We start from the raw sequence: 72089 nt of genomic DNA, 5'->3' as shown, positions 1-72089 counted from the left end.
GGTTTGTTTTTTGCCTTACTATGCTTCAGTCCCATGACTATTTAGTGTAGTCGTTAAGGCATAGACTCTTAATACAGACTGCTTAAGTTTCAGTCTTAACTCTGCCACTTACTACCTATGTGTCCTTGAGCAGGTTACTTAGCCTCTCTGTGATTTCACTTTCTTATTTACTAAAATATATCAATAATAATTGAATTTATAGTTTGTTGGAGGTTGAATGAGTTAATATTTTTCCAGGTACATATAGTATGTGCTACATGAGCATTTGCTATCATTAATATGGCAGTTCTCAAAGCATACTTTGAGATTTTTCAGGAGATGTTAAATTGTATAAATTCTAACTTCAAAAGAAACTGATGGAAGGGGGTTCAGGAAGAGTTCAAGAAGAGGGAAGGGAAAAGTTAGGAGAGGTAGTATACCATGTATCAAGATACTAAAATAGTAGGGTTTTTTTGGTTATTGTTTCTGGTTTTTTGTTTTTTTTTTTTTTTTTTTTTTTTTTTTTTTTTTTACCAATAGAAAGCACTTGCTTCAGATATATTTAGTTGGCAATAGAGCCTCCAAGTGGAAATTTCTGGAGACAGTTTGAGAAACTGACTTGGAGCTCAGATGCAATGTCGGGACTAGAATACAGATTTGAGAATTATTCTACAGAGAAAATATCTGAAGAATTGAGATTTCACCAAGGGAAATCACAGGGTACTAAGACTGACTTCTGGGAATTGCCTGCATTTAAGAAATGGGAGAAAGAAAAGAGAAAGAAGGAGTCATTGAAAAGATCAAGGAACATGCTGTGACCTCAAATTCACCAAATAGTTTCAAGAAAGCAAGGACAATCAGCAGTTCTTGTTAAATGCTTAAGAACACTCTTGTTTTGCTTGAGTTTGGCAGTTAGGGCTAGTGAATAAGAGATCACTGATGATCTCCAGAGAACAAATTAGGTAAAGCCACAGGATATAAAGAATGTAGGGGGTCATGAGGCAAGAAGTTTGGCAAATGAAATAACTAAGGAAGATAACGTTAGGAGAGTGACAGAGTCAAGTAAAAGATCTCCTGAATTGACACCCAAAATGGATAAGATCTATGAAGCTTTCATCAATTAGCATTCCATCCTGTTGCAAAAAATCTAATTATTTTCATTTACATTAGTTGTATTCTGCAAACATCTGAATTTATTGTAATATATTAGAAATATCTTGTAGTCTAATGAAAAAAATAAATGCAATTTGCTAGATTACAATAGGCTAAGTAAAAGTAACATTAGTTACACGTATTTCAAGAAACTGATCGGAAATTATATATGAATAGCCTATTCGATAGTTATTTAATATCATGAAACTTTGTGTTTATATGTGTGTCTCTGTGTGTGAGTGTGCATGTGCACTCAAAATATAAAATGTTTTTTTTAATTTTTATTGAGGTATATTTTATATACATTATATAAATTTTAGGTATAAACAAAGTGATTCATATTTTTAAAGATTATATTCAATTTACAGTTACTATAAGATATGGGATATATTCCTTGTGTTGTACACTATATCCTTATAGCTTATTTATTTTACACATAGTAATTAATACCTCTTAATTCCTAGCCTTATATGGCCCCTCTCCCTTTCCCTCTCCCAACTGGTAACCACTGTTCATTCTCCATATCTGTGAACTTGCTTCTTTTTTGTTGTATTCATTAGTTTGTTTTTGTTTGTTTGTTTTTAGATTTCACATTTAAGTGTAACATAAAGCATTTGTTTTAATTTCTCTGGTTTATTTCATTTAGCATAATACCATAAAGGTCATCATGTTACTGCAAATGGCAAAATTTATTCTGTTTTATGGATGAATAATATTCTAATATATATATTTTTATATATCCACACCAAATCTTTATCCATTCATCTGTCTAAGGACATTTAGGTTGTTTCCATATCTTGGCAATTGTAAATAATGCTGCCATGAATATTGGGATGCACATATAGATTAGTGGGGTTTTTTTTTTCAGTTATATACAAAAGAGTGAAATAGCTGGGACATATGATATTCTATTTTTAGCTTTTTGAGGAGCCTACATAATGTTTTAACAGTGGCTTCACCAATTTACATTCTCACCAACAGCATACAAGTGTTCCCTTTTCTCCACAACCTCACCAACATTTGTTATTTATGGGGTTTTTATATGAAAAATGTGAGGCGATATCTCATTGATTCAATTAGCATTTCTCTAATTTTTAATAGTGTTAATCATCTTTTCTTGTTCCTGTTGGCCATCTGTATATCTTCTTTAGAAAAATATCTATTCAGAACTTCCATCCACTTTTTTGCTGGGCTGTTTTTTATTTTAATTTTTTTTAATTGGAGGATAATTGCTTTACCGTGATATTGAATGGTTTGCCATAGAAATGAACGGAGATCATTCTGTCGTTTTTGAGATTGTTTCCAAGTACTGCATTTCAGACTCTTGTTGACTATGATGGCTACTCCATTTCTTCTAAGGGATTCCTGCCCACAGTAGTAAATATAATGGTCATCTGAGTTAAATTCACCTATGCTAGTCCATCTTAGTTCACTGATTCCTAGAATGTCAATGTTCACTCTTGCCATCTCCTGTTTGACCACTTCCAATTTGCCTTGATTCATGGACCTAACATTCCAGGTTCCTATGCAATATTGCTCTTTACAGCATTGAATCCTGCTTCCATCACCAGGCCTATTCACAACTGGGTGTCGTTTTTGCTTTGGCACCATCCCTTCATTCTTTCTAGAGTTATTTCTCCACTGATCTCCAGTAGCATATTGGGCACCTACCGACCTGGGGAGTTCATCTTTCAGTGTCCTATCTTTTTGCCTCTTCATACTGTTCATGGGGTTCTCAAGGCAAGAATACTGAACTGGTTTGCCATTCCCTTCTCCAGTGGACCACATTCTGTCATACCTCTCCACCATGACCTGTCTATCTTGGGTTGCCCCACAAGGCATGGCTTAGTTTCAGTGAGTTAGAAAAGGCTGTGGTCCATGTGATCAGATTGGCTAGTTGTCTGTGATTGTAGTTTCAGTCTGTCTGCCCTCTGATTCCCTCTCTCAGTGCCTACTGTCTTACTTGGGTTTCTCTTACTTTGGACGTGGGGTCTCTCTTCATGGCTGATCCAGCAAAGCACAGCCGCTACTCCTTAACTCAGATGTGAGGTAGCTACTCTTGGTCACTGCCCCTGCCCTCGGGCATGGGGTAGCACCTCTCAGCTGTGCTCGTGTGCCATCACAGCCTCTGTACTCATGCACAACATCAACTGGATCATTGAAAAAGTAAGAGAGTTCCAGAAAAACATCTATTTCTGCTTTATTAACTATGCCAAAGCCTTTGACTGTGTGGATCACAATAAACCGGAAAATTCTAAAAGAGATGGGAATACCAGAGCACCTGATCTGTCTCTTGAGAAACCTGTATGCAGGTCAGGAAGCAACAGTTAGAAGTGGACATGGAACAACAGACTGGTTCCAAATAGGAAAAGGAGTACGTCAAGGCTGTATATTATCACCCTGCTTATTTAACTTATATGCAGAGTACATCATGAGAAACGTTGGGATGGAAGAAGCACAAGCTGGAATCAAGATTGCTGGGAGAAATATCAATAACCTCAGATATGCAGATGACACCACTCTTATGGCAGAAAGTGAAGAGGAACTAAAGAGCCTCTTGATGAAAGTGAAAGAGGAGAGTGAAAAAGTTGGCTTAAAGCTCAACATTCAGAAACCTAAGATCATGGCCTCCGGTTCCATCACTTCATGGGAAACAGATGGGGAAACAGTGGAAACAGTGGCTGACTATTTTTCTGGGCTCCAAAATCACTGCAGATGGTGACTGCAGCCATGAAATTAAAAGACGCTTACTCCATGGAAGGAAAGTTATGACCAATCTAGACAGTATATTAGAAAGCAGAGACATTCCTTTATCAAAAAACATCCATATTGTCAAGGCTATGGTTTTTCCTGTAGTCATGTATGGATGTGAGAGTTGGACTATAAAGAAAGCTGAGTACAGAAGAATTGATGCTTTTGAACTGTGGTGTTGGAGAAGACTCTTGAGAGTCCCTTGGACTGCAAGGAGATCCAACCAGTCCATCCTAAAGAAAATCAGTCCTGGGTGTCCATTGGAAGGACTTATGTTGAAGCTGAAACTCCAATACTTTGGCGACCTGATGCAAAGAGCTGACTCATTTGAAAAGATCCTGATGCTGGGAAAGATTGGGGGCAGCAGGAGAAGGGGTTGACAGAGGATGAGATGGTTGGATGGCATCACCAACTCAATGGACATGGGTTTGGGTGAACTCCGGGAGTTGGTGATGGACAGGGAGGCCTAGTATGCTGCGGTTCACGGGGTCACAGAGTTGGACACGACTGAGCGACTGAACTGAACTGAATAGCTTTACAATGTTGTGTTAGTTTCTGCTGTACAATGTGAATTTGTGATGATCTAGATGGGAGGGATAGGGAGGTTGGAGCAAGGATGTTTGATTTTTCTTTTTTTTTTTCCTCTCTCTTTCTTATTCCTTATTCTTTTTTTTTTTTTAATTTTTATTTTTACTTTATTTTACTTTACAATACTCTATTGGTTTTGCCATACATTGACATAAATCCACCACGGGTGTACGTGAGTTCCCAAACATGAATCCCCCTCCCCTCTTCCTCCCCATACCATCTCTCTGGGTCAACCCCGTGAACTATTCTTAGTTGTTTGAACTGTTTATATCTTCTGAATATTAACCCCTTATTGGTTATATCATATGCAGTTATTTTCCCATTCAGTACGTTGTTTCTCCATTCTTTCCATAATTTCCTTTGCTGTGCAAAGACTTTTAAGGTTGCTGAGATACCATTTCTTTATTTTTGCTTTTCCTTCCTCTGTTTAGGAGACAATTCCAAAAAAATATTGCTATGATATATGTCAAAGAGTGATCCAAACATGTTTTCTTCTAGGAGTTTTATGTTTTCTGGCCTTACATTTAGGTCTTTAGCCCATCTTGAGTTTATTTTGCATTTGGTGTTAGAAAATGTTCTAATTTAATTCTTTCATATGTAGCTGTCCCTTTTTCCCAGCACCAGACTTTTATGGCTTTTCTCCATTGTTTATTTTTGCCTCCTTTGTCATAGATTAACTGATCATAAGTACAAGGATTTGTTTCTGAGCTTTCTATTCTGTTCCATTGATATATATCTTTGTTTTTATGCTGGTAGATTCTGATTTGATTACTGTAGCCTCTGTAATATAGTCAGAAATATGGGAGTATGATTCTCCCAGCTCTGTTCTTTCTCAAAATTGTTTGGCTATTTGAGTTCTTTTGTGTTTCCTTACAATTTTAAAAGTTATTTGTTCCGTTTCTGTTAAAAATGCCATTAATATTTTGACAGAGATTGCATTGACTCTGTAGATTGCTTTAGGGTAATTTAAACAATAATAATTCTTCCAGTCCATGAACAAGGTATATTTTTCCATCTGTTTGTGTCATCTTCAATTTCTTTCAACAGTGTCCTGTAGATTTCTGAGTATAGGTCTTTTACTTTCCTAGGTAGGCTATTCCTTGGCATTTAATTATTTTTCATATGATTATAAATGAGATTGCTTCCTTAATTTTTCTTTCTGATAACTCATTTCTAGTGTATATAAGTACAGCAGATTTCTGTATATTAATTTTGTATCCTGAAACACTGTCAAATTTACTGATGAGCTCTGGTGCTCTTCTAGTGGCATCTTTAGAATTTTCTATGCATAATATCACGTCATCTGCAAATAGTGACAGTTTAACTTCTTTGAATCTGTGTTCCATTTATTTCTTTTTCTTTTATGATCACTGTGGCTAGGACTTCCGATCTTATGTTTATAAAACTGACAAAAGTAAGCAGTATTGTTTTGTTCTTGGTCTTAGGAGAAATGACGTTGCATATTGGCTTACTGTATGTGGCCTTTAATATGTTGAGGCTTTTTCCTTCTATGCCCACATTCTGGATAGTTTTTCCCTAAACAGAAGCCATTTTGTCAAAAGATTTTCTGAATTTATTGAAATAATCATGTGATTTTTATTCTACAATTTGTTAATGTGTAGTATCACATTGATTGATTTCTGGATATTGAACAATCTGAATCCCTCAGATAAGTCCCACTTGATCATAGCATATGATCCATTTAGTGTATTATTGAAATCAGTTACTAATATTGTGTTGAGGATTTTTATATCTATGGTCTTCAGTGATATTTACCTGTAATTTTCCTTTATTTGTGATATTTTGCTCTGACTTTGATTTCAGGTGACTTTGACCTTTTACAGTGAGTTTTAAAAAGTTCCTTCCTTTGCAATATTTGGAATCATTTGACAATGATAGTTTTTAACTCTTCTCTAAATGTTTTGATAAGAATTCATCTGTGAAGCCATTTGGTTCTTGACTTTTACTGGTTGGCATCTTTTTATAACTGATTCAATTTCACTACTGGTAATTGGTCTGTTTATGCTTTCTATTTATTTCCTTTTCAGTCTTAGAAGATTGTACATTTTCAGGAATTTGTCCATTTCTTTTAGTTTGTCCATTTTATTCTTATTTAGTTGTTTGTACTAATACATTATTATCCTCTGTATTTCTGTGGTTTCCTTTTTTATTTCTGTCTTTACTGATTTGGACTCTCATACGTTGTCTTTATTAGTCAGGCCAAAGGTTTATCAATTTTGTTTATCATTTCAAACAATCAGATCTTTTACTTTCATTGATCTTTTCTATTGCATTTTAGCCTCTATTTCACTTATTTTTGCTCTGATCTTTATGATTTCTTTCCTTCTACTAATTTTGAGTTTTGTATGTTCTTCATTTTCTACCTCCTTTAGGCATAAGATCCTTCCCTGGTGGCTCAGACGGTAAAGCGTCTGACTAAAATGCAGGAGACCGGGGTTCAATCCCTGGGGAGGGGAGATCTCCTGGAGAAGGAAATGGCAACCTACTCCAGTATTCTTGCCTGGAAAATCCCATGGATTGTGGAACCTGGAAGGCTAAAGTCCGTGGGATCGCAAAGAGTCGGACAACTTCACTTTAGGTGTAAGTTTAGGTGGTATATTTGAAATTTTTTCTTGTTTCTTGAAGTAAGTTTGTATTGCTATAAAATTCCCCTCTTAGAACTTCTTTTGCTGCATCCCATAGATTTGGGATAATGATTATAGATATAGATGATTTTACTACTTTTGTCTTTTAACTTCCCTACTAGATTTGTGTGTGAACTATTTCCTACCTTTACTGTATGTTTTCTTTTTATGTGAGCTTTTCATTTCATAATTTTCTTGTTTCTAGTAGTGGTTGTTTCTTTTATACCTAGAGAAGTTCACTTAACATTTGTTGTGAGGCTGATTTGGTGCTACTGAACACTTTTAGCTTTTGCTTGTCTGTAAGTATTTTGATGTCTCCTTCACACCTGAACAATAACCACGTTAGGTAGAGAATTTTTGTTTGTAGGTTTTTCAAGTTCATCATTTTAAATATACCATGCCACTCTTTTCTGGCTTGTAGACTTTCTGCTGAAAAGTTAGTTGATAGCCTAATGGGAGTTTCCTAGTGTGTGATGTTGCATTTCCCTTGATGTTTTTAATATTAATTATTTTTCTTATTTTTTTCCAGTTTAGTTACAATATGTATTGTTGTGTTCCTCTCTGGGTTAATCTTGTATGAGATTCTCTGCGCTTCCTGGAATTGGATGCCCATTTAATGTCCTAAGTTATCAGTCCAGTTCAGTCGCTCAGTCGTGCCAACTCACTGCAACCCCATGAATCACAGCACTCCAGGCCTCCCTGTCCATCATCAACTCCCAGAGTTGACTCAGACTCACATCTCTCAAGTCAGTCATCTCATCCTCTGTTGTCCCCTTCTCCTCCTGCCCCCAATCCATCCCAGCATCAGAGTCTTTCTCAAGGAGTCAACTCTTCGCATGAGGTGGCAAAAGTACTGGAGTTTCAGCTTTAGCATCATTCTTTCCAAAGAAATCCCAAGGCTGATCTCCTGCAGAATGGACTGGTTGGATCTCCTTGCAGTCCAAGGGACTCTCAAGAGTCTTCTCCAACACCACAGTTCAAAGCATCAATTCTTTGGCGCTCAGCCTTTTTCACAGTCCAATTCTCACATCCATACATAACCACAGGAAAAACCATAGCCTTGACTAGACGGACCTTAGTCGGCAAAGTAATGTCTCTGCTTTTGAGTATGCTATCTAGGTTGGTCATAAATTTTCCTCCAAGGAGTAAGTGTCTCTTAATTTCATGGCTGCAATCGCCATCTGCAGTGATTTTGGAGCCCTCAAAAATAAAGTCTGACACTGTTTCCACTGTTTTCCCATCTATTTCCCATGAAGTGATGGGACCGGAGGGCATCATCTTTGTTTTCTGAATGTTGAGCTTTAAGCCAACTTTTTCACTCTCCTCTTTCACTTTCAGCAAGAGGCTCTATAGCTCCTCTTCACTTTCTGCCATAAGGGTGGTGTCATCTGCATATCTGACGTTATTGATATTTCTCCCAGCAATCTTGATTCCAGCTTGTGCTTCTTCCATCCCAGCGTTTCTCATGATGTACTCTGCATATAAGTTAAATAAGCAGGGTGACAATATACAGCCTTGACGTACTCCTTTTCCTATTTGGAACCAGTCTGTTGTTCCATGTCCACTTCTAACTGTTGCTTCCTGACCTGCATACAGATTTCTCAAGAGGCAGGTCAGGTGCTCTGGTATTCCCATCTCTTTCAGAATTTTCCACAGTTTATTTTGATCCATATAGTCAAAGGCTTTGGCATAGTCAATAAAGCAGAAATAGATGTTTCTCTGGAACTCTCTTGCTTTCTCAATGATCACGCGGATGTTGGCAATTTGATCTCTGGTTCCTCTGCCTTTTCTAAAACCAGCTTGAACATCAGGAAGTTCACAGTTCACGTATTGCTGAAGCCTGGCTTGGAGAATTTTGAGCATTACTTTACTAGCGTGTGAGATGAGTGCAACTGTGCGGTAGTTTGAGCATTCTTTCGCATTGCCTTTCTTTGGAATTGGAATGAAAACTGACCTTTTCCAGTCCTATGGCCACTGCTGAGTTTTCCAAATTTGCTGGCATATTGAGTGCAGCACTTTCACAGCATCATCTTTCAGGATTTGAAATAGCTCTACTGGAATTCCATCACCTCCACTAGCTTTGTTCGTAGTGATGCTTTCTAAGGCCCACTTGACTTTGCATTCCAGGATGTCTGGCTCTAGATGAGTGATCACACCATCGTGATTATCTGGGTGATGAAGATCTTTTTTGTACAGTTCTTCTGTGTATTCTTGCCACTTCTTCTTAATTTCTTCCATACCATTTCTGTCCTTTATTGAGCCCATCTTTGCATGAAATGTTCCCTTGGTATCTCTAATTTTCTTGAAGAGATTCCTAGTCTTTCCCATTCTGTTGTTTTCCTCTATTTCTTTGCATTGATCACTGAAGAAGGCTTTCTTATCTCTTCTTGCTCTTCTCTGGAACTCTGCATTCAGATGCTTATATCTTTCTTTTTCTCCTTTGCTTTTCGCCTCTCTTCTTTTCACAGCTATTTGTAAGCCCTCCTGAGACAGCCATTTTGCTTTTTTGCATTTCTTTTCCATGTGGATTGTCTTGATCCCTGTCTCCTGTACAGTGTCACTAACCTCCTTCCATAGTTCATCAGGCACTCTATCTATCATATCTATTTCCTTAAATCTATTTCTCACTTCCACTGTATAATCATAAGGGATTTGATTTAGGTCATACCTGAATGGTCTAGCGTTTTTCCCTGCTTTCTTCAATTTAAGTCTGAATTTGGTAATAAGGAGTTCATGATCTGAGCCACAGTCAGCTCCTGGTCTTGTTTTTGTTGACTGTATAGAGTTTCTCCATCTTTGGCTGCAAAGAATAGAATCAATCTGATTTCATGTTGACCATCTGGTGATATCCATGTGTAGAGTCTTCTCTTGTGTTGTTGGAAGAGAATGTTTGCTATGACCAGTGCATTTTCTTGGCAAAACTGTATTAGCTTTTGCCCTTCTTCATTACGCATTCCAAGGCCAAATTTGCCTGTTAGTCCAGGTGTTTCTTGACTTCCTACTTTTGCATTCCAGTCCCCTATAATGAAAAGGCCATCTTTTGGGTGTGTTATTTCTAAAAGGTCTTGTAGGTCTTCATAGAACCGTTCAACTTCAGCTTCTTCAGCGTTACTGGTTGGGGCATAGACTTGGATAACTGTGATATTGAATGGTTTGCTTTGGAGACAAACAGAGATTATTCCCAAGTTATAGAAAATTTCAAATATCATGCCTTCAGTTATGTTCTCAGGCCCTTTCTCTTTCTCTTCTCCTGAGACCACTATATTGTAAATTTTAATAAGCTTCGTGTTGTTTTAGAAGTCTCTTAAACTATCATCATTTTTTTCATTCTTTTTTTTTTCTTTAGCATAATTGATTTCCAACACTCTGAACTCTGGGCCCATGATCTGCTCCTCTGTATCATTTAGTCTATTGCTGATTTCGTCTAGTGTATTTTTCATTTCAATTCTGGTTTTTTTCTTCTCTGTTTGATTGTTCTTTATATATTCTCTTTATTTAAAACTTTTAACTTCTCACTGTGCATCCATTCTTCTCCCAAGTTTTTTCATCATCTTTATAATCACTATCCTGAACTCTTTCTCATGTAGATTGAGAAAGAGTAGGCCTATCTCCACTTCACTTAGTTCTTCTAGGGTTTTATCTTGTTCCTTTATTTTGAATGGGAGCTTCCCTGATAGCTCGGTTGGTAAAGAATCTTCTTGCAATGTGGAAGACCTGGATTTGACCCCTGGGTTAGGAAGATCCTCTGGAGAATGGAAAAGCTATCCACTGTAGTATTCTGACCTGGAGAATTTCATGGACTGTACAGTCCATGAGTTCACAAAGAGTCTAACAGGACAAAGTGGCTTTCACTTTCATTTTGAACATGCTCTGTTTTTGCCTTATTTTGCTTAAGTTGTTGTTTTTATTTTTACATATCTGGTTAGTTGGTTATATTTCCCAAACTTGGAGAAATGGCCTTCTTTAGGAGATTTTCTGTGAGTCCCAGTAAGATTCTCCCCTCTCATAGGTTTCACATGTCTTTCTGTTGTGACAGGCTGATTACATCGTCAGCCTGGTAGGCTTCATTGGTCACCAGTCTGGTTGGTTGCCAGGCCCTGTCTGCTGCCTCCTGTGAAGGTTGCTGATTGCTGATTGGTGGGACTGTGTCATGAGACAACTTATTGCAGGACCCCAGGGACCACCCAGGGCTAGCTCTAGTTTACTGGTGAGTAAAGCCAGGTATGGGGTTAATGCCAGCCTACTGGTGGGGAAAATCAGGTCTTAGGGTCTGATTATAGGACCTGGGGTTTCCAGAACTGGTGTAGGATTGCTGGTGGATGGGATCAGTTCTTGAAAGGGTTGGCTATAGGTCTGGAGTTTTCCAAAGCTTGTGTTGGCCTGTTAGTGAATGGTGCCACGACCCAGCCAATCTCAAGGCAATATTCGGTCTGCTGTCCATAGGCTGCAAGACTGCATTTTTCTTGCAGCTGGTATCTGCCCACCAGTGGGTGAAACTGGGCCTGAGGCTAGAGAAGGCTCACTGGTGAAAGACTGGGGCCAAGCCAGTCCCAAGGCAGAAACTCACCTGCTAGTGGATAGGCTGCAACTGCAGATCACAGAGCTGTGTGTTTTTGTTTTTGTTTTTGTTTTCTTATGGCTGGTGTCTGCCCCCCAGTGGGTAAGGCTAAGTCCAAGGCTAGAGCAGGTTCCTGTGAGGGATTAGTCAGGACTCATGGCATTTTGGGGCTAGAGCCCACCCACTTATGGATGGGAAGTTGTATCATGGGGTCTCTGGATGGAGAGCTTTGGGATCCTAAGTCTGGTGACTGTGCACTGATGTGGGGGGCCAGGTCCTGGGCTCCCTATTGGCAGGACTATGTCCAGGGTTTGCTATTGGCTCAGGGGGTCTTAAGACAGCCTGCTGGCTGATGAGTGGCACTGTGTCCATGCCCAGTTAGTTGCTTGGCCTGAGATATCCCAACACTGGTACCTAAAGGTTGCTGGGTGGGGACAAGGATGAGTTCTGGGGCTAAAAAGATAGAGGGAGGATTTCAAGATGGAACTTTCCAGCACCAGTGTCATGATAGAAGACTCTCCTAAAATGGCTGCTGCCAGTGTCTATGTCCCCAGGTTGAGGTGCAGTTGCTTCTTGTCTTTCCAGGAAGATCTCTAAGACCATTAGGTAGGTCTGATCCAGATTCCTATCAAAATTACTGCTTATGCCCTGATTCCAAGAATGTATGAGATTTTGTGTGTACCCTTTAAGAGTAAAGTCTCTCTTTCCCCCAGCTCTCTGAGACTCCCAATATTAACCTCCACTGTCTTGTAAAACCAAATGCTCTAGGGTCTCAAGTTACTGCAGGATTTCTGGGCTGGAGGTCCAAGCTGGGGCTTAGAACTCTTGCTCCTTAGGGAGAACCTCTGCAATTATAATTGCTCTTCTTTCTGTGGATTGCCCAACCTTGGGTATGGGACTTGACTATGTCATGACTTCACCTCTCCTACCTGTCTGGATATGGTTCTTTCTTTATATGTTTATTTATAGGTCTTTTCTGGAAGGTTCCATTCTTTTTATTCATGATTGTTCTGCAAATAATTATTATTTTCTTGTGCCTGTGGGAGGAGGTGAGCTCAGGGCCTTTCTACTCCCCCATTTTGCCACCAACCTAATTTTTTTTAATACCTAATTAAAACTTCATCTCTTCCATAAAACCTTTGCTGATCACACCAGTATACATTTGTGCAACTTTTAAACTGATAACTGTCCTTTTAAAATTTACTGTTTTGTCATATTTCTTCTAGTTTGCTCAAACAGTCCTTTAAATGTTGCTATTGAGCTCTCATCCATTGGTCCTGTCTGCCTATCTTCTTCATTAATGTGTAAAAGTCACAAGAGCTCTTATTTTGTTAGTAGTTGTAACCCCAAAATATTTAGGATAAAACTTGTACATAGTAGAAAATTGATGATTGTTTATTGCTTTGAATTTTTTAATATCCTGATAACTTACACATAAGTTCCATGTATTTTCATATTATTGGCCCATGCAATGCAGTCATTTTAAACAGCAAACTAATAGCAAACAGATGTCATTTTTAGCCTTCATGTTCTTCTAAATTTTAACTTAATTTTAAATTTTAACCTTCTGTGTATTTGAAAGGTGGTAGACTTAGAAAGCCTTGCACCATTATTGATCTTTTGAACAGTCTCTTCCTCAAACTTTCTGATATCTTTTAGTCTTCACTGTTACAGTGGCTTCACCCTTAGCTTTTATATGTGTATCATTTATTCTTTTAACATCTCTGATTCTTCTCCACCGAAGACTAAATATTTTTTCAACCTTTCCCTTTCACTTATAAGTTATTTTTTCCATTTTATTTTTTTTAGAAATAAATGCAGACAAAATGGATAGACTGATGCCATAGACGTACCAAGACAAGAAAGTTTGCACTTGACAAAACAACTGCCAATCCAAATGCCTACTTTCCACCTTTTTCTCTCCCTGTGTAGATCTAAAGCATAACTGTAATTCTAACACAAGGACTTAGGTGAAGGAGTCTGAGAGACTGATAAAGGAAGGAGGAAAAAGACAAATGAGGGGAAAAAAAGTCAGGATTCTGGCAACAAGATGAAAGGCAGTATTAGAAGGAAAAGAAAAGGAAAGCTTATTTTTCATATTGAATGTTTCTCAGACACTAGCTTTATCTTTATATGATGTTCTCATTTCTGGGAAAGAAATCAAATAGGAGGAAGCTTTATTCCTTCCTCTACCAAGAGAGAGTCAGACGTGACTGAGTGACTGAACTGAAAGGAATTATCTACAGAACAGAAAAAAATTTTTTTTTTTCCCAGTGGGGGAAGTTGTATTTGCATTATTTATTTACTTATTTTTTATTTGGAGGAAAATTGCTTTACATTGTTGTGTTGGTTCTGCCATACAACATGAATCAGGAATAACTATATGTATATCCCCTCCCTCTTGAGCCTACCTCATCTCCCCACATTCCACCCCTCTAAGTCATCACAGAGCATGAGGTTGGGCTCCCTGTGTATTTAGCAACTTTTCACTATCTATTTTACATATGATAGTGTATATATGTCAATGATACTTTGACAATTCATCCCATTCTCTCCTTCCCTTGCTGTTTCCACAAGTTCCTTCTCTACATATACATCTCCATACCTTTCCTGTAAATAAGAAATACCATTTTCCTTGATTCCATATATATGCATTAATATATGGTATTTGTTTTTCTCTTTCTGACTTACTTCACTCTGAATAACAGGTTCTAAGTTCATCCACCTCACTAGAACTGACTTAAATCCATTTCTTTTATAGCTGAGTAATATTCTACATCTTTCAATGGACATTGACACACACAAACATATATATATATCCATCCTTTGATGGACATTTAGGTTGCTTATATGTCCAGGCTATTGTAAACAGTGCTGCAATGAACACTGGGGTGCATGCATCTTTTCGAATTTTGGTTTTCTCAGAGTATATGCCCAGTAGTGGAATTGCTGTGTTGTATGGTAGTTTTATTCCTTGTTTTTAAAGGAATCTCCATACTGTTCTCCGTAAAGGCTGTATCAGTTTATACTCCCACCAACAGTGTAGGAGGGTTCCCTTTTCTCCACATTTTCTGCAGAATTTATGTTTTGTAGATTTTTTTGATGATGGCCATTCTGATTGGTGTGAGGTGATATCTCATTGGAGTTTTGATTTGCATTTATTTAATAATTAGTGATGTTGAGCATCTTTTCCTGCATTCATTGGCCATCTGTATGTCTATATGGAGAAATGTCTAAGTGTTCTGCCAATTGTTTTTATTGGGCTGTTTGTTTCTCTGATATTGAGCTGTATGAGCTGCTTATATATTTTGGAGACTAATGCTTTGTCAGTTGTTTCATCTGCAATAATTTTCTCCCATTCTGAAGGTTGTCATTTTTCATAAAACTTCAATTTTTATTTTTTTAATTATTAAAGTATGATAACACATTTACAGGAGACTTGGAAATTCCAAACAAGATTACATATGGTTTCACTATATATTGCAATTATTTTTTAAGTACATAAATTAATATTTTTAGTTGCAGTTTCAATATCAACTCTCAAATATTAACAGAATAAATATACAGAGAAGTAGGATATAGTAGATCTGAAAAGCATTGTGAACCAGTTCAACTTAATTAAAATTTATACAATTTTCACACACTAGTAAGATACAAATTCTATTCAAGTTCCCATAGACCTTAAACTAGAAGACACTGATATATATCCAGGGACATAAAACAAGGTGCAAAAATCTCCTAGTCTAAAGGTATTGAAATCCTACAGAGTATGTTCTCTTATCAATGTGGAATTATGTTAGAAATCAATGTCAAAATATATTTGAAAATAAACCACATATTTTCAAGTGCATTGTGACATTTACCATGAAACATCTTTGATTTACCCATCAAAAGCCTCAATAAAGTTAGACTGAAAGAAACACAGAAGGTGACTACTTAAAAGAAAGCATAAATTTAAAAGAAGAAATTAGAATCAAAATGATAAATTAGCATGAAACACACTTTAAACAAAATTCCATGTATTTGGAAATTAAATGTCCACTTTTAAATAATGAGTGTATCCAAGAAACCATAACAAGGAAAATTAGAAAATATTTGTAATAGAATAAAAATGAAAAGAGAATTTGCCAGAATTAGTTACATGCAGCTGAAGCTGCTCAATGCAGGTGAATACAATGTGGAGTCTGGAATAAGGTATAAAAATAAATAATGGATGCTATCACAAAATTTCGTGAACTTTGAACAAAATCTGTACTTTAGTTGATAATGCTGTCTCACTTGTTAATTTCTTATTTATTTATTTTTTTTTTTACAGCATAGTATTTCTTTACATTCTTAGAATTGGATTAGGAGTTTAAGCCTTCAAAATTTTTTTTAATCATTAAGATAATTTTTTTAGGCTTTGAGCAGTAATACTAGATGTTGAAATACATGGAACAATAACAAATTTAAAGTGAATATAAATTAGAAATATGATATTCTTTTAATACTAGCTCAAACAAGTGGAATCAAAATGTCATACAATTTTTCAGTTAGGCAAAAATTCATAGATTTTCTAAAATACATATATTAAACATTATATATATATGTATAAATGAGCACTTTTCTACTATACTTGATATAAGCTGGAGAAAGAACAACAACAAAAAACAGAGATGGAGAAACTGGAAAACATAAGCTAAATGAAATGGGACATTGAATATGAATTAGAAAAATTGAAACAAACTAGATAAAAATAAAAGATCATATAGTCCAGGTGTTTTATAACGTGGCTGCTCATTAGAATCACATATGGAGCTTTAGGGAAGAATAGCAACACCTGGACATTTGTATTTTTCAAAAAATTCCAAGATAATTCTGTTATGCATCTGGATTTCAAAAAGTGATTAAATTTTTTTCTATTAAATGGTAGTTTTAGTGATAGAGAATTCTATTATTTTCTGTTGACTAATTATACACTGGCATTAAGTGAATAATAGTTACAAAATCACAATAGTAAAAGATACTTATCAGTTTTCACAATCAATGGCCAGACAAAAAAATAAAAGACAATTATAATTGCAAACCATAATGGAAACATGATTATCCTAACAATATAAAATAATTACATACAACTTGGAGGATTAAGTAGAGTGATGTGGTGAGTGAAAGTGCATACATTCACATGTTCTCATTTATCCACCCAGTCTATATTTTTTGGGTGATGCACTTAATCCATTTATAGTTAAAGTAACTGTCAATATGCATGATCCTATTACCATTCTCTTAATTGTTTTAGGTTTATTTTGTATAGGTCTTTTCCTTCTCTTGTGTTTCCTGCCTAGAGAAGTTCCTTTATCATTTGTTGTAAAGCTAGTTTGATGGTGGTGAATTCTCTTAAGTTTTTACTTGTGTGGAAAGCTTTTGATTTCTCTATCAAATCTGAATGAGTCTTGATGGATAGAGTATTCTATAATGTAGGTTCTTTCCTTTTATCACTTTAAATATATCAAGCCATTCCCTTCTGGCTTGTTGATTATCTGTTTGAGAACTCGGCTGATAACCTTATGGCAGTTCCCTTGTATGTTGTTGGTTTTTTTTTCCTTGTTGTTTTTAATATTTTATCCTCATCCTTAATTTTCATCATTTTGATTGCTATGTGTCTCTGTGTGTTCCTCCTTGGGTTTATCCTGCCTGGGACTCTGCATTTCTTGGACTTGATTGACTATTTCCTTTCCCATGTTGGGAAGTTTTCAGCTACTATTTATTCAAATATTTTCTTGGGTCCTTTCTCTCTTCTCCTTCTGGGACGCCTATAATGTAAATGTTGGTGCGTTTAATGTTGTTCAAGATCTCTTAGGTTGCCTTCATTTTTTTTTTTTAATATTCTGTTCTGCAGCAATGATTTCCACCATTCTGTCTTCCAGGTCACTTATCTGTTCTTCTGCCTCAGTTATTCTGCTATTGATTCCTTCTAGTGTATTGTTCATCTCTGTTCTTTAGTTCTTGTAGGCCTTTGGTAAACATTTCTTGCATCTTCTCAATCTTTGCCTCCATTCTCTTGCAGAGATCCTGGATCATCTTCACTCTCATTATTCTGAATTCTTTTTTCTGGAAGGTTGCATATCTCCACTTCATTTAGATATTTTTCTGGGGTTTTATACTGTCCCTTCATCTGGGTCAAAACCTTTTACTTTTTCATTCTGGTTAACTTTCTGGAATGTGGTTTTTGCCCTAGCTTCTGCAGGATTGTGGTTGCATCTTGCTTCTTCTGTCTACCCTCTGGTAGATGAGGCTAAGAGGCTTGAGTAAGCTTCCTAGTTGGAGTGACTGGTGGTGGGAAAAACTCTGTCTTGCTTTGATGGGCAAGGTCATTCTCAGTAAAACTTTAATTCAATTATCTGACAGTGGGTAGGGTTGTACTCTCTCCCTCTTAGTTGTTTTGACTCTAGGGCTCTATGTTAGGGTTAATGGTGACCTCCAAGAGGACTTATGTCAAGAGGCCGCTTCCAGGACAGCTACTTACAGTGCCCCGGTCTCCACAGTGAGCCACTGTTGACCTACATCTTCTCAGGAGACCCTCCAGCACTAGCAGGTATATCTAGTTCAGTCTCCTGCTCCTTTCCTCTGGGTCTTGGTACACACAAGATTTTGTTTCTACCCTCCAAGAAGAGGGTCTCTTGTTTCCCCCAGTCTTGTGAAAGAGGAGAGTGAAAAAGTTGGCTTAAAGCTCAACATTCAGAAAACGAAGATCATGGCATCTGGTCCCATCACTTCATGGGAAATAGATGGGGAAACAGTGGAAACAGTGTCAGACTTTATTTTGGGGGGCTCTAAAATCACTGCAGATGGTGACTGCAGCCATGAAATTAAAAGATGCTTGCTCTTTGGAAGGAAAGTTATGACCAACCTAGATAGCATATTAAAAAGCAGAGACATTACTTTCCCAACAAAGGTCCATCTAGTCAAGGCTATGGTTTGCCCAGTGGTCATGTATGGATGTGAGAGTTGGACTGTGAAGAAAGCTGAGTGCTAAAGAATTCATGCTTTTGAACTGCGGTGTTGAAAAAGACTCTTGAGAGTCCCTTGGACTGCGAGGAGATCCAATCAGTCCATCCTAAAGGAGATCAGTCCTGGGTGTTCTTTGGAAAGACTGATGCTGAAGCTTAAACTCCAATACTCTGGCTACCTCATGCGAAGAGTTGACTCATTGGAAAAGACTCTGATGCTGGGAGGACTTGGGGGCAGGAGAAGAAGGGGATGACAGAGGATGAGACGGCTGGATGGCATCACTGACTCAATGGACATGAGTTTGGGTAAACTCCGGGAGTTGGTGATAGACAGGGAGGCCTGGCATGCTGTGATTCATGGGGTCCCAAAGAGTCAGACACGACTGAATGACTGAACTGAACTGTGGGAGTGCTGTGATCAAGTCTTTCTGGCCTTCAAGGTCAGCTTCCCTGGGGATTCCCAGTCCCTTTGCAGAATCCACAGGCTGAGAAACCTGACATGGGACTCAGAACCTTCACAACAATGGGAGGACTTCTTTGGTATTATTGTTCTTCAGTTTGTGGTCTGCACACCCAGAAAGCATGGGATTTGGTTTTATCATGTTACACCCCTCCTACCATCTTGTTGTGGCTTCTTCTTTGCTTTTGGACATGGGCTATTATTTTTAGTTGGTTCCAGAGTTCTCCTGTAGATAGCTGTTCAACACCTAGTTGTGATTTTGATGATCTCGTCCTGATGGTTGTCTTTTAATATTGTTTGTTTCCTTCTATATGCAAAAGTTTTTAAGTTTAATTAGGTCTCATTTCTCTTTTTATTTCCACTATTATATGAGGTGAGTCAAAAAGAATCTTGCTGTGATTTGTGTTAAAGAGTGCACTGCCTATGTTTTCCTCTAAGAGCTTTACAGATTCTGGCCTTTCATTTAAGTCTTTAATACATTTTAGTTTATTTTGGACTATAATGTTAGACAGGGTACAAAAGTTGGGAATTTCCTAGTGTTCGAGTGGTTAGGACTTAGCACTTTCATTGTCGTGGCCTGTGCTCAATCCCTGGATGGAGATGTAAGATCCTGCAAGCTGCATGGTGTTGCTGAAAAAAGAAAAAGCAGAGAGGCATTCTAATATGGGCTTTTCATTTAAAAATGGTGTCCCTCGCATGAAAAATGATCAATTTCTCTGTCCTATCATTTTTGCAGTTTTATTGAGATATGACTGATGAATAAATATTGTATATATATATCTAAAACTACCACACAATTGCACTCATCTCACATGCTAGTAAAGAAATGCTCAAAATTCTCCAAGCCAGGTTTCAGCAATATGTAAACCGTGAACTCCCTGATGTTCAAGCTGGTTTTAGAAAAGGCAGAGGAACCAGAGATCAAATTGCCAAAATCTGCTGGATCCTCGAAAAAGCAAGAGAGTTCTGGGAAAACATCTATTTCTGCTTTATTGACTATGCCAAAGCCTTTGACTGTGTGGATAACAATAAACTGTGGAAAATTCTGAGAGGGATGGGAATACCAGACCACCACACCTGCCTCTTGAGAAATATGTATGCAGGTCAGGAAGCAACAAGTTGGAACTGGACATGGAACAACAGACTGGTTCCAAATAGGAAAAGGAGTACGTCAAGGCTGTATATTGTCACCCTGCTTATTTAACTTATATGCAGAGTACATTATGAGAAACGCTGGGCTGGAAGAAACACAAGCTGGAATCAAGATTGCCGGGAGAAATATCAGTAACCTCAGATATGCAGATGACACTACCCTTATGGAAGAAAGTGAAGAGGAACTAAAAGCCTCTTGATGAAAGTGAAAGAGGAGAGTGAAAAAGTTGGCTTAAAGCTCAACATTCAGAAAACGAAGATCACGGCATCTGGTCCCACCACTTCATGGGAAATAGATGGGGAAACAGTGGAAACAGTGTCGGACTTTATTTTTTGGGGCTCCAAAATCACTGCAGATGGTGATTGCAGCCATGAAATTAAAAGACGCTTACTCCTTGGAAGGAAAGTTATGACCAACCTAGATAGCATATTCAAAAGCAGAGACATTACTTTGCTGACTAAGGTCCGTCTAGTCAAGGCTATGGTTTTTCCAGTAGTCATGTATGGATGTGAGAGTTGGACTGTGAAGAAGGCTGAGCACCGAAGAATTGATGCTTTTGAACTGTGGTGTTGGAGAAGACTCTTGAGAGTCCCTTGGGCTGCAAGGAGATCCAACCAGTCCATTCTGAAGGAGATCAACCCTGGGATTTCTTTGGAAGGAATGATGCTAAAGCTGAAGATCCAGTACTTTAGCCACCTCATGCGAAGAGTTGGCTCATTGGAAAAGACTCTGATGCTGGGAGGGATTGGGAGAAGGAGGAGAAGGGGACAACAGAGGATGAGATGGCTGGATGGCATCACTGACTCAATGCACATCGAGTTTGGGTGAATTCCGGGAGTTGGTGATGGACAGGGAGGCCTGGCGTGCTGCTATTCATGGGGCCGCAAAAAGTCAGACACGACTGAGCGACTGAACTGAACTGAACTGAGGTTCTAAAACGCAATGCTTTTTAAAATATAAATTTATTTATGTTAATTGGAGGCTAATTACTTTACAATATTGTATTGTTTTTTAATATAAATTTATTTATGTTAATTGGAGGTTAATTACTTTACAATATTGTATTGGTTTTACCATACATCAACATGAATCCACCATGGGTGTACACATTTTCCCCATCCTGAACCCCTCTCCCACCTCCCTCCCCATCCCATCCCTCTGGGTCATCCCAGTGCACCAGCCCCAAGCATCCTGTATCATGCATCAAATGTGGGCTGGTAATTTGTTTCACATATGATATTATACATGTTTCAATAACATTCTCCCAAACCATCCCACCCTCGCCCTCTCCCACAGAGTCCATAAGACTGTTCTATACATCTCTGTCTCTTTTGCTTTCTCTGATACAGGGTTATCATTACCATTTTTCTAAATTCCATATATATGCATTAGTATGCTCTATTGGTGTTTTTCTTTCTGGCTTACTTCACTCTGTATAATAGGCTCCAGTTTCATCCACCTCATTAGAACTGATTCAAATGTATTCTTTTTAATGGCTGAGTAATATTCCTTTGTGTGTATGTACCACAGCTTTCTTATCCATTCATCTGCATGGAATGCAATGCTTTTTAAAGTTGTACAACATGATTACATATATAGAGTTAAATGTTTACCATAATCAAGTTAATTAAAACATCCATTACCACACATGGTATTTGATATCACTAATCATCAGTCTTCCTGACCCAGGGATCGAACCCATGTCCCCCACATTGCAGGCAGATGCTTTAACCTCTGAGCCACCAGGGAAGCCCTAATCACCAGGAAAATGCAAATCAAAATCACAATGGGATACCATCTCACAAATGTTACAATAGCTATTATTAAAAAGACAAGTGATAACAAAATTTTGTGGGGATGTGGGAAAAAAAACATTTCTTATACACCATTGAAGGAAATGTGAATTGGCACATCCATAATGGAAAATAGTATAGAAGTTTCTTTCCTATAGTATAATAATTTATTGGTGCCACAACACAGAAGTATCCTAATACCAGTTCTCACAGGGACAACAAGATTTCCCTGGATGGCCCCTATTTATCCAGCATGCATTGAAGAATGTAGGCTTGACTATGAAATTTCTCCTTAGACATTTTCTCCCTGGGTAGTATATTTACAAGAGCCTGTTCTCAGCTTCAAGTGTGCTCATCTTAACTTCTCAAATATCAGAAACTATGCTGTACTAGTTATGTGGCCTCAGACAAATCGTTTCTCCTCTCTGAGCTTCAGAAGTTCCATCTATGAAATGAAATGATTAGACTAGATGAACACTAAGGTATCCTTCTGTTCAGTTCAGTTCAGTTCAGTCGCTCAGTCGTGTCTGAGTCTTTGCGACCCCATGAATTGCAGCACTCCAGGCCTCCCTGTCCATAACCAACTCCCGGAGTTCACCCAGACTCGCATCCATCGAGTCAGTGATGCCATCCAGCCATCTCATCCTCTGTCGTCCCCTTCTCATCCTGCCCCCAATCCCTCCCAGCATTAGAGCTTTTTCCAATGAGTCAACTCTTCGCATGAGGTGGCCAAAATACTGGAGTTTCAGCTTTAGCATCATTCCTTCCAAAGAAATCCCAGGGCTGATCTCCTTCAGAATGGACTGGTTGGATCTCCTTGCAGTCCAAGGGACTCGCAGGAGTCTTTTCCAACACCACACTTCAAAAGCATCAACTCTTCAGAGCTCAGCCTTCTTCACAGTCCAACTCTCACATCCATACATGGCCACTGGACAAACCATAGCCTTGACTAGACGGACCTTAGTCAGCAAAGTAATGTCTCTGCTTTTGAATATGCTATCTAGGTTGGTCATAACTTTTCTTCCAAGGACTAAGCATCTTTTAATTTCATGGCTGCAATCACCATCTGCAGTGATTTTGGAGCCCAAAAAAATAAATTCTGACACTATTTCCACCGTTTCCCCATCTATTTCCCATGAAGTGATGGGACTGGATGCCATGATCTTCGTTTTCTGAATGTTGAGCTTTAAGCCAACTTTTTCACTCTCCTCTTTCACTTTCATCAAGAGGCTTTTTAGTTCCTCTTCACTTTCTTCCATAAGGGTAGTGTCATCTGCATATCTGAGATTATTGATATTTCTCCCGGCAATCTTGATTCCAGCTTGTGCTTCTTCCAGCCCAGCGTTTCTCATGATGTACTCTGCATATAAGTTAAATAAGCAGGGTGACAATATACAGCCTTGATGTACTCCTTTTCCTATTTGGAACCAGTCTGTTGTTCCATGTCCAGTTCTAACTTGTTGCTTCCTGACCTGCATACATATTTCTCAAGAGGCAGGTTAGGTGGTCTGGTATCCTCATCTCTTTCAGAATTTTCCCAGGTTATTGTGATCCACACAGTCAAAGGCTTTGGCATAGTCAATAAAGCAGAAATAGATGTTTCTCTGGAACTCTCTTGCTTTTTCAAGAATCCAGCAGATTTTGGCACTTTCATCTCTGGTTCCTCTGCCTTTTCTAAAACCAGCTTGAACATCAGGAAGTTCATGGTTCACATATTGCTGAAGCCTGGCTTGGAGCATTTTGAGCATTACTTTACTAGTGTGTGAGATGAGTGCAATTGTGTGGTAGTTTGAGCATTCTTTGGTATTGCGTTTCTTTGGGATTGGAATGAAAACTGACCTTTTCCAGCTGGAGCAGCCATTAAGAGATACCCCAAGCCCAAGGTAAGAGAAACCCAAGTAAGATGGTAGGTGTTGCAAGAGGGCATCAGAGGGCAGACACACTGAAATCATAATCACAGAAACCTAGTCAGTCTAATCACTCTAGGACCACAGCCTTGTCTAACTCAATGAAACTAAGCCATGCCCGTGGGGAAGCCCAAGATGGGCAGGTCATGGTGGAGAGGTCTGACAGAATGTGGTCCACTGGAGAAGGGAATGGAAAACCACTTCAGTATTCTTCCCTTGAGAACACCATGAACAGTATGAAAAGGTAAAATGATAGGATACTGAAAGAGGTACTCCCCAGGTCAGTAGGTGACCAATATGCTACTGGAGGTCAGTGGAGAAATAACTCCAGAAAGAATGAAGGGATGGAGCCAAAGCAAAAACAGTACCCAGCTGTGGATGTGACTTGTGATAGAAGCAAGGTCCGATGCTGTAAACAGCAATATTGCATAGGAACCTGGAATGTCAGGTCCACGAATCAAGGCAAATTGGAAGTGGTCAACCAGGAGATGGCAAGAGTGAACGTTGACATTCTAGGAATCAGCAAACTAAGATGGACTGGAATGGGTGAATTTAACTCAGATGACCATTATATTTACTACTGCAGGCAGGAATCCCTCAGAAGAAATGGAGTGGCCATCATGGTCAACAAAAGAGTCCAAAATGCAGTACTTGGATGCAATCTCAAAAATGACAGGATGATCTCTGTTTGTTTCAGAGGCAAACCATTCAATATCACAGTAATCCAAGTCTATGCCCCAACCAGTAATGCTCACGAAGCTGAAGTTGAATGGTTTTATGAAGACCTACAAGACTTTTTAGAACTAACACCCAAAAAAGATGTCCTTTTCATTATAGGGGACTGGAATGCAAAAGTAGGAAGTTAAGAAACACCTGGACTAACAGGCAAATTTGGCCTTGGAATGTGGAATGAAGCAGGGCAAAGACTAATAGAGTTTTGCCATGAAAATGCACTGGTCATAGCAAACACTCTCTTCCAACAACACAAGAGAAGACGTTACACATGGACATCACCAGATGGTCAACACTGAAATCAGATTGATTCTATTCTTTGCAGCCAAAGATGGAGAAGCTCTATACAGTCAACAAAAATAAGACCAGGAGCTGACTGTGGCTCAGATCATGAACTCTTTATTACCAAATTCAGACTTAAATTGAAGAAAGCAGAGAAAACCACTAGACCATTCAGGTGTGACCTAAATCAAATCCCTTATGATTATACAGTGGAAGTCAGAAATAGATTTAATGGCCTAGATCTGATAGATAGAGTGCCTGATGAACTATGGAATGAGGTTCATGACATTGTACAGGAGACAGGGATCAAGACCATCCCCATGGAAAAGAAATGCAAAAAAAGCTTAATGGCTGTCTGGGGAGACCTTACAAATAGCTGTGAAAAGAAGAGAAGTGAAAAGCTAAGGAGAAAGGAAAGATATAAGCATCTGAATGCAGAGTTCCAAAGAATAGCAAGAACAGATGAGAAAGCCTTTTTCAGCAATCAATGCAAAGAAATAGAGGAAAACAACAGAATGGGAAAGACTAGAGATCTCTTCAAGAAAATTAGAGATACCAAGGGAATATTTCATGCAAAGATGGGCTCGATAAAGGACAGAAATGGTATGGACCTAACAGAAGCAGAAGATATTAAGAAGAGGCGGCAAGAATACACAGAAGAACTGTACACAAAAGATCTTCACGACCCAGATAATCATGATGGTGTGATCACTCATCTTTAGCCAGACATCCTGGAATGTGAAGTCAAGTGGGCCTTAGAAAGCATCACTAGGAACAAAGCTAGTGGAGGTGATGGAATTCCAGTAGAGCTATTTCAAATCCTGAAAGATAATGCTGTGAAAGTGCTGCACTCAATATGCCAGCAAATTTGGAAAACTCAGCAGTGGACAGAGGACTAGAAAAGGTCAGTTTTCATTCCAATCCCAAAGAAGCTATCCTTAATTTCTATCAATTTCTCCATCAGTGACATTTGTTGGTATCAACTTTCTCTGTCTACACACGCACATACACACACACACACACACACACACACACACAAGTGCATCCCACTCTTATTTTATAAAGTTGAAACAATATGGTAATAAAGAAAGAACATCAGATTTGTCCTCAACGTAATTTAGTTTCTATCTTATCTCTGCTATCAAGTAACCCCAGAAAGATGACATCATATTATATACCTGTATTTAATGATTCAATCTGTAAAATGGATGGAAAAAGAAATTTCAGATAAATAAATTTCTAAAGGTATTTCCCTTCTAGCTCTGAGGATCCAACATCTCAACAGTGTGGTACTTTACAGGGATCGTTCTGAAGTTCTTAGCTTACTTATTCAAAGAACTATTTCCATGATTACCCAGGCTCCCTCCAATTCCCTGTATCCAATCAATAACTAAATCTCCCCAAATATCTCCTGCCAAAAAATCTCCTTCTCTTCATTCTCACATTTACCACCCAACTTGAGTTCACCACTTTTGCCAAAGTTATCTTTCTGGAGGATGTCCTGGAACATGTTATTCTAGGGCTCAAAATCCTTCAATAGCTTCCCATTGCCTCTAATAAAATGTTCAAATGTTTTAATCTTGTCATTCAAAGTCCTCCATGCTACCATCCCACTTATGTGTTCACTCTTTTCAGGCTATATCTTGCATTTTCCCATTTCCATGCATGTATGCAATGAGGTTCCAGCAACATCCTCCCTATAGCAACCCTTTTTGCTTACTGGATTCTGTACATATTTTAAGGTTCAGCTCACATTCTTATTGCCTTCACGAAGTATTCTTTGATTGCCCAAATAGATAAAGTATCTTCCAGTGCTGCAATCCCATAGTACTTCTTCTGAATCTCTTTAATGGTATGCATTATACTCTGCTATGTATCAACTCACTTATGTATATAAAATACTGAATGTCACTGGACTGCAACTTCATTGAGACCAGGGTCCATGTTTTACTAACTCCTGTTAATACCCAGCTCAACATAGCTTGACACAGGGTCCTGCTATTCTGCACTTAATAAGCACACAAAGACATTGAAAAGTCATGGAGTGAGTACAAATCTGCCTACCAGATCTGGATGGTGGATGAATCATCTCAGGACTCAGAGGAAAGGAAACTCAGATATGCCATGTCTATACAAAATCCAACATCTGTACTGTGGGAGTCCTAAAATGTAAACTAATGTATTTAGACCTCATGAGCTAAGAGGTTTACAAATTTATAAGATACCCAAAAAGTAAATAACAAATGTAGAAATTAAGTATCATTCCCATCAAAATTAAGATATCACCTGATAGTTATCTTCTGATTGGTAAGGTCCAGATGCCACATCAATCACTTAATTACACCTGAAGAAAAATTGAACCATGAGCAATCAGAAACATAGGATACTAACCAAAAACACACTGTACCAGACCAACTTAATTTTACATTGGAACAAATTAGAATCATTACAAAACAAAGGCATCATCAGGTATGCTTGATTTCAGGAAAAGCAGTCAACAGATGCTTTCTGGGTTGTTGGTTGAGACACAATTGGCCTCAGGAATGATTTGCATGCATAGAAGAATTTAAAGGGATGTTCAGCTGATGATTTCAGAAACCACAGGGTCAAATAATGGACAGGAATAATTGTCTACTTATAAAGAAATGTATAAACCTTCAGTGCACATAAGAACTTCTTCAAATCCCAATATGGTCATATTAGCTGAAGGTGACAACAAATGAAAGCATTCAAAGACCACTGTTGCCTGGGACCAGAGCTGTGGAGTTCACTGAGTTTGTACTCATTGGCCATGGAATATTATTTTCTATGTCTCTCTCTTTTTGTGCTATCTGTCCCTTTTCCACAGCTCTTCATGTGCTTTATGGCTTCACACTGTCTCATGGTGGCCCAGGATTCCCTTCTGTGACCTTTCCCCTAATAGTGGGAGCTGTGGACTTCCCTATTCCCCCTCTGAACTCTGAAGTTGTTCTGCTCTGCCTCCTTCTCACCACCAGTACCCAGCTCTCTAATGGCTCCATCTATCTGACAGGACAAAATGAGAGGCTAAGAATTTACAACAGCATGAGTTAGTTACCTCTTCCAAGATGATCAGTATGTTAACATAAATAACTAAATGCAAAAATGTGAACCTCTAGTGGTTGTGGATTTTTCAAGCACGTCAGGAAGCTAGAAGAATGATTTTTCCTTTTAAAACAAGAGAACTTAAAATACAGACATAAGTCCCGATGCTGGTTCTGCTGCTAGTTGACAACGTGGTTTTGTACAAGTCATTTGGTTTCTGAGTGTCAGGTTTCCTCTCTGAAAATTGAAGTGGATTATCTAGATTCTTTTCAGTTCTAATGATCTGTACTCAGTAAATCTCAGTACATTTACTACTCCATTTATTCTACCTCTCCATACACTTTGTCCTAGTTGTCACCAAACACACTAATAGAGAGAGAAACCTGTATTTTGTACATTTCATGTCACTACTACCAAGCATAATTGACTCAAGAGAACCAAATTCACTATAATGAACACTAAGCAAAAGATGTTGGCAAAAGTGGTATGAGATTTTTTTTTTGCACAATAGGTGGACATACTTAAAAAAGGGTACATGTAGAATAACATGTTTATGACCTATAATGGGAAGAATATTGAACTTAAAGTCAAGCAAAAATAAAAGTTCAGTCACTCAGTCGTGTCCGACTGTGACCCCATGGACTGAAGCACACCAGGCTTCCCTGTCCATCACCAACTCCAGGAGCTTACTCAAACTCATGTCCATCTAGTCAGTGATGCCATCCAACCACCTCATCCTCTGTTTTCCCCTTCTCCTTGGAATCAAATCCTAGACCTACTGCTTAGTAGTTCTAGGAAAGTCTTTTAGTTTCTTGAACACCCATTTCCCTGTTTTCTAAACCAAAATCTCTTCAGACTTTCCAAGTCTGAAGGTTGCTGTAAAGATTAAAAGAGAAAGTGCATGTGGAGTATTTTACAGACAGTCTGGAAAATAGTAGGGTTTCTGTTCACATTACTGAAACCTGGGTTGGAAATAGGAATTTCTCAAGCTTTCACCTGAGAAAAACTTTGATGCCAATTAGATAAGTATAATGTCCTCAAGGTTCATGCATGTTGTCTCCTAGGGCAGAATTTCTTTCCTTTTTAAGGCTGAATAATATTTCATTCTATGTGTATACCACATTCTTTTTATTCATCCATTTGCCAATGGAAATTTAGGCTATTTCCACTTTTTGGAATAATTCCACTTACAGGAGGTGTTTAAAATAATCAAGCTCATAGAAGCAGACAGTAGAATAATAGTTACCAAGGACTGGAGATATGAAATGGGGAAGTGATTTTTAGTGGGCATAAAATTTCAGTTATGAAAGGTGTGAAAGTTCTACAGACCTGTTGTACAACACTAGGCTAATAGTTCACATCTGAAGCAAAACTGAATTATAAGCAATACTATATTGTACACTTAAAATGTGCTAATAAGGTTAATCTCAAGTGTTCTTACCATGATTTAAGAATCGATGGTATATGGACTAGACATACGATGATGAGGAGTAGGTGGACATGGAGTACACCTTCACGGATGTATCAGAAATACACCTTCGACACAGAAGATCTCTAAGAACATTAGCTGAGAATGGGCAGAGTCCCTGACCACTGGAAAGGAATAATAGATCCACGCAAAACTCAATAGGACAAACGAAGTTGGAGAAAAAGAGGAGAGTGAGCAGGACTGAACGTGCCCTCAGGGATTGGGGTACTGAGGCAGAGGCAAAACCCCCAAATTGGGGCAGTTGTTTGGGACAGTGGAGAAGCATTTGAGGCTGTTACAGAGTGCAGCAGCTGATCTATGACAGTCTTGATGGAATGAGAACCACATGGACAATCTCTGCCACAGACCTATATACCCTGGACAGGGATACATGTCTACTGGAATGTGCAGTTGCTGGGAGCTGGACCATAGGCATTGGAGAACAAGCCCAGGGTGAAATCTGTTGCTGACTGATGGGAGACGGCCCAAGGGAACATGAGGGAATAGAGCACAGTGGGAAATGCCTTTGGAAGAAAGTTGATCTGCCATGGAGGCAAGGCATACAGCTGAGTCATATGCAGGGTGTGGAGTCATCACTTTAGCCTCTCCTCACATGCCAGCAGGGGCAATTGACTAATAGAGAAGGGCCATAGCCAGGGTGGCCATTTAAGTGCCTGATGTGCTGGGGAATACAGAAGGACCTTAATCAAGGTGATCGTTTAAGTGCCTGATGCACCAGGTAGCAGAGAAGGATCAGCCAAGGAGGCCCTTTGAATGCCATCTGTCAGAGACTAGAAAGACTCTAATAGCAACATAGCTCCTGTGGTTGAGATTACTGGCATCCCTATGCACTTGGTGCCACCAGAGTCCCTGCTATCCAAGCAGTCATGCCACTTCCACACTTGATCCCCACTGGGACAGAGCTACCAGAGGCTAGAAAAAACCCTAAGAGCACCACCTCTCCTGCTCCCCTGACCACAGGCTTCCCTATGTACCTGACACTGCCAGTGTCCCTGTGATCCAACCAGCTGCATCATCTCTACAACAGAACTTCACTAGGGCAGACCCAAGTCCTCCAGGGCAGCCTCAGGATCAAATTCTTGTGGATGACCCACATGCAGAGGAGGAGATAAAAACACGATTGAACCGCAGGGGCAATGTGGCTAAACCAGCTGTGCAAGCTACAGATTAAATCCACGTGATTAAAAGGCAGACTCTTTGTCTACAGAATATATAAAAGGACAATGAGAGTTTCCACAAAAGAAAATGCACTAACTCTGGTAGTTGTGGACATTGGAAGCAAGTACATGCAGGAGTAGGGCCAGATTACAGTTTGAGATGTCCCCACAGCAAGTTCAGACCCCAGCCCATTATTGGAAGGCATTCTAGAGAGGTGAAGGTGGACTGTGACTTAAAGTGAGGGAAAGGATGCTGACAGCTGAGATCCAAGAAAAACATTTATTGCTATTCTTAAGATTTTGATTTGTTCTGTAATTGGTTCTGGAAGTATTTTTCTTCTTTTCTTTATTTTCTCATCTGTTGCTGAGGCTGTTGATTTTATTATTACTATTAACTCTAAGCTTTTGACAACTTTTTTTTATCACATTTTTAAGTTCCTTTATATACTTCTGCATCTATTGGCATTTTGCTGTTCTGTGGGGGTTTTTTTCCTTTGTTATTGTCATTGTTGTTTTTCTTTGTAAGTTTGATTGTTTTTCTTATTGTTCATTTCCTGCTGTAGTTATTTTTTAATATATGTAAATCTCTTATATACTTTTATTTAACTTTGCTTTTCTATTTTTTATTTTTTCTACTTTTATTACTTTTCTTTCTTTTTTTCAACATATTCATTAGTTTACTCTATTTGTTTGTTTTGTTCCCCAGATGTCACTCTGCTTTGGTTTTGTTTTCCAGTTTATGTTTTTGGTTAGTTTTGTTTTTAATTGGTTAATATCATTTTTAGTTTCCTTTGCTCACCAGGGCACTTTCTCATACTTACTTTTCTTTAAACAGTTGTGGTTGTGTGTGTGTGTGTGTGTGTGTGTGTGTGTGTGTGTGTGCATTTCATTGTTTTTCTTATTACCAGTCTGATTCTAAATATAACATTTGTTTGGGTTCATCTTTTGTTTCTTACTATGTTTTACTTACTGATCTTAGGTGCTTGTTTTAATCTCCTTTAATGCCAAAAAGAAAAAAAAAATCAGAACCTCAGTTACCTGGCCAGAGCTTAGGCCTTGCCACTTGGAATGGGAGCACTGAGTCCAGGACCCTAGACTGCCAGAGAACTCCTAACCCCAGAGTGTACTCCCACATGAAAACTCCCATGAAGGCCTCCACCTATATACAAGACCTGGCATCACCCAACTGCAGGCAGCATCCAGTGCAGGACTCCTCACTCAAATAACAAGCAAGACAAAAACACAAACACAAACATCAGCAGACATGATTACAACAGATACCCCAAAACATACCACATCATGCAGCCCTGCCCATCCAAGAGTAAAATACCCACCTCCTCCTAGCAGAATGCAAGTGCAAGTCACTCCCAACACAAAACCTACACAAACGAATGGACCAACTTTATACACCGAAGGCAAAGGCCAAAAGAAACAAGTAATATGACCCTAAGTCTGGGTAAAGGAGACCTCAAGCACAATAGTTAGGAAAAAAAACGAAAAAACAGAGAAATATTGTGAAAATGTAGAAACAAGGTAGAATTTCACAAGACCAAACAAAAGAAGAGGAAATAGGCAAACCACTTGAAAAAGAATTCAGAATAATGATAGTAAAGATGTTCCAAAAACCTCAAAAATAGAATGGAGAAAATGGAAGAATAAATCAACACACTTACCAGGGAAATAAAATAAATGAAGAATAAACAAACAGAGGTGAATAATTACTGAAATTAGGACTTTCAGTATTCTTAATTACTGAAATTAAAAATGTTCTAGAAGGAAACAATAGCAGAATAACTGAGGCAGAAGAAAAATAACTGACATGGAACATAGAATGGTGGAAATAATTTCTGAAGAGTAGAATAATGGAAAAAGAATGAAAAGAATTGAGGATAGTCTCAGAGACATCTAGGAAAATATTAAATGCACTATCATTTGAATTATAGGCATCCTTGGAGAAGCAGAGGTGGGAAAAAGGGTCTGAGAAAAAGTTTGAAGATATTATAGTTGAAAACTTCCCCAACATGGGAAAGGAAATAGTCAATCAACTCCAAGAAGCACAAATAGTCCTATACAGGATCAACATAGTGGAGAAACACACTGAGTCACATACCAATCAAACTAACAAAGATGAAACACAAAGAAAGAATATTACAAGCAGCAAGGGAAAAGCAACAAGTAGCATACAAGGGAAACCTCATATGATTAATGGCTGACCTTTCACCAAAAACTCTGTAGGCCAGAAGAGAATGGCAGAATACATTTAAATACTGAACGGAAAATATCTGAAAACAAGGTTACTATACTGGCAAGGACTTCATTCACAATTGATGGAGAAATAAAATGCTTTACAGATAAGCAAAGTAAGAGAATTTAGCACTACAAAATCAGCATTACAACAAATGTTAAAGGGGCTTCTATAGAAAGAAAACACAAGAGAAGGAAAAGACCTACAATAACAAACCCAAAACAATTAAGAAAGTCAATAAGAACATATATATCAATAATTATTTTAAATGTAAATGGATTAAATGTTCCAACCAAAAGACACAGACTGGCTGAGTTGATACATAAACAAGATCCACATGTGTGTTGTCTACAAGAGATCCACTTCAGATGTAGAGAACACATACAGACTGAAAGTGAGAGGATAGAAAAAGATATTCCATACAGATGCAAATCAAAAATAAAAAGAAACTAGAGTGGCAAACCTCATATCAGACAAAATAGACCTTAAAATAAAGAATATTACAAGAGATAAAGGACAGTACATAATAATCAAGGGACCAATCCAAGAAGACATAACAATGGTAAAATTTATGTAATGAACATAGAACACCTCAATACATAAGGCAAATACTGACAGACATAAAAGAAGAAATTGACATTAACACAAAAATAGTAGGGGACTTTTAACACCCCACTTACACCAATGGAAAGATCATCAAAGTGGAAAATTAATTAGGAAACACAAGCCTTAAATGAAACATTAGACCAAATGAAACTAGTTGATATTTTCAGGACATTCCATCCAAATGAAGAAGAATAAAGTTTTTTTTCAAGTGCACATGCAACATTCTCCAGGCTACACCACATATTATCAAGGCTCAGTATATTAAAGAAAACTGAAATTGCATCAAGAATCTTTTCTGAATACAATGCTATGGGACTAGATATAAATCACAGGGAAAAAATACTATTAAAAAAACACAAACACATGGAGATTAAACAATGTTTCTATATAACAAACAGGTTATTGAAGAAATAAAAAGGGAAATCAAAAAGTTCCCCCAAAAAAATGACAATGAAAACACGATGACCCCAAAATTATGGGAGGCAGCAAATGCAGTTTTAAGAGAAAAGTTCATAGTAATACCATTCTACTTCAAAAAACTAGAAAAACATTGAATAGACAACTTAACTTTACACCTAAAACGGCTGGGAAAATGAAAACAAAAAACCGAAAGTTAGTAGAAGGAAAATAACCATAAAAATCAGAGCTGAAACAAATGAGAAAGAAATGAAGGAAACAACAGTACAGATTAATAAAATTAAAAGCTTTTTCTTTCAGAAGATTAAAAAAATTTGACATCTTTCTAAATCCCATATATATGTGTTAGTACACTGTATTGGTGTTTTTCTTTCTGGCTTACTTCACTCTGTATAATAGGCTTCAGTCGATGCATGATACTGGATGCTTGGGGCTGGTGCACTGAGATGACCCAGAGGGATGGTACAGGGAGGGAGGAGGGAGGGGGGCTCAGGATGGGGAATACAAGTATATCTGTGGCGGATTCATGTTGATGTATGGCAAAACCAATACAATATTGTAAAGTAATTAACTTCCAATTAAAATAAATAAATTTATATTTAAAAAAATTTTTGACACACCATTAGCCAGACTCAACAAGAAAAAAAGGGAGAAGAATCAAACCAACAAAATTAAAATGTAAAAGGATAGGTTACAACAGATAATGCAGAAATATGAAAGATCATAAGAGATTATTACAACCAACTATATGTCAAAAAAGTTGACAATCTGGAGGAAATGGACAGATTCTTAGAAAATTTCAACCTTTTAAGCTTGAACCAGGAAGAAGTAGAATCTATGAACCAGCCAATTACAGGCACTGAAATCCAAACTGTGATCAAAAATCTCCCAAAAAAGCAAAATCCCAGGGCCAGATATTTTTACAGGGAATTCTATCAAGCATTTAGAGAAGAGTTAATGCCCATCCTCCTGAAATTCTTTTAGAAAATTGCAGATGAAGGAACACTTCCAAACTCCTTTTACAAGGCAATTATCACCTTGATACCAAAGTCAGACAAAAATATAACCAAAAAAAAAAAAAAACGGCAATTACAGGCCAATATTTCTAATGAACATAGATATGAAAATCATCAACAAAATTCTAGCAAACAGAATTCAACAGCACATTAAAAAGATCATACACCATGATCATGTTGGGTTTATCCCAGGGATGCAAGGAATCTTCAATATAAGCAAATCAATCAATGTGATGACCATATTAACAAATTGAAAGACAAAAACCATATGATAATCTAAATAGATACAGAAAAAACTTTTGACAAAACTCAGCACACATTTATGATTTAAAAATTCTTGAAAAAAATGGGCATAGAAGAAAACTACTTCCACATAATAAAAGTCATATACAACAAATCCACACCAAACATTATTCTCAAAAGTGAAAAACTTAAAACATTCCTTCCAAGATTAGGAATAAGACAAGGGTGCCCACTCTCACCATTATTATTCACCATGGTTTTAGAAGTCCCAGGTACAGCAATCAGAGATGAAAAAGAAAGGGAAAAAAAAATACAGGTTGGAAAAGAAGAAATAAAACCCTCAATGCTTGCAGGTGGCATGGTACTATACATAGAAAATCCTAAAGGTACTATCACAAAATTACTAGGGCAATCAGTGAATTTAATAAAGTCATAGAATACAAAATCAGTACACAGAAATCACTTACATTCATATACACTAACAAAATAATAGCAAATGAAACAACTGACAAAGGATTAATTTCCACAATATATGTGCAGCTCTTATAACTCAATTCTAGAAAAAACTAACATTCAAAAAGTGGGCAAAAGTCATAAACAGACATTTCTCCAAAGAAAACATACAGATAGCTAATAAGATGCTCAACATCACTCATTATCAGAGAAATAAACATCAAAACTACAATAATGCATCATCTCACAACAGTCAGAATGGCCATCATCAAAATATCTACAAGCAATAAATGCTGGAGAGGGTGTGGAGAAAAAGGAACCCTCTTGCACTGTTGGTGGGAATGTAATTGATACAGCTACTATGGAAGCCAGAGTGTAAATTTCTTAGAAAACCAGGAAAAAAACTACCATATGACCCAGAATCCCACTACTAAGCATATATCCTGAGGAAACCAAAATTGAAGTCACATGTACTCCAATGTTCTTTGCAGCACTATTTCCAATAGCTAGGACATGGAAGCAACATAAATACCCATTGACAGAAGAATTGATAAAGAACCTGTGGTACATATGTACAATAGAATATTATTCAGCCATAAAAAGGAATGCATTTCAGTCAGTTCTAATGAGGTAGGTGAATCTAGAGCTTTTTATACAGAGTGAAGCAAGTCAGAAAGAGAAAAACAAATACCATATATTAACACATATATGTGGAATCTACAAAGATGGTACTGAAGAAGCTGTTTGCAAGGCAGTAATGGAGATGCAGACAGCAAGAACAGACTTATTGATACAGGCATGGGACTAGAAAAAGAGGGTGAAACAAATGGAGAAAGTGACGTTGAAACATATACACTACCATAAGTAAAATAGATAACTAATGGAAAATTGCTATATGACTCAGGGAATTGAACCAGGTCTGTGTAACAAGCTTGAGAGATGGGATTGGATGGGAGGTAGGAGGGAGGTTCAAGAGAGAGGGGACATATGTATACCTATGGCTAATTCATGTTGATGTATGGCAGAAAGTAACACAATATTGTAAAGCAATTATCCTTCAATTATAAATATTAAAAAAAAAAAGAATGTTGGTGTTCTGGGATAACAGAGGGATAGGGTGGGGAGGGAGGTAGAAGGGGAGGTTCAGGATGGTGAGACACATGTACACCCATGGCTGATTCATGTTTATGTATGGCAAAGCCCACAATATTAATTAGTCTCCAGTTAAATTAATTAATTAATTTTTTAAAAAGAACACCATTACTCATGAAGGCTATTCTGGCAAGCCAGATGGAAGTTTCAATTTGCCTCATTTGCTTTTCAGAATGAAAACTTTAAGATAGAAATTCTCACCATGGAAGTAATTTCAATTTTTATACTCTCTTGTTCCTTCACCTACCTACTTCTCCTGAAAGTTTGGAATATAGTTGGAAATGATGCTGTTTACTTTCACATAAGGAATAGGTGACTAAAAGTGCCATGTTAAGCTTTCTACTTTGCTCTTCCTTAATGAGTGTCATATTTTCTTACTTGCTGTTTGTTCTAGTCTTCTTGACAGACTGGAACCTGGGGACAGGAGTCGATGAAAAGAAGGCAAAGAAAAGAAGGATGCAGGGGACCCAAGTCTCTGGTGGAACAAGGGTACTTTAATCATGGCAGCATGTGCTTATATATTGTTATACAAGTAGGCTTTAGGCAGAAAAATAAAGTTGAGCAAAAACACTGAAACCAAATGCATAGCAACAGTAACTAGGGGAATAGCAATCATCACAGGGCCAGAAGACAATCCATGTATTGGAAATAGGAACATGACTAAGTAGTTTTACAGAAAAGTAAAAGATTACTGAAATGAATCCACATATATGTTCCGTCTCATGACCTCAGTCTTGAGAACTGCGTGCAGCTCTGATCGCTTCTGTTTTCCAGGAACTGATAAGGAACAGAAGACCCTTGAGAAGCAGAAAACAACAAATAGGATTCCTTATAATTAAACATTTTTTCAATCAAATGTGTCCAACTCTATGTGACTCCATGGACTGCAGTATGCCAGTCTTCCCTGTCCTTCACTGTCTCCTGGATTTTGCTCAATTTCATGTCCATTGTGTTCGTGATGCTACCTAACCATTTCATCCTCCACCACTGACTTTTCCTGTTGCCTTCAATATTTCTCAGCATCAGGTCTTTTCCACATCTCTTCACATCTACAGTTTACTAAAGCAGAAAAACTGAGCATTGCTCTTTCTACAGAAAACCTTCTTAATCAAAAGTAAAAATTAAAAAATATTCAAAAAATTGATCATATAGGAATGAAATTAATGGGCTCACCTGGAATATGATCTGTGGGAAAGATCAATAAGCATATATTCTCCACACTGCATTATTAAAGAGTGTAAGGAAGAACTTGAGCCATTATAAAATCCAAAGAAATATCACAAGGATATCCATGTACACTTTTATTTCTTTCTGTTTAGAGACAGTAAAAGAAATAGGAAAAATAGCACTTATACTTCTGGTATATTAATTCTACTTTTCTATGTGTCCCAGAGGTTGTTATCATTGTTGTTATTCTGTATTTATTTAAAAAAAAATAAAAACTATGAAATGCTTCCTCAGAAAGCATTTATGATAGTTAACAATTGATACTTTAGAGTAAGAATTCCTGGCACTTTCTGAAGAAACTTTATAGGTCTTCATTGAGACACAATTAATCAATCTTCTAACCAGAATTTTACTTACAGAGATACATACAGTAAGACAAAAAATACATAATTACTTTTATTTCCACATAAGAACTCAACTGGGCAGTTCCCTGGCAATACAGTGGTTAAGACTCTTCATTTTCAAGGCAGGGGGTGAGGGTTCATTCCCTGGGTGGGCAACTAAGATCCCACATTCCCTGCAGTGTGGCAAAACTGTTTTCAAAACAAAAGATATGATTTTAAACCTTGTGTAACTTTGTCTTGTGTCAAGCACGAATTTCATAAAAGAAGCAATTTAACTACGTATGAACTAAACACATCGTTATTTTTGTCTATGTATGACTTTAACCATGCACCATATTTAGACATGAAATACAAGTTCTCATCAATTTAATAAACTTCTATGTGAATGACTTCCCTGGTAGCTCAGCTGGTAAAAAATCTACCTGCAATGCAGGAGACCCTGGTTCAATTCCTGGGTCAGGAAGTTTCCCTGGAGGAAGGATAGGCTACCTACTCTAGTATTCTTGGGCTTCCTTGGTAGTTCAGACAGTAAAGAATCTGCCTGCAATGTGGGAGACCTGGCTTCAATCCCTGGGTTGGGGAGATCCCCTGGAGGAGGGCATGATAAGCCACTCCAGTATTCTTGCCAAGAGAATCCCCATGGACAGAGGAGTCTGGCGGGCTACTGTCCATGAGATCACAAAGAGTTGGACACGACTGAATGACTAAGCACAGCACATGAATGCCTACTCTTATTATTTGAGGAACTGGGCTAATAATTAGGGCATCCAGAAATGAAGGAGACATTGTCTCTTCCTTTCATGAAGAACACAAATTCCTTGTTAGGGAGATGGATGATCATGACTTTGAGTATTTAGCTTAGGCAACTGAGTGATGCCATTAGCTAGGAGAAGAAAGACGAGAGAGAGAATTAGTTTGAAGGACTATAAGCTGGATTTGGAAAAGTCAGAGGAACCAGAGATCAAATTGCCAACATACGCTGGATCATAGAAAAAACAAAGGAATCTAGAAAAATATCTACTTCTGCTTCATTGACTATGCTAAAGCCTTTGACTGTTTGCATCACAACAAACCGTGGGGTATTCTAAATGAAATGGGAATACCAGACCACCTAACCTGCCTCCTGAGAAACCTGTATACAGGATAAGAAACAACAGTTAGCACTGTACATGGAACAATGAACTGATTCAAAATTGGGAAAGGAGTACATCAAAGCTGTATATTGTCACCTTGCTTATGTAACTTGCATGCAGAGTACATCATGTGAAATGCCAGGCTGGATAAAGCACAAGCCGGAATCAAGATTGCCAGGAGAAATATCAACAACCTCAGATGTGCAGATGATATCACTTTAATGGCAGAAAGTGAAGAGGACCTAAACAGCCTCTTGATGAAGGTGAAAGAGAATGAAAAAGCTGGCTTAAAACTCAACATTCAAAAAACTAAGATTATGGCATCCATCACTTCATGGCAAATAGATGGGGGAAATGTGGAAACAGGGTCAGATTTCATTTTCTTGGGCTCCAAAATCACTGCAGGTGATGATTGCAGCCACGAAATTAAAAGACACTTACTCCTTGCAAAAATAGCTATGACAAACCTAGACAATGTATTTAAAACAGAGACACCACTTTGCCAACAAAGGTCTGTATAGTCAAAGCTATGGTTTTTCCAGTAGTCAAGTATGGATGTGAGATCTGGATTATAAAGAAGGCTAAGCACCAAAGAATTGATGATTTCCAACTGCAATGCTGGAGAAGATTCTTGAGAGTCCCATGGGCAGCAAGGAGATAAAATAAATCAATCCTAAAGGAAACCAACCCTGAATATTCATTGATGCTGAAGCTGCAACTCCAATATTTTGGCCACCTGATGTGAAGAGCTGACTCATCGGAAAAAACTCTGATGCTGGAAAAGATTGAAGGCAAGAGGAGAAGGGAGATGGTTGGATGGCATCACTGACTCAATGGACATGAGTTTGAGCAAACTCGAGGAGATAGGACAGGGAAGCCTGAAGTACTGTAGTTCATGGGGTCGTAAAGAGCTGGACTCAACTTAAGGACTGAACAACAACAGTTTGAAAGAAAGAGATGAGTTTGGTTTGGAACAGGTTATAATTGACATGCTTATATTTTATCTACATGGAGAAGTCTAGTATATAGATGAATGGTTTGGGGCTCAAGAAAAAATTCAAGACTGAATGTCATATTAATATAGGAAATAGTTAAAGACAAAGGAATAAATATGGTCACCTAGGGAAAGCATATAAGTATGCAAGAAAGGAATCTGACAGGTGAAGTGAGGAATACTCTTAAGGAGCAAACAGAATAATAGAAGACAAACAGAGAATGACAGCTTCAAACAAGTATCCCTGATTGAATCTAAGTAATTTATTTTTCCCTCCTGGAACCCCATTAATACAATAGTATGGATATTTTTGAGTCATGAACCAACAAATATCAATACAAAGAGAACAAGAGAGGAGGCAACAACACAATTCAGAAGCTGAAAAGCAGGCAGTTGAGTGGTAACTGATTTAGTCCCCAGAAGTGTTGAAATTATTGCTTCTGGAAAAACACTAATTTTTATAACTCATTTGTAACAAGACTAATAGAACTCTAAGGTTCAACATCTGAATACACGCAAGTTGACAAATAAATCAAAATTAATAATTAGATTCATCAAATAGTAAATATACCTTCAAAATGTTTGGTTATGAAGGGAATGACATAGATGTAGCTTGAGGAGTAAGGAGGAGAAATGAAAGTTTTGGTGCTTGTATAAAACAGTTAAGACTAGAACATATTTGCAAGCTATGAGAAAAGGTAAAAGTTAAAATGAGGTTCAGTAATACAGGAGAGGGGAACAAAAAGGATTAATGCCTCAAAGGACTTTGGATATGGAAGTAGGAAAGAATTGCCACCTGGGGGCATTTTTTTTTTTTTAGCAAAATAGAAATGCAGATCATTTGCTCAAAGTGAGGAGGCCAAAACTGTGGCACTGAAAGGGGAACGAGTATGTTTTGGAACAGCTGCAGTGGGAAATGGAAAAGGAGCCAACTATGGATGAGAAAAGGATTAAGGATGAGAGTTGAGGGTCCAGATGAGTTTCGAAAGCACACATTTGTAGTGGAGCCAATGGACATGGATATGCAGATTTCCCCAGATAGATCTTCAGAAGCCTGTGAACAAAAACAGGCAAAGCAGACCAGTGATCTCAGCCAGACCTGGGGAGGGATTGCCAAGGCTATGAGAGGAATGGTAAAGGAGCCAATGGAAAATGCTTGTGAGTGTTACTGAAATGAGGTCCAGATTAAGGACGAATAGAGATGACAGAATGTGGCTGCTAGCCAAGGAATTATGTAAGAAAGAAGGGAATGGTGATCACAATTATCAAAAATTTGTTTGATCATAAGACCACTTCACAGTGTTTTACATACAAGTTCAGGTGACCAACCATTTGAACTGCTTTTAGTTAGAGAGCGGTCAATTTTCCAGCAAGCATAGTGTTAATGTGATTAGAAAGACTTCTTCCCACCACGAATTATTTCACTGTGATTTTTATTCCAGTTTTCCCACTGTTTTTAAGGTATTTCTCTTAAATAATATTAGCTAATTCATCTTGAGTGGGGGAAGTGAACTGAGGCACAATGAGAGGAAGTAATCTTAAATGATCTCTGTTTGTATATAGCTCTAGGTCTGGCTCTGCCCCAGAAACCCTTTAACGCAGGGAAAACAATGAATTTTTAGAATCTCTCAATCTTCTGAAAATCCCAAAGTACAGCCTGTCCAGAAGAGAAATCCTGGCTAATCCCTTTTTCAGTCCTCCTCTAGAGGGCACATGTTTACACCATCTATTTGGAAGCACACCTCCTTGCCCATAGAGCGGTTCACCATTGTTTTTTGTTTTTTGGTTTTTTTTTTTTGTCTCTTTTCTGAGAATTTTATTTAATAAAGATGTGTATGTAAATTTCAACATCTCCTTCAATTATTTACCCCCTTGAACCTGCTAAGGGCTGGGTGGGAGAATATATGTGGCCCAGAGGCTGTGACTTGTTTTATTCATGTGACTCTACCCCCAGCACCAAGAATAATACTTGACCCATATCTTCTTTGGGTGATTTAATTTTGATGTTTAATCTTCCTTCATTTGTTGGAAGCCACCAACAGAGTCACTTGTAAAACACAGCATTCCTGCTTCTCCTTTAGTCCAAGTGTCAAGCTCAATTGTCCATATCCTCTGGCCAGCTTCTTTCCTTTTTTTTTTTTTTTAATTTTTATTTTTACTTTATTTTACTTTACAATACTGTATTGGTTTTGCCATGCATTGACATGAATCCACCACAGGTGTACATGAGTTCCCAAACATGAACCCCCCTCCCACCTCCCTCCCCATCCCATCTCTCTGGGTCATTCCCATGCACCAGCCCCAAGCATCCTGTATCCTGCATCAAACATAGACTGGCGATTCGTTTCTTACAAGATAGTATACATGTTTCAATGCCATTCTCCCAAATCATCCCACCCTCTCCCTCTCCCTCAGAGTCCAAAAGTCCACTCTACATATCTGTGTCTCTTTTGCTGTCTCGAATACAGGGTCATCATTATCATCTTTCTAAATTCCATATATATGTGTTAGTATACTGTATTGGTGTTTTTCTTTCTGGCTTACTTCACTCTGTATAATTGGCTCCAGTTTCATCCATCTCATTAGAACTGATTCAAATGTATTCTTTTGAATGGCTGAGTAATAGTCCATTGTGTATATGTACCACAGCTTTCTTATCCATTCATCTGCTGATGAACATCTAGGTTGTTTCCATGTCCTGGCTATTATAAACAGTGCTGCGATGAACATTGGGATACACGTGTCTCTTTCTATTCTGGTTTCCTCGGTGTGTATGCCAAGCAGTGGGATTGCTGGGTCATAAGGCAGTTCAATTTGCAATTTTTTTAAGGAATCTCCACACTGTTCTCCATAGTGGCTGTACTAGTTTGCATTTCCACCAACAGTGTAAGAGGGTTCCCTTTTCTCCACACCCTCTCCAGCATTTATTGCTTGCAGACTTTAGGATCACAGCCACTCTGACTGTTGTGAAGTGGTACCTCATTGTGGTCTTGATTTGCATTTCTCTAATAATGAGTGATGTTGCGGTTCACCATTGTTTAAAAAACATACACATTACTCCACACTCTGATTTTAGAGCAGTAGGGAAGTAAGCTGTGAAGTGGAAGGATTATTTCAGAGAATTCAGAGGACTTAAGGCCTATCAATTCACAGTTCATAAAAGCCTCTTCAGCCTTCTTGATCATAGTTTCATGATAAATTTTTATTTCTACCTGCAAAGGTATGGTGGATTCAGAATTATTTGCCTCAGTAATAATTGCCCCTGACTAGCAAACTGAATCAGAGAAGGCGAAGGCATCCCATTCCAGTACTCTTGCCTGGAAAATCCCATGGATGGAGGAGCCTGGTAGGCTGCAGTCCATGGGGTCACTAAGAGTCGGACATGACTGAGTGACTTCACTTTCCACTTTCATGCATCGGAGAAGGAAATGGCAACCCACTCCAGTGTTCTTGCCTGGAGAAACCCAGGGATGGGGGAGCCTGGTGGGCTGCCGTCTATGGGGTTGCACAGAGTCGAACATGACTGAAGCGACTTAGCAGCAGCAGCAGCAAACTAAATAGGAGTAAATTTAGCCTTCCTTCAATCATGCAAAAATATCCAATACTCTTATTTCATCATTATTAACTGATTTATTTAAGATAAATATTTTTGAGGGAAAACATTTTCAATTATTTTAAGACTATCAGCCGTGGTGTATGGCAACAAAACCTTTAGAAGTGCCCCTGCAAATGTAAGGGGCATAAAAGCTTATGCCCACAGAAACTAGGACATATTAACAATCCATCATTTTGAGATTCCACTGTTGGAAAATAGGAGTTTACTGGGGTTATCCAAGGCAGTCCTTCAGTGCTATTATACTCAAAGACATAAAAGTTCTAAAAGTGTTTGTATGGCTACTCAATTCAACTGAAACTCTGTAATTAGTTCTATCTACTGCAAATCAATCACTATTTATCCAACTGGGAAATAAAATCCAATGTGAGAGGATTGAAAATACAATATCAATTGTCCATAGAACAAATGTTCAAGAGCTGTGTAAAATAGTTGTTTAAAAAAAATGGAGGTTAAGATACCATTTTTCATTGTAACTCTTCTTCATCCTTTTATTATGAACAGTCAATTTTTTATATCAATATATCAGTTTTGCTTACATAAAAAGCTTTCTGAGAAAAATTTGTAAGAACAATGCAGCTCTCATAGAATACATAGGTCTGCAGGATATTTTTAACAGTTTGTAATTATAGGAGCAGAAAATGACTATAGGTATGCACAAAGTTGGAATATTTGCAGTTTTACAAGTTTAAACAAAATAAAAAGGTGCTTATTTGGCTTAACTTGGAGCTAAATTATACTTGATGATAAAGCCCTTTGGAGACCTAATTGAATACTCCTTCAGAAGATAAATCTAGATGGTACATATACATTTTCAAAATGTATGTATGACTATATATAAAGAATTCCAAATTCTGGTTCAAGATGGTGGAGTAGAAGGATATGCGCTCATCTCCTCCTGTGAGAGCACCAAAATCACAACTAGCTGTTTAACAACCATCAACAAGATGACACTGGAACCTATCAAAAAAAGATACGCCACATTCAAAGACAAAGAAGAAGCTGCACTGAGAAGGTAGAAAGGGCACAATCATGATAAAATCAAATCCCATACCCGCCGGATGGGTAACCCACAAACTGGAGAACAATAATACCAAAGAAGTTCCCCCACTATTTTGAAGGTTTGGAACTCCACATCAGGCTTCTCAGCCTGGGAACCCTACAAAGTGACTGGAAATACCCAGGGAATCTGACTTGGAAGGCCAGAAAATTTGATTATAAGACTTCCATAGCACTAGGGGAAACAGAGACTCCAGTCTTGGAGGGCACAAACAAAACATTGCTCCCACCAAAACTAAGAGGAAAGGAGCAGTGACTCCATAGGAAACTGAACCAAAACTACCTTGCCAGTGTTGGCGGGGTCTTCTGTGGAGGTGTAGGTTAGCAGGGACTAACCACAGGTACAAGGGGACCAGCAACAGCTGCCTGGGAAGGTGCACTTTGGTGTGAACACTCTTGGAGTTTGCCATTAACCAAACCATACAACCAGTACATTTAAGGGCTGGGTGGCCCCAGGCCAAAAGACTACCAGGGAAGGAGCTCAATCCAACCATCAGCAGATAATTGGATCAAAGCTTTACTGAGCAAGGCCTATTTCACATTGTTCATGGTCTCCTCAAGACAATACTGAAGTGGTTTGCCATTCCTTTCTCCAGTGGACCACTGTGCAATCTCAGAAAGAGAATGATCTCTATTCCTTTCCAAAGCAAACCATTTAATATCACAGTAATTCAAGCCTATGCCCCAAACACTAATGCCAAAGAAGCTGAAGTTGAACCATTCTATGAAGACCTACAAGACTTTCTAGAACTAACACACACAAAAAAAGATATCCTTTTCATCCTAGGGGACTGGAATGTAAAAGTAGGAAGTCAAGAGATCCCTGGAGTAACAGGCACATTTGGCCTTGGAGTAAAAAATGAAACAAGGCAAAGGCTAACAGTATTTTGCCAAGAGAACGCACTGGTCATAGCACACACCCTTTTTCAACAATACAAGATATGACTCTACACATAGATATCACCAGATGGTCAATACCAAAATCAGATTGATTATATTATTTGCAGCCAAAGACGTACAAGCTATATATAGCCAGCAAAAACAAGACTGGAAGCTGACTTTGGCTCAAATCATGAACTCCTTATTGCCAAATTCAGACTTAAATTGAAGAAAGTAGAGAAAACCACTAGACCATTCAGGTATGACCTAAATCTGATAGACAGAGTGCCTGAAGAACTATGCAGAGAGGTTCCTGATATTGTGTAGGAGACAGGGATCAAGACCATCCCCAAGAAAAAGAAATGCAAAAAAGCAAAATGGCTGTCTGAGGAGGCCTTACAAATATCTGTGAAAAGAAGAGAAGCAAAAAGCAAAGCAGAAAAGGAAAGATATACCCATTCAAATGCAGAGTTCCAAAGAATAGGAAGGAGAGATAAGAAAGCCTTCCTAAGTACAAAGAAACAGAAGAAAACAACAGAATGGGAAAGACTAGAGATCTCAAGAAAATTAGAAATATAAAGGGAATATTTCATGGACAGAAATGGTATGGACCTAACAGAAGCAGAAGGTATTAAGAACAGGTGGCAAGAATACACAGAAGAACTATACAAAAAGGATCTTTACGACCCTGATAATCACCATGGCATGATCACTCACCTAGAGCCAGATGTCCTTGCATAGAAGTCAAGTATGCCTTAGGAAGCATCACTATGAACAAAGCTAATGGAGGTGATGGAATTCCAGATGAGCTCTTTCAAATCCTAAAAGATAATGCTGTGAAAGTGCTGCACTCAATACGCCAGCAAATTTGGAAAACTCATCAAGTGACCACAGGACTGGAAAAGATCAGTTTTCATTCCAATCCCAAAGAAAGGCAATGCCAAAGAATGCTCAAACTACTGCACAATTGCACTCACGTAAAGCTCAAAATTCTCCAAGACAGGCTTCAACTATATGTGAAAGATGAACTTCCAGATGTTCAAGCTGGACTTAGAAAAGGCAGAGGAACCAGAGATCAAATTGCCAACATTCACTGGATCATCAAAAAACTGAGAGAGTTCCAGAAAAATATCTACTTATGCTTTATTGATTACGCCAAAGCCTTTGACTTTGTGGATCAAGACAAACTGTAGAAAATTCTTAAAGAGATGGAAATACCAGACCACATGTCATGCCTCCTGAGAAATATGTATGCAGGTCAGGAAGCAACAGTTAGAACTGAACATGGAACAACAGACTGGTTCCAAATAGGGAAAGGAGTATGTCAAGGATGCATATTGTCACCCTACTTATTTAACTTATATGCAGAGTACATCATGAGAAACCCTGGGCTGGATGAAGCAAAAGCTGGAAACAACATTGCAGGGAGAAATATCAACAACCTCAGATATGCACATGATGCCACCCTTATGGCAGAAAGTGAAGAGGAAATGAAGAGCCTCTCAATGAAGGCAAAAGAAGAGAGTGAAAATAAAAACTGGCTTAAAATGCAACGTTCAGGAGGTGGTCCTAAGACACTGGAGGAATAGGACTGGGAGACCACTTTCTCCCCTACAAATTCATCAAAAGAACTTTTGAACGCTGAGAAAATTCCACAAAACAACTTCTGAATGCTGGCAGAGGACATCAAGAACCCAGAAAAGCAGCCCATTGTCTTTTAAAGGAGATAGGAAAAAATATAAAAGTTAAAAAGAGAGACAAAAGAGGTAGGGACAGAGCTCCATCCCGGGAAGGGAGTCTTAAAAAAGAGAGACGTTTCCAAACACCAGGAACCACTCTCACTGTCGAGTCTGTGGCAAGCCTTGGAACCACAGAGGGCAACATAACCAGGAGGAAAAATAAATAATTAAAACCCACAGATTATGTGCCCAACGATAATTCCCTCAACGGAGAAGAAGCGCAGATGCCAGCATTCACCACTAGCAAGTGGGGGCTGGGCAGGGAGGCGTCGGCTGCATTGCTTAGAGTAAGGCCCAGGCCTGAATGCCCTGAGGGAAATCTGAGGGAACTAACTTGGGCTAGCAAACCAGACTGTGGGATAACTATCACGTGAAAATTCCTAACCTAAGACATCGCCAGGCCCACTCACAGAACAAAGGACTGACTAGAGTTATGGAAAAAGCCCTAACCTAAGACAAAATGGCACCCCACTCCAGTACTCTTGCCTGGAAAATCCCATGGATGGAGGAACCTGGTGTGCTGCAGTCCATGGGGTCACTAAGAGTCGGACACGACTGAGCGACTTCACTTTCATTTTTCACTTTCATGCATTGGAAAAGGAAATGGCAACCCACTCCAGTGTTCTTGCCTGGAGAATCCCAGGGACTGGGGTACCTGGTGAGCTGCCATCTATGGGGTCTCACAGAGTCAGACACAACTGAAGCGACTTAGCAGCAAGACACTGTCAAGCCCACTCAGAGAACAAAGGACTTAGCAGAGCTAGCCGGCTGCAGACAGGCCCATCCGCTTCCGGTGACAGGCAGACGAGGGCAGCCGGAGTCAGAAGGGGGAAATTATTGCCCCAGAGAGGCATTATTTACCAAATTGCAAGCAGAGTTCATTGCTAACTAAGACTTCTTGGGATTCTGGACAGTCAACATTCACCTGACAAGGTGTGCCAGTTGTACACCCAGAAAACCCAGTGGCAGGGATGGGGGGGGAGGGTGATAAGTCGCAGCAACCAGGCTCACCAAACACCTGGTAACCTGAGCTGCTCGGACCCAGGAATGGCACAAAACGCAGGCCCAACCAGTCTGCGCCTCTGAGGACTACCTGAGTACCTGAACCTGAGCGGCATAGACCTGGGAAGTGCATATAGCCCAGGGCCAGCCTCAGACAGTTCTGGACAAAGCAACCTAGAGCCTAAGCATTGTAGACAGAGAAAGCACACATGCTGTGAGTGGGGGCAAACCCAGTGTGGCTGAGACACTGCGAGCACATGCCAGTGTTGTTTTATGCAGTGTCCCTCCCTCTCCACAGCACAACTGAACAAGTGAGTCTAAAAAAGTGTCCACCACCGCCCCCTTCTGCCAGGGCAGAAATTAGACACTGAAGAGACCAGCAAACAGAAGTAGCTAAAACAGAGGGAACCTCCTTGGAAGTGGCAGGTGCAATAGATTAAAACCTTGTAGTTAGTACCAACTACATAGGAAGGAGCCTATAGATCTTGAGAAATATAAGCCAGATCAAGCAACTACCTGAAAGTGAACTGACCCCACACTACCCACAACACCACCAGAGAAAGTCCTAGATATATTTTTACTATTTTACTATCATTCTTTAAATTTTATTTTTATTTTTTTAAGTCCTCTCAGTTCAGTTCAGTTTAGTCACTCAGTCGTGTCTGACTCTTTGCGACCCTATGAATCACAACACGTCAGGTCTCCCTGCCCATCACCAACTCCCGGAATTCACTCAGACTCATGTCCATCGAGTCAGTGATGCCATCCAGCCATCTTATCCTCTGTTGTCCCCTTCTCCTCCTGCCCCCAATCCCTCCCAGCATCAGAGGCTTTTCCAATGAGTCAACTCTTCGCATGAGGCGGCCAAAGTACTGCAGTTTCAGGTTCAGCATCATTCCCTCCAAAGAAATCCCAGGGCTGATCTCCTTCAGAATGGACTGGTTGGATCTCCTTGCAGTCCAAGGGATTCTCAAGAGTCTTCTCCAACACCACAGTTCAAAAGCATCAATTCTTTAAGTCCTCTAGTACTTCTTTAATTTTCATTTTTATAACCTACTACTACTTTGTTAAAAAAAAAGAGAGAGAAACCCTATTTTTTAAAGCAAACTATATATATATATATAATTATATATATATATATAATTTTGTGATTTTTTTCTTTAATATTGTATTTTGAAAATCCAACCTCTATTCTAGATTTTTAATCTTTGATTTTTTGGTATTTTTTTATCAATTTTGTACCTTTGAGAACCCAATCTTCAGTACCCATTTTTACTTGGGAACAAGATTACTGGGTTGACTGCTCTCTCCCCCTTTGGACTCTCCTTTTTCTCCACCAGGTCGCCTCTGTCTCCTCCCTCCCCCTTCTCTTCTCTACCCAACTCTGTGACTCACTTTGTGTGCCCTGGATGGTGGAGAACACTTAGGGAACTGATTACTGGCTCAACCTGTATCTCCCCTTTTGATTCCCTCCTTCATCCTCCTGGCCACCTCTGCCTCCTTCTTCTCTCTTCTCTTCTCTGTATAACTGTGTGAACATCTCTGAGGGATCCAGACTGTGGAGAGCACATAGGGAAGTGATTACTGGCTAGCTTGCTTTCTCCTCTTTTGATTCCATCTCATCTCAACCTGGTCACCTCTATATCCATCCTCCCTCTTCTCTTCTCCATGTAACACTGAACCTCTCTGGGTGTCCCTCACAGTGGAGAAACGTTTCATCTTTAACCTAGATGTTTGATCAATGGTGCTGTATAGATGGAGAAGTCTTCAGGTTATTGTAAAAATAAGACTGAAAACCAGAAGCAGGAGGCTTAAGTTCAAATCCTGAGAACACCAGAGAACTCCTGAGTCCAGGGAACATCATCAAGCACCTCCATACGTGCATGAAACCAAGCACCGTCCAAGGGCCAACAAGTTCCAGACCAAGACATACCATGCAAATTCTGCAGCAACACAAGAACATAGTCCTAAGCTTCAATATACAGGCTGCCCAAAGTCACTCCAAATCCAGTGACATCTCATAACTCATTATTGGACAATTCATTGCACTCTAGAGAGAAGAAATCCAGGTTCACCCACCAGAACACTGACACAAGAGTCCCTAAATAGGAAACCTTGACAAGTCACCCATACAAGCCCACCCACAGCAAGGAAACTCCACAATAAAGAGAACTCCACAAATTCCCAGAATACAGAAAGGCCACCCCAAACACAGAAGTATAAACAAGATGAAGAGACAAAGGAATACCCAGCAGGGAAAGGAACAAGACAAATGCCTACCAAACCAAACAAAAGAGGAAGAGATAGGGAATCTACCTGATAAAGAATTTCAAATAATGATAGTGAAAATGATCCAAAATCTTGAAAACAAAGTGAAATCACAGATAAATAGTCTGGAGACAAGGATTGAGAAGATGCAAGAAAGGTTTAACAAGAACCAAGAAGAAATAAAAAAGAGTCAATATATAATGAATAATGCAATAAATGATATCAAAAACACTCTGGAGGCAACAAATAGTAATAACAGAAACAGAATATAGGATTAGTGAGGTAGAAGATAGAATGGTAGAAATAAATGAATCAGAGAGGAAAAAAGAAAAACGAATTAAAAGAAATGAGGACAATTTCAGAGACCTCTGGGACAATGCTAAACGCCCCAACATTTGAATCATAAGAGTCCCAGAAGAAGAAAACAAAAAGAAAGACCATGAGAAAATACTTGAGGAGATAATAGTTGAAAACTTCCCTAAAATGGGGAAGGAAATAATCACCCAAGTCCAAGAAACCCAGAGAGTCCCAAACAGGATAAACCCAAGGCAAAACACCCCAAGACACATATTAATCAAATTAACAAAGATCAAACACAAAGAACAAATGTTAAAAACTTCAAAGGAAAAACAACAAATAACACACAACTGGATTCCCATGATGATAACAGCTGATCATTCAATAGAAACTCTTCAGGCCAGGAGGGAATGGTAGGTCATACTTAAAGTGATGAAAGAAAATAACCTACAGCTCAGATTACTGTACTCAGCAAGGATCTCATTCAAATGTTAAGGAGAAATCAAAAGCTTTACAGACAAGCAACAGCTGAGAGTTTAGCACCACCAAACCAGCTCTCCAACAAATGCTAAAGGATCTTCTTTAGACAGGAAACACAGAAAGGGTGTATAAACTCAAACCCAAAACAATAAAGTAAATGGCAATGGGATCATACTTATCAATAATTACCTTACATGTAAATGGGTTGAATGCCCCAACCAAAAGACAAAGACTGGCTGAATGGATACAAAAACAACATATGTTGTCTACAAGAGACCCACCTCAAAACAAGGGAAACATACAGACAAAAAGTTAAGGTCTGGAAAAAGATATTCCATGCAAATATAGATGAAAAGAAATCAAGAGTAGCAATACTCAAATCAGATAAAATAGACTTTAAAACAAAGGCTGTGAAGAGAGACAAAGATGGACACTACATAATGATCGAAGGATCAATCCAAGAAGAACATATAACAATTATAAATATATATGCACTCAACATAGGAGCACCGCAATATGTAAGACAAATGCTAAAAAGTATGAAAGGGGAAATTAACAATAACACAATAATAGTTGGAGACTTTAATACCCCCCTCACACCTATAGATAGATCAACTAAACAGAAAATTAACAAGGAAACACAAATTTTAATGATACAATGGACCAGTTAGACCTAATTGATATCTATAGGACATTTCACCCCAAAAAAAGGAATTTCATCTTTTTCTCAAGTGCTCACGGAACCTTCTCCGGGATAGATCACATCCTGGGCCATAAATCTAGCCTTGTTAAATTCAAAAAATTGAAATCTTTCCAAGCATCTTAACTGATCACAATGGAGTAAGATTAGATCTCAACTACATGAGAAAAACTATTTAAAAATCCAACATATGGAGGCTAAACAACACGCTGCTGAATAACCAACAAATCACAGAAGAAATCAAAATATGTATAGAAATGAATGAAAATGAAAACACAACAACCCAAAACCTGTGGGACACTGTAAAAGCAGTGCTAAGGGGAAGGTTCATAGCAATGCGGGCATACCTCAAGAAACAAGAAAAAAGTCAAATAAATAACCTAACTCTATACCCAAAGCAACTAGAAAAGGAAGAAATGAAGAACCCCAGGGTTAGCAGAAGGAAAGATATCTTAAAAATTAGGGCAGAAATAAATGGAAAAGAAACAATAGGGACCATAGCAAAAATCAACAAAGCCAAAAGCTGGTTCTTTGAGAGGATAAATAAAATTGAGAAACCATTAGCCAGGCTCATCAAGAAACAAAGGGAGAAAAATCAAATCAATAAAATTGGAAATGAAAATGGCGAGATCACAACAAACAACACAGAAATACAAAGGATCATAACAGACTACCATCAGCAATTATATGCCAATAAAATGGACAACTTGGAAGAAATGGACAAATTCTTAGAAAAGTACAACTTTCCAAAACTGAGCCAGGAAGAAATGGAAAATCTTAACAGACCCATCACAAGCACGGAAATTGAAACAATAATCAGAAATCTTCCAGCAAAAATAAAAAAATAAAAAAAGCCCAGGACGAGAGAGCTTCACAACTGAATTTTCCCAAAAATTTAGGAAGAGCTAACATGTATCCTACTCAAACTTTTCCAGAAAATTGCAGAGGAAGGTAAACTCCCAAACTCATTCTATGAGGCCGCCATCACCCTAATACCAAAACCTGACAAAGATGCCACAGGAAAAAAAAAAAGAAAACAACTGGCCAATATCACTGATGAACATAGATGCAAAAATCCTTAACAAAATTCTATCAATCAGAATCCAACAACACATTAAAAAGATAGTGACCAAGTGGGCTTTATCCCAGGGATGCAAGGATTCTTCAATATCCACAAATCAATCAACATAATGCACATTAACAAATTGAAAAATAAAAGCCATATGATTATCTCAATAGATGCAGAGAAAGCCTTTGACAAAATACAACACCCATTTATGATTTAAAAAAAAAAGAACTCTCCAGAAAGCAGGAATAGAAGGAACATACCTCAACATAATAAAAGTTATATATGATAAATCCACAGCAAACATTATCCTCAATGGTGAAAAATAGAAGCATTACTCCTAAAGTCAGGAACAAAACAAGGGTGCCCACTTTCACCACTACTATTCAACACAGTTTTGGAAGTTTTGGCTATAGCAATCAGAGCAGTAAAAGAAATAAGTAAGTAAATAAGTAAGTGAACTCATTCACTCGTGTCTGACTCTTTGCGACCCCATGGACTGTAGCCTACCAGGCTTCTCCGTCCGTGAGATTCTCCAGGCAAGAATACTGGAGTGGGTTACCATTTCCTTCTCCAGGGGATCTTCCCGACCCAGGGATTGAACCCGTGTCTCCCACACTGGAGGCAGATGCTTTAACCTCTGAGCCACCAGGGAATATAAAATAAATCCAAATTGGAAAAGAAGAAGTAAAACTCTCACTGTTTGCAGATGACGTGATCCTCTACATAGAAAACCCTAAAGACTTCACCATAAAATTACTAGAGCTAATCAATGAATATAATAAAGTGGCAAGATATAAAATCAACACACAAAAATCCTTTGTAGTCCTATACACTAATAATGATAAAACAGAAAGAGAAATTAAGGAAACAATTCCATTCACCACTGCAATGAAAATAATAAAATACTTAGGATTATATCTACCTAAAGAAATAAAAGACCTATATATAGCAAACTATAAAACACTGGTGAAAGAAATCAAAGAGGACACTAATAGATGTTCATGGTCGGAAGAATCAATATAGTGAAAATGAGTATACTACCCAAAGCAATCCATAGATTCAAGGCAATCTCTATCAAGCTACCAATGGTATTTTTCACAGAGCTAGAACAAATAATTTCACAATTTGTATGGAAATACAAAAAACCTCGAATAGCCAAAGCAATCTTGAGAAAGAAGAATGGAACTGGAGGAATCAACCTGCCGGACTTCAGGCTCTACTACAAAGCCACAGTCATCAAGACAGTATGATACTGGCACAAAGACAGAAATATAGATCAATGGAACAAAATAGAAAGCCCAGAGAGAAACCCATGCACCTATGGACACCTTATCTTTGACAAAGGAGGCAAGAATATACAATGGAGAAAAGACAATCTCTTTAACAAGTGGTGCTGGGAAAACTGGTCAACCACTTGTAAAACAATGAAACTAGAACATTTTCTAACACCATACACAAAAATAAACTCAAAATGGATTAAAGATATAAACATAAGACCAGAAACTATAAAACTCCTAGAGGAGAACTTAAGCAAAACACTCTCTGACATAAATCACAGCAGGATCCCCTATGACCCACCTCTCAGAATATTGGAAATAAAAGCAAAATTAAACAAATGGAACCTACTTAAAATTAAAAGCTTCTGCACAACAAAGGAAACTATAAGCAAGGTGAAAAGAAAGCGATGACGAAGACAAGACAGCAATATCAGCAAAGACAGCAATGAAGCAACTGACAAAGAACTAATCTCAAAAACATGCAAGCAACTCCTGCAGCTGAATTCCAGAAAAATAAACGACCCAATCAAAAAATACGCCCAAGAACTAAACAGACAGTTCTCCAAAGATGACATACAGATGGTTAACATACACATGAAAAGGTGTTCAACATCACTCATTATCAGAGAAATGCAAATCAAAACCACAATGAGGTACCATTTCACTCCAGTCAGAATGGCTGCGATCCAAAGTCTACAAGCAATAAATGTTGGAGAGGGTGTGGAGAAAAGGGAACCCTCTTACACTGTTGATGGGAATGCAAACTTGTATATCCACTATCGAGAACAGTGTGGAAAGTCCTTAAAAAACTCGAAATAGAACTGCCGTTCAGTTCAGTTCAGTTCAGTTCAGTTCAATCGCTCAGTCGTGTCCGACTCTTTGTGACCCCATGAATCACAGCACGCCAGGCCTCCCTGTCCATCACCAGCTCCCAGAGTTCACTCAGACTCATGTCCATCCAGTCAGTAATGCCATCCAGCCATCTCATCCTCTGCCATCCCCTTCTCCTCCTGCCCCCAAACCCTCCCAGCATCAGAGTCTTTTCCAATGAGTCAACTCTTCGCATGAGGTGGCCAAAATACTGCAGTTTCAGGTTCAGCATCATTCCTTCCAAAGAAATCCCAGGGCTGATCTCCTTCAGAATGGTCTGGTTGGATATCCTTGCAGTCCAAGGGACTCTCAAGAGTTTTCTCTAAAACCACAGCTCAAAAGCATCAATTCTTCGGCGCTCAGCTTTCTTCACAGTCCAACTCTCACATCCATACATGACCACAGGAAAAACCATAGCCTTGACTAGATGGACCTTTGTTTGCAAAGTAATGTCTCTGCTTTTGAAAATGCTATCGTACAAGCCAGCAATCCCACTGCTGGGCATACACACCGAGGAAACCAGAATTGAAAGAGACACATGTACCCCAATGTTCATCACATCACTGTTTACAATAGCCGGGACATGGAAGCAACCTAGATGTCCATCAACAGACAAATGAATAAGAAAGCTGTGGTACATATACACAATGGATTATTACTCAGCCATTAAAAAGAATACATTTGAATCAGTTCTAATGAGGTGGATGAAACTGGAGCCTATTATATAGAGTGAAGTAAGTCAGAAAGAAAAACACCATACAGTACATTAATGCATATATATGGAATTTAGAGAGATGGTAATGATGACCCTATATGTGATATGGCAAAGGAGAAACAGATATAAAGAAAAGACTTTTGGACTCTGTGGGAGAAGGCAAGGGTGGGATAATTTGAGAGAATAGCATTGAAACATGTATATTATTGTATGTGAAATAGATCTCCAGTTTAGTTTCGATGCATGAGACAGGGTTCTCAGGGCTGGACCACTGGGATGAACCTGAGGCATCAGATGGGGAGGGAGTTGGGAGGGAGTTTCAGGATGGGGAACACATGTACACCCATAGCTGATTCATGTGAATGTATGGCAAAAACCAAAGTATTGTAAAGTAATTAGCCTCCAATTAAAACTTTAAAAAATTAAATAAAATCTAAATACCTATCAGAATCATCTTGGAATTTTTTGGTAAATGTAAATGCCCAGGGTTTGTTTTTTTTTTGTTTGTTTGTTTGTTTGTTTTTTTGTTTTTTTTGTTTTTTTTTGGTCAGAGCTCCACATATGTTTTTAATGAGCAGCCATGTTTAAAAACAACTGGACTGTATAAAGATCTTTTACTTTTATGTAGTTTGTTTCACTTTTCCTATTTCATATTCTGTGCTCCCATTTCATCAAGTTTATGTTTTCCAATTTTTCCATCTCTTCTCTTTTTTTCCCCTTTTGGATATTCTTTCTTAACTCTTGTAGAAAAGCTTTTGTGTATATATACACACATTTATATATAGGTGTTGTTTTCTTCTTTTCCCCTTGGGCTCCAAAATCACTGCAGATGGTGACTGCAGCCATGAAATTAAAAGACGCTTGCTTGCTCTTTGTAAGAAAAGCTATGACCAACCTAGACAGCATATTAAAAAGCAGACATTACTTTGCCAACAAAGTTCCGTCTAGTCAAAGCTATGTTTTGTTTTGTTTTGTTTTGTTTTTCTTCCAGTAGTCATGTATAGATCTGAGAGTTGGACTATAAAGAAAGCTAAGCACCAAAGAATTGCTGCTTTTGAACTGTGGTGTTGGAGAAGACTCTTGAGAGTCCCTTGGACTGCAAGGAGATAAACCAGTCCATCTTAAAGGAACCAGTCCTGAATATTCATTGGGAGGACTGATGCTGAAGCTGAAACTCCAAATTTTAGCCACCTGATGTAAAGAACTGACTCCTTGGAAAAGACCCTGATTCTGGCAAAGATAGAAGGCAGCAGGAGAAGGGGACGCCAGAGGATGAGATGATTGGACGGCATCACCAACTCGATGGACCTGAGTTTGAGCAAGCTCCGGAAGTTGGTGATGGACAGGGAAGCCTGACGGGCTGCAGTCCATGGGGTCGCAAAGAGTTGGACACGACTGAGGGATTGAACTGAACTGATATATATGTATAAATAATATGTATAATATATATTTTATAAAGCATGAATTTTTACATAACAAAATTTGACATTTTGATTCTAATTGTTTGACGTAGTATGAATAGAATGCTATATTTCTAATTTTAAAAAATAGATATGCAGCAAGCAACAAAGTTTTACTGTATAATACAGGGAACTATAGTCAATAGCTTGTAATAACATATAATGGAAAATAATTTCAAAAATAGCATATATGTATATGTATAACTGAATCATACACATAAAAAAAGAATTCTACTTTTTGAAATTTAGTAATATTTACCTTTTGTCAGTTTTTCTAAATGTCCTATGGACATCTGCCAATGATGTATGAGATACAAAATTTTAAATATATTTGTGTAAGATATGATTAATATAAATTAATTAGATTTACATCTATTACATTTAGACTACTAATGACATCATTCAAATAGCTCCTATTCTTTTTTCTCACTTCATAAAATAGTCTCAAGGATATATAATATATCTAACTATTAATATATCTAACATATATTAATGTGTCTAACAATGTTTCTTTTCCCTTATATTGCTTTGTAAGAGAATCTGATTTTTGTTTTCTGTATCTTTGTTTCCTTGTTGTTAAGGTGTCTAGTGCTTTGTGATGTCTTTCTTCTTTGTGAATTGTACCTTTTATCATTAAAAGCATTTATTTTTGTTTCATTTAAAATAAATTAATGAATTTAAAATAAATAATTCATACAGTTCAATGTAAAGAAAACAGAGAAATGGGCAGAGATTCTGAATAGACACTTATATAAAGGATACATACACATCACCAAAAGACTCATCTAAAGATATTCAACATCATTAATTATCAGGGAAATGCAAAAGAAAATCACAGTGAGATATTACTTGACATCTGTAGAATGGCTATTATCAAAAAGACAAAACATAGCAAGTGTTAGAAAAGATGTGGGGAGAAAAGGGAACACTCCTGTAATGTTGGTGGAAATGTGGTGCAGCTTCTATATAAAACAGTATGGAAGTTCCTTAAAAAATTAAAATGCAACTATCATATCAATCAGCAATTCCACTTCTGGGTGTATATCTGAAGAAAAAAGTAACACTATTCAAAAATATACAGACACTCCAATGTTCATTATGGCATAATTTACAATATCCAAGATTCAAAAAAAATAAAAAAAAATAAACCTAGTATCCATTGATGGATGAATGGGAAAAAAAACATATGCATATAATATACATACACACATAAACATATACAAAGGAAGTATCAAACTTTATAAACATATACATAAACATATACAAAGGAAGTATCAAACTTTAAAAAGAATAATTAAAATATAATATACCACAATCAACCATGATCAAGTGGGATTTATCCTAGAGATGCAAGGATTTTTTTAATATCCACAAGTCAATCAAAGTGATACAACACATTAACAAACTGAAGAATAAAAAATTATATGATCATCTCAATAAATGCAGAAAAGGCTTTGATAAAATTAACAAGAATTTATGATTAAAAAAAAAACTCTCTAGAAAGTGGGCATACAGGGAATATGCCCCAAAACAAAAAAAAAGGCCGTATATGATAAATAATCCATGGATGAATAAATTGCAACCCATTCCAGTATTCTTACCAGGAGAATCCCAGGGACAGAGGAGCCTGGCGAGCTGCAGTCCATGAGGTCGAAAAGAGTTGGACATGACTGAGTGGCTGAGCACACGTTAAACCCAAATTTAACATCAAACTCAATGGTGAAAAGTTGAAAGCATTTCTTATAAGATCAAGAAAGAGAAGAACATGCCCCTTCTCATCACTTTTATTCAACATAGTTTTGGAAGTCCTAGCCACAACAGTTAGAGAAGAAAAAGAAATAAAGGGAATCCAAATTGTAAAGGAAGAAGTAAAACTGTAACTGCAAATGATTTGATACTATACATAAAAATCCTAAAGTCACCACTAGAAAACTACTACATTCATTAATGAATTTAATAAAGTTGCAGGATATAAAATCAATAGACAAAAATCTGTTGCATTACTACACACTAATAGTGAAGTAGCAGAAAGAGACCATTGAATCAGAAAAATAAAATACCTAGTAACATCACCAGATGGTCAACACCGAAATCAGATTGATTATATTCTTTGCAGCCAAAGATGGAGAAGCTCTATACAGTCAGCAAAAAACAAGACCAGGAGCTGACTGTGGCTCAGATCATGAACTCCCTATGACAAAATTCAGACTCAAATTGAAGAAAGTAGGGAAAACCACTAGACCATTCAGGTATGACCTAAATCAAATCCCTTATGATTATACAGTGGAAGTCAGAAATAGATTTAAGCGCCTAGATCTGATAGATAGAGTGCCTGATGAACTATGGAATGATGTTCGTGACATTGTACAGGAGACAGGGATCAAGACCATCCACATGGAAAAGAAAGGCAAAAAGCTAAAATAGCTGTCTTGGGAGGCCTTACAAATAGCTGTGAAAAGAAGAGAGGCGAAAAGCAAAGGAGAAAAGGAGATATAAGCATCTGAATGCAGAGTTCCAAAGAATAGTAAGAAGAGATAAGAAAGACTTCTTCAGAGATCAATGCAAAGAAATAGAGGAAAAGAACAGAATGGGAAAGACTAGAGATCTCTTCAAGAAAATTAGAGATACCAAGGGAACATTTCATGCAAAGATGGGATCAATAAAGGACAGAAATGGTATGGACCTAACAGAAGCAGAAGATATTAAGAAGAGGTGGCAAGAGTACACAGAAGAACTGTACAAAAAAGATCTTCACGACCCAGATAATCATGATGGTGTGATCACTCATTTAGAGCCAGACATCCTGGAATGTGAAGTCAAGTGGGCCTTACAAAGCATCAGTACAAACAAAGCTAGTGGAGGTGATGGAATTCCAGTAGAGCTATTTCAAATCCTGAAAGATGATGCTGTGAAAGTGCTGCACTCAATATGCCAGCACATTTGGAAAACTCAGCAGTGGCCACAGGACTGGAAAAGGGCAGTTTTCATTCCAATCCCAAAGAAATGCAATGCCAAAGAATGCTCAAACTACTGCACAATTGCACTCATCTCACACGCTAGTAAAGTAATGCTCAAAATTCTCCAAGCCAGGCTTCAGCAATACATGAACTGTGAACTTCCTGATGTTCAAGCTGGTTTTAGAAAAGGCAGAGGAACCAGAGATCAAATTGCCAACATCTGCTGGATCATGGAAAAAGCAAGAGAGTTCCAGAAAAACATCTATTTCTGCTTTATTGACTATGCCAAAGCCTTTGACTGTGTGGATCACAATAAACTGTGGAAAATTCTGAAAGAGATGGGAGTACCAGACCACCTGCTCTGCCTCTTGAGAAACCTATATGCAAGTCAGGAAGCAACAGTTAGAACTGGACATGGAACAGCACACTGGTTTCAAATAGGAAAAGGAGTACGTCAAGGCTGTATATTGTCACCTTACTTATTTAACTTCTATGCAGAGTACATCATGAGAAACGCTGGACTGGAAGAAACAAGCTGGAATCAAGATTGCTGGGAGAAATATCAATAACCTCAGATATGCAGATGACACCACCCTTATGGCAGAAAGTGAAGAGGAACCAAAAACCCTCTTGATGAAAGTGAAAGTGGAGAGTGAAAATATTGACCTAAAGCTCAACATTCAGAAAATGAAGATCATGCATCCAGCCCCATCACTTCATGGGAAACAGATGGGGAAACATTGAAAACAGTGTCAGAGTTTAATTTTTTGGGCTCCAAAATCACTGCAGATGGTGACTGCAGCCATGAAATTAAAAGACACTTACTCCTTGGAAGAAAAGTTATGACCAACCTAGATAGTATATTCAAAAGCAGAGACACTATTTTGCCAACTAAGGTCCGTCTAGTCAAGGCTATGGTTTTTCCTGTGGTCATGTATGGATGTGAGAATTCGACTGTGAAGAAGGCTGAGCGCCGAAGAATTGATGCTTTTGAACTGTGGTTTTAGAGAAGACTCTTGAGATTCCCTTGGACTGCGAGGATATCCAACCAGACCATTCTGAAGGAGATCAGCCCTGGGATTTCTTTGGAAGGAATGATGCTAAAGCTGAAACTCCAGTCCTTTGGCCACCTCATGCGAAGAGTTGACTCATTGGAAAAGATTCTGATGCTGGGAGGGGTTGGTGGCAGGAGGAAAAGGGGACGACCGAGGATGAAATGGCTGGATGGCATCACTGACTCGATGGACGTGAGTCTGAGTGAACTCCGGGAGTTGGTGATGGACAGGGAGGCCTGACGTGCTGCGATTCATGGGTTCGCAAAGAGTCAAACATGACTGAGCAACTGAACTGAAGGAGTCAAAAGACCTATACTCTGAAAACTATAAGATAGTGATGAAAAAAATTTGAAGATCAGATGATAAGATACACTGTGTTCTTTGATTAAAATAATCAAGTTTGTTAAAATGACCATACTACCCAGAGCAATCTGCAGAATCAATGCAATACCTATCAAATTACCAATGGCATTTTTCACAGGATTAATTTTTTTTTTAATTTGTATGGAAACACAAAAGAACCTAAATGGCCAAAATAATCTTGAGAAAGAAAAACAAAGCTGGAGAAATCAGGCTCCCTGACTTCACATTATACTACAAAGCTGCAATCATCAAAATAATATGTTGCTGGCACAAAACATCAGTGGAATAAGGTATAAAGCCCAGGAATATACTCATTCACATATGGTCAGTTTTGTAAGACAAAGAAGGCGAAAATATACAATGAAGAATACAGTCTTTTCAAATAAGTGGTATCGGGAAAACGCTACAGCTACTTGTAAAAAGATGAATTTAGAACATTCTATAATACCACACACAAAAATAAATTCAAAATGAATTAAAGGCCTAAATGTAAAACATATTTTAAGAAATCCTAGGGTAATTTTTTCCTAAGGAGAACACTTTTTGACATAAATAGCAGCAGTATTTTTTTGGATCCATCTCATAAATGAAAGGAAATAAAAGCAAAAAAAAAAAAAAAAAAGTGGCATCTAAGTAAACTTAAAAGATTTTGCCCAGCAAAGGATACCATTGACAAAATGAAGACAATCTACCGAATGGGAAAAAATATTTGCAAATGATATGACCAATAATGGATTAATGTCCAACATATATAAACTACTCATAATTCAGCACTAAAAAAAAAAGAGCAAGCCAACTAAAAAATGAACAGAAGAACTGAACAGACTTTTTTTTTTTCCAAACAGGAAATACAGATGGCTAACAGGCGCATGAAAAGATGTTCAACCTCTCTAATGATCATGGAAATGCAAATAAAAATCAAAATGAGATATTATCATCAAAAAGAACACAAATAACAAATGTTAGAAAGGATATGAAGAAATGAGAACACTTATACACTATTAGTGGGAGTGTATATTATTGGTGCAGTCACTGTAGTAAACAGCATAGGGACTTCTCAAAAAACTAATGTGTCATGAGGATGTAATATACATCATGTTGACTATAATTAATAATACTGCACTGCATATTTTAAAGTTGCTTAAGAAAGTAAATGTTAAAATTATTCTTCACAAAAAAAAATTTTGTAACTATATTCTAACAACTGGTGACTAAAATTACTCTGATTATCAATTCACAATGTATACACATATCAAAGCATTATGTTGTACTTATGAAAAGGTCTCCTGCATTGCAGGCAGATTCTTTACCAGCTGAGCTACCAGGGAAGGCCTATATGTCAATTACAATTCTATTTCAAAAAAGATGGTAAATGTAAATGATTTCAGCCTGCTGGCTAATTCTTTGCTAATTCTAAATTGTATTCATTTTCCAACCTCACTCTCAATTTGCAACAAAAGATTGTGCAAACTAAGTTTGATGAAGCTTAAATGTAAGACACTTGTTCCTGTTTAGGCTCGAAATGGAGAGAAAACATGTGCTTTTGCCACTCCCCTGGGATAGTCTGACTTTAAATGAATTCAGCTCAGTAAAACTATCCACAGTAACTTTCATTTTATTTTTGACTCTTGTATCCTCTTGCTTCTTTCAAATAAATATTTGTGATCTTGGCATCTCTTTCCACTCCAGACCCTTTGGTTTATTGGGTTTCATTCCTCAAAAAAACAGCATACCATGAAGAAAAGGTTTTTCGACTATCTCATATATACTGTTTGACCATGGAAAGGCCCACTCTATTATACAGTTTTTAAAAGGAAAAACCATCTCTTATGGAAAACCAGAGTATACTCTTCGTTGGGAACTGGAGGCAGAGGGTAGAGGGTGGGGAGAATCTTCTCAATTGCAATTTCTGTGAGAATAAAGAGAAAGACAGCAGTAACTTTTTGATACATATGTGCATGTCACGGTTTTCATCAGGCTGACTTCACAGCTCGAAGAATAAATCATTTAATATGTTAGGGAGATTACAAGACTACTACATTTCAAAATGTTTCTAGGTTAGCTTTACACAAAGAACAGCTTCATTTAATGTATCAAGGACATTTAAGGCAAAAGAAGCCAAGAAGTTCGTTTTCAAAAATATTTGCAATAGGAAAAAGTACCCAAAAGACACTGCTTTTTGTAGAAAGGCTGGAAACATTTTCTGGGTGATTCAAACTGCTCTCCAGTAAACCACAGCCAATTTATGATTAAAAGCAGAAATAAAACTACAAAACGTCCTTTTTGTAGGGTTTTCTTTCCAGAAATCTATAATAGGTCTGATTTATGGTTTATCAAGATCCGATGTACTGGTAAGTCACTGAAATTTCCTTTAAAGAGACAATTTAGGATTAAAGACTCAGTTCCCAACTATGAGACCACAGTAAATGTGAGCAAAGATAACTGGAAGCCGTTGGTAGTAGGCCATTTTAATATCCCAAAAGTGAAGAAGTCACTGCTGCTGCTGCTGCTGCTGCTGCTGCTGCTGCTGCTGCTGCTGCTGCTACTGCTGCTAAGTCGCTTCAGTCGTGTCCAACTCTGTGCAACCCCATAGACGGCAGCCCACAAGGCTCCCCCATCCCTGGGATTCCCTAGGCAAGAACGCTGAAGTGGGTTGCTATTTCCTTCTCCAATGCATGAAGTGAAAAGTGAAAGTGAAGTCTCAGTCATGTCCGACTCCTAGCGACCCCATGGACTGCAGCCTACCAGGCTCCTCCATCCATGGAATTTTCCAGGCAAGAGTACTGGAGTGGGTTGCCACTTTGAAGAAGCCACTATATCAGGATAAATATCAACTCATTGTGTAGGCCAAGTAGGTATTCATGTGCATGGTATGATTTGGAGAACCCCAAAACGACAATCTGATCCAAAATATCTCCTCAGAAGCCTGCTTTGCTGATTGAAATTTCCATCATGACACTCTACCTTTTGGGTTATGGATGCTGTTAAAAAAGGTCTCTCTCTGGGAAATGAAGTGAGTCATTCAGTCGTGTCTGACTCTTTGTGACCCCATGTACTCTATCTAGCCCACCAGGTTCTTCTGTCAATGGGATCTCCCAGGTAAGAATACTGAAGTGGGTTGCATTTCCTTCTCCAGTGGATCTTCCCGACCCAGGGATCAAACCCAGGTCTCCTGAATTTCAGGCAAATTCTTTACTGTCTGAGCCACCAGGGAAGCCCAAGGTAACATACAAATTACTATGAACAAATTAATGTCTTTGTTATTTATTTCCTATCAGAAAGAAGAGCTTTGATAGTGATGGAGAAAGACCAAGGATGTATATCTAAAATAAAACAGTGAGTAAGAGAAACATCTGAGTTTGTTGTTGGGTTCCACTTGGAAGGGGAGCCAGAGTGCTGAGGACACTGAGGTTGGACAGATTCTAAAAGAAAAGGTGAAACAGGAACACTTTAAACACCATTATGTAGTAGAAAGGGCATTGATTGAGAAGTTGAAACACTTAGTTTTTTACTGCCTTTTCTAGAAATTATAACCTATGACCTTTGATGAATCCTTTCTCCTCCCTAGATCCCTGACCCAGGAATTGAAGCCAGGTCTCCTGAACTGTAGGCAGATTCTTTACTGTCTGAGCACCAAAGGGAAATCTATAACCTATCCTCCTTAGATGCAAATTTGTTATTCTATCAACAGGGGATAGAGTTGACAGAGTAAGTAATCTCCGAAGTCCTACTCAACACTCTCCTAATTGTAAAAGGTGTGGATAGAGTAAAGCTGAAAAAAACTGGCTATTTCATTATTTTTTCTAGCCATATTCTTAACCTCTGGGCCCCAAATAACCTCTGTGGGGACACTATGGAAACAGTAAGAAGCAAAATGGATTTCCCTATCAAAGAAGTAATTTTTCTGCTCCCCTTGCTCCTTCTAGTCTGTCATTGTTTTGATTGCTAAAATTAACTGGAAATCTATTAACAAATTCCACAACAATTTCCTCTATTTGACACAACAAATTCATGAAACATTTTCTTCTAGCTTCATCTTGCCACATGTCATTTACTGATAACCCAAGACTTACCAAATCAAATTCTTCTTTTATTTCATAGCTGGCTTTTTAAACATGTAACAAAAAATGTAAAAAGCAAGCACTCATAAGAGTGAGACACTAAATGGAGAAGTAGGAAACATTTAGAGACTTCTTGCCAGTATGGGATTGCTTTCTATGATTAGTCTTCAAAAATATGGCACAATTCATGTTGAAACAACATAAGTGGTACTGTCATATCCCTTGGGAGACCATGCTTTAGTTTAAAAATATTTTAACTGATACTGAACCCGAACTCTCCTCTAACGTTTACTTACATGCTTTCTCATTAAATGTTGTTTAGTTACTAAATCATGTCCAACTCTTTTGTGATCCTGTGAACTGTAACCCACAGGTTTCTCTATCCATTTCATTTCCCAAGAAAGAGTACTGGAGTGGATTGCCACTTCCTTCTCCAGGGTATCTTCCCAACCAAGGGATCAAACTTGCATCTCCTGCATTGGCAGGTGAATTCTTTACCACTGAGCCACCAGGAAAGCCATTAAACATTAGGCAGCATTGAAAAGGAGGTCCCCCCACCACCACTATCATCTTCTTTTCAAAAGTTTCCATAGTTCCAAATCAAAACACCACAGTTTAATCTACTTCCTTTACCCTGTATACTTCCAGCTCTTTAACCTAATCTTATTTTGATCAACTCATTCTGATTAAATTCGCTTGGGCTTCTTCTCATTGGACAATAAAGGATTTCTGTGTTCATCAGTTGTCATTGGCAGGTGGCTAGTTCCTTTTGCCAGTGGAGTCTGTAGCTTGATTTCAGTAAAGGTATTCCTCAGGTCGAACTGATAAGCACTGTATGCTAACTGCTCAAATTGCATAGGAGACATACCTATGCTGCTGCCGCTAAGTGACTTCAGTCGTGTCCGACTCTGTGTGACCCCATAGACGGCAGCCCACTAGGCTCCCCCGTCCCTGGGATTCTCCAGGCAAGAACACTGGAGTGGGTTGCCATTTCCTTCTCCAGTGCATGAAAGTGAAAGTGAAGTCGCTCAGTGCTGTTCGACTCAGCGACCCCATGGACTGCAGCCCACCAGGCTCCTCCGTCCTTGGGATTTTCCAGGCAAGAATACTGGAGTGGGGTGCCATTGCCTTCTCCCAAACATACCTATAGTTCTGCTAATCAGGATAGAGATTTGATGTTTTGAGTAAGACACATCTTTAAAAATGGTTCCATCCCTGATCTATTACTCTCCACTTAACACAGCAACACCTTCAACTTTTTGAAATCTTTACTCTCACTGCTCATTTTAGTATGGTCATGTGTTCTCACCACCTGGAAATTTGTTTTCAAAGTGTATATTTGTGTGAAGCACAAAATAATTACAAATGTTTTCCTAATAAAAGTGAACCTCATGAGAAAATCATTCACCAAGAGATCTGGCTGTGTTTGATACAGTGACTCTCCTGACATGTTTTGGAGATAATAAATTTGGAACAAAGGAAGTACAGAAGTTCTGAAGTGCATCAGGGTTTCTATGAATCATCCAAAAAAAAAAAAAACAAATTACTTACCAGCTATGTCCAGGTCATCGTGATATACATGAAAATATATAAGAATGGTTTCTGCCTTCAAGATCCTTAAGAAAAATAAGTTGTCATAAATGGCATAGTCCAAATATGGTAAATATCATTTTAAAAGGCACAAGTCATTAATAGAATTCAGACAACAAAGATTGCTTGCAGATGAAGAAATCTGCAGAAGTTGACTCCATAACCAAAATTTAAATATTTGTTGACTGACTGAATAAATGGTTGCATGTGGAGGATAGGACAGGTACTTGAACTGAACCTTGAGGAATATACATGATTCATATGGGAAGAAGGTGGGGTGGTAGATTCCAAAGAAAGGGAAAAGCATGAAGCTTCCTGAAGGGGAAGTTGCAGTCATACTACAGGGAGGGCTTAAAATGCAAGAATAAACTATTGAGTACATGTGTTTTCACAACAACCTTTTCCTCTATGACACATACTACAGTCCTGTTTATTGTCTGTAACTCTTTTGCTTACCTGTGCTTCTGTTAAAAACACATATTCCTCAGTTGTGATCTCAAAGCAGGGTAGTCATCAAAAAGAAGCTCATACCTTTACCCTCAACTCCTGATACTTGATACATATCCCCAACTCAGAGGTTCAGTATGGTGTACCCTCACTAGATTATGGCCCCATTATAATGACAATCAGAAAATGACCAGTCCCTACTACAGCAGACTTGACGCCAATAATATCTGGAAAACTGACTACCCTATCACTCCTTTGCCTCCACATATGATATTTTTCTCCAGTCACTCCTTCCTACAACTTCAAATCTTGAGTTTCTATCATCATCTAAGGCTAAATACATTCCAGAAATACATGGGTTGTTCCTTCACATTCTGATTATTTCATTAAAATTAATAGTTTGCATCAATTTTTTAATATAAATTTATTTATTTTAATTGGATGTTATTTACTTTACAATATTGTATTGGTTTTGCCATACATCAACATGAATCTGCCACAGGTATACAAGTGTTCCCCATCCTGAAGCCCCCTCCCTCCTCTCTCCCCATACCATCCCTCTGGGTCGTCTCAGTGCAGCAGCCCCAAGCATCCAGTATCATGCATCAAACCTGGACTGGCGATTCATTTCATATATGATATTATACGTGTTTCAATGCCATTCTCCCAAATCATCCTACCCTCGCCCTCCCCCAAAGAGTCCAAAAGACTGTTCTACACATCTGTGTCTCTTTTGCTGTCTCGCATACAGGGTTATTGTTACCATCTTTCTAAATTCCATATATATGCGTTAGTATACTGTATTGGTGTTTTTCTTTTTGGCTTACTTCACTCTGTATAATAGGTTCCAGTTTCATCCACCTCATTAGAATTGATTCAAATGTATTCTTTTTAATGGCTGAGTAATACTCCTTTGTGTATATGTAGCACAGCTTTCTCATCCATTCATCTGCTGATGGACATGTTCATTGCATCAATTATTTAATCAAGAAAAAAAAGTCAAAATGAATTAGAAGCAGCATGGGTTCCATATGCTGTACACAAAGGTACATTCAAGGGAACAAATCATTCTATGAGTCCAGAAAACTTGAAAGACTCAGTGTTTCAAGGATATAATTATTTTATTCTGAGGGCCACAAATGATTTTGAAGACTGTCAAATTGCCACAGTGTTCCACAACACTTTAAGACATCTCTGTATACTTATATAAGATACAAATCATGCTTGAATTTGATCATATTGGAAATCTGACATTTTGTAAGCATAGCTATACTAGATATCAAGGGTGAATGCATGGTATAGGAGTGCAGGGTCAAACGTTGGCTGATTTATGTAAAGTTATTCATAAATGTTAAGTAGCATGACTCTATTTTATATTGTTAAGTGGCGTGACTCTATTTTAAAATCCCAAACTTTAAATTCCTCAAGGATAGGACCTAAGTTTTAATATTTTCAGCATCTTCAGTGTATAAGACATAGTAACTGTATAGAAATGTTACTATTAATCAATGATGCTGAAGACGAGATAACCATCTGCAAAAATAGATGCATAAAGCATGGTTTGAATCATCCTGTTTCACTCCATTTCACCCTTAGTTCTCCACTGAATTTGACTTTGCCTCTCAGTTAAGAACGTGTAAAAATTGGAAAATGGGGTTTCTTCCTCAAGTAAAAGTATATAATTTAAAAAATTACTATATTATAGTACAACCTAAATATATGGCAGTTCTATATGGAGCAAAACCTTGGCTGAATATCAAAATGCACCCATAATTTTTCCTGCTCACATATATTTTGGGTAGATGGCAAGGCACATATTTGATAGGAAGTATCCATATTTTAAGTTCCTCTCCCTGACTCCAAATAGGGTGACTGTATCAGGTTTGGAATTTTCCTGAAAGGTTAGAATCAGACATTTAGAGTGGTGAGCAAGAAAGAAGAGTAACCTCAGGATACACATCTTAAGTTCAACGGGGATAAGATGTTCAGTTCAGTTCAGTTCAGTTCAGTCACTCAGTCATGTTCGACTCTTTGTGAACCCATGAACCACAGCACGCCAGGCCTCCCTGTCCATCACCAACTCTCAGAGTCCACCCAAACCCATGTCCATTGAGTCAGTGATGCCATCCAACCATCTCATCCTCTGTCATCCCCTTCTTCTCATGCCCTCAATCTTTCCCAGAATCAGGTTCTTTTCAAATGAAACAGCTCTTTGCATCAGGTGACTAAAGTATTGGAGTTTCAGCTTCAATATCAGTCCTTCTGATGAACACCCAGGACTGATCTCCTTTAGGATGGACTGGATGGATCTCCTTGCAGGCCACGAGACTCTCAAGAGTCTTCTTCAACATCACAATTTAAAAGCATCAATTCTGCTCTCAGCTTTCTTTATAGTCCAACTCTCACATTCATACATGACTACTGGAAAAAACATGGCCTTGACTAGGAGGACCTTTGGTGGTAAAGTAATGTCTCTAATTTTTAATATACTGTCTAGGTTGGTCATAACTTTCCTTCCAAGGAGTAAGCGTCTTTTAATTTCATGGCTTGCAATCACCAAATGCAGTGATTTTGGAGCCCCCCAAAATAAAGGCAGCCACTGTTTCCACTGTTTCACCATCTATTCCCATTCCCATGAAGTGATGGGACCAGATGCCATGACCTTCGTTTTCTGAATGTTGAGCTTTAAGCCAACTTTTTCACTCTCCTCTTTCACTTTCATCAAGAGGCTCTTTAGTTCCTCTTCACTTTCTGCCTTAAGGGTGACGTCATCTGCATATCTGAGGTTATTGATATTTCTCCCAGCAGTCTTGATTCCAGCTTGTGCTTCTTCCAGTCCAGCGTTTCTCATGATGTACTCTTATTATAAGTTAAATAAGCAGGGTGACAATATACAACCTTGACATACCCCTTTTCCTATTTGGAACCAGTCTGTTGTTCCATGTCCAGTTCTAACTGTTGCTTCTTGACCTGCATACAGGATTCTCAACAGGCAGGTAAGGGGGTCTGGTATTCCCATCTCTTTCAGAATTTTCCAGTTTATTGTGATCCACAGTCAAAGGCTTTGGCATAGTCAATCAAGCAGAAATAGATGTTTTTCTGGAACTCTCTTGCTTTTTCCATGATTCAGCAGATGTTGGCAATTTGATCTCTGGTTCCTCTGCCTTTTCTAAAACCAGTTTGAACATCAGGAAGTTCATGGTTCACGTGTTGCTGCAGCCTGGCTTGAAGAATACTAAACATTACTTTACTAGCATGTGAGATGAGTGCAATTGTGTGGTAGTTTGAGCATTCTTTCGCATTGCCTTTTCTTTGGGATTGGAATGAAAACTGCCCTTTTCCAGTCCTGTGGCCACTGCTGAGTTTTACAAATTTGCTGGCATATTGAGTGCAGCACTTTCACAACATCATCTTTCAGGATTTGAAATAGCTCAACTAGAATTCCATCACTTCCACTAACTTTGTTCATAGTGATGCTTCCTAAGGCCCACTTGACTTCACATTCTTGGTTGTCTAACTCTAAGTGAATGATCACACCATCGTGATTATCTGGGTCGTGAAGATCTTTCTTGTACAGTTCTTCTGTGTACTCTTGCCACCTCTTCTTAATATCTTCTGCTTCTGTTAGGTCCCTACCATTTCTGTCCTTTATCAATCCCA

This window comes from Capra hircus, assembly GCF_001704415.2.
Source record: "Capra hircus breed San Clemente chromosome X unlocalized genomic scaffold, ASM170441v1, whole genome shotgun sequence".
NCBI lineage: Eukaryota > Metazoa > Chordata > Mammalia > Artiodactyla > Bovidae > Capra > Capra hircus.
The sequence above is the reverse complement of the archived record's forward strand: the minus strand, read 5'-3'. Positions refer to the sequence as shown.